Source organism: Ceratotherium simum, chromosome 18 (assembly GCF_057802395.1).
Source record: "Ceratotherium simum simum isolate JZ-2026a chromosome 18, ASM5780239v1, whole genome shotgun sequence".
Lineage (NCBI taxonomy): Eukaryota > Metazoa > Chordata > Mammalia > Perissodactyla > Rhinocerotidae > Ceratotherium > Ceratotherium simum.
In genome coordinates this window covers 21017184-21089272 of record NC_141917.1, presented here as the reverse complement: position 1 = coordinate 21089272, position 72089 = coordinate 21017184, and positions in this window count along the sequence as shown.

The window sequence follows — 72089 nt, the reverse complement described above, 5'->3', positions numbered from 1 at the left end:
AAATATTTCAATGCATTGGGATTTAATTATGTTCAGATTTTCAATGATGAGTTGTGTTCAAATCTCATTTTGGCTTGAAAAATTCACTTATATTTGAAATATAGATATAATACCTATTATGTACAGATTTATTCTCTACCTAAATATGGAAAAAACTAGAGGAAAATAATCCTACCACAAAGATAAAGTATCAAAGAAACTATAACAATTAAGAAAATACACACCAGGAGTAGAGAAACAGCATTAAGAAGCACTTAATTGACTAGTAAAATATGTAGTTATAAGGGAAAGTTATTAAATTGGATTTTTTCTGTCTGTGTATATATATATGAGTGTATGTGTGTGTCCGTTTATGTGCGTATATATGTGGATATGTATACATGACAAATTCTAAGAGCAAAAGTTAATAACTTTTAAAATTTTGATTTTAAAATCTTTAAAATTTTTTCCACTTATTCCCAAAAATGTTTTCCTAGTTTAAAATAAAACAGATTATCTTTGAACATGTTTTATGGAAATAGGAAAACATGGTAAAATGATGATGTTCTAAAGCTATTTAGAAACAATTAAGTAATGACTGGTTTCATTTGGGCTGCCTAGAAGCAGAGCCTGACACAGGGATTAGGGTGCATGTGGCTTACTGAGGAGCTGCACCCGGAAAAATCTGTAAGGGAGTGAGGGAAACTGAATAGAGAAGGCGAAGGAGTTGAGCAAGTTTGTGATCTCAGGTTAGTATAGCCTGAGCCTAATCCTTGACGGTCTGGAACATAAATTATACTTCAGAATTTTCTGACCTTGAGGCCAACCACCCAGGATTTTGTTTCCAGGTATTAGTCATTGGCTGCTCCCTGGGCCAGGGTGATTTTACCTCTGAGATGTTTCCAGATTAAGTGCCTCCCACTAGCCAGAGGCATTTCTCCAGAGAAGGCAATGAATGGAAGATTCTGGCTGTGGTACTTGCCCCAGCTGGAGCATGGATGTGCAGCTTTGTATCAGCTACAGTCTTACCACTTGCACTGCTCAGATCCACATGCTTCTCACATTAAACTCAACTGTGTCCAGGTATAGCTTCCCCATAATTGTGGTTGGTAACAACTTTGAGAGAAACTTAAAAGAGGAGGGTTTGTAGAATGACAAGGCTGCTGCTTGTTGTCCCAAGGCTGTAATTGATACACCATCCTACAGCTCTACCACTTGATCTAGATTCTCCATTGGCTGGTGCTTCTGCTGATGTAGGTGGCTTTCCTGATGGAGGGATCTAGGACTCCATCCTTGAAGATTATGATCTTCCTATTTGCCGTGCCTTTCTCCACACGAATTAAATGATGAGTGAATTGCTTGAAAGTGTGTCTCTTGGGAAGATTTACCCTCATCTGTGTCTTTTAGCATTGTCACCCCTGAATGAAGACGTAGTGCACACACCATTCATTGTCGATTCAAATCAACATACATGCTGATACATCTGTGAACAAGCTTCATTTTTTTCCTTCTTCATCAGCTATTCATACGGAATACTCCAATACTACCATACGTGTGAGCTGAGGGAAAGACATAACCGTAGAAGACATAGGTAAAAGGGAGTTCTGGATTACTTGTTCGTGCAGCTAGCTTGTGCTCTCTATTACTGCTCAGACCCAATCTTGATATATCGCTTTTAACTTAGGTTGGATAGCTGCTGGTCTCAACTAACTTTATGATCATTGGTCAAAACTATCTAACTTATGAGGGGATGTTCAGGATTTATGTCGCTTTATGTTTCATGATCAGTTACTCTAGCTCTACTAGGACCTAGTAGAATGCCAGGAACTATATTTTCAAATGGACTATAACTCACAGCTACACATGGCATAGTAAGTATTCTGATCTCTATTCCAGAGACAATAAATTATGTTATTTTCTACCTCCACTTACCTCTAATACATGGGTGGTCTACTGAGTCATGTGGCCCAATCTAGCAGGACTGCTGGTCTTGCACATTGTGCTCATTTCAGGTTCCATTATTGTTCGGGGACCAAGTGAAAACCAGGAACCTTCCTCATTACCCAGTAAACGGGGTAGAACTGTAGTCCCGAAAGGGGAAAATATTGCTTCCAAAATGTGAATAGGTCTACCAAGAGATGTTCTTCTTTCTTAGTGATAGGGTAGGAGAGGTGCAAATTCTTGTCCTTTTCTTTGGAGAAGACGTCCTGGTCTATTCCAAACCACTGCATGCCTGAAATCTTCACCATTGTAGAAATACCTTTACTCTTTTTATGTTTATGTTGCAGTAAGAAATCCGGAGTTCTTGCTACTTATTGCTAACTGGATACAATTTAATCGATATCATATAGCGAGTCAATAGGACATTTTCTAAATGTTTCCTTTGGACTATATTGTATCAGAGTGTAAAATTAAACAGATTTGTGGAAAGACCATGAATGCATACTCATAATCATACCATGTGAATGCAAACCGCTTGTTACCTACCTTAGTGATGAGCGTTGAAAGAAATAATACACATTTGCCAGACCAATAGTTATATAGCCGTTACAAAGTCTGTGTTACTCTACTTTATTAAATGCACCACATTTAGTAAAACTGTTAACATTGTGATTCAAACTTAGTTATGTTTTTGCTAGTCTATTTTCATCTGTCATGATTCATCCAATTTTTCCATAGGTTTTATGTTGAAATAAAATGAGGGAAAGATGGGGAATGTCTGCCATTTTTTCCTAAGTTGATATCATTTTTAATTGACTATCTTGACTGGGGGTCACAAGAAGTTTTCAGGATTTCCATTTGGTCTTTTTTACTATAATAACTCTTATTTCATTTGTCAAAGATCCAACTTTTAAATATGTTAAATTCAATTGTATATTTGGGAAATGGGGAAATGATCACCAGTTTGGGCAATAAAATCAGTGGATTTACTGTGAAACTGACCAGGGTCAGTACTCCATTTTACATGTAATCACTATATACCCTACTTTAACCAATGCTTTTGGTGCTTGGGTATCATTATTAGCATGGACCCTGGAGCTAACGCTCATGGAAATGTTGGTTATTTCTCTTTCCCTAGGGCATCGTTACTTGTGTAAAGAGCTACAGGTCCCTTTGGAGGAGGGCAGAGTGAATCACTACTGAATCCACTTAAAATGTGGTTTCAGAGTCCTTCTTCATGAGGAACCATCCTTAGCTTCAGTCAACAGGTTCTGATTCTGAATACTAGTTCAATTCTGGAAAGTGATGAGTGGATCTTGACTTTGCATTGGAATGATTGCCTTCTGCCTTCTCCTCATGCGTTGTAGAACTCTTTTGTTTATATATATTAATCAACTTCCTTGTTGGAATATTCGTCTATATTGTCCCTTGGAAGTCTATCTTCTATTAACCACTTCCATAGATACCTAAGGAGAAGGCTACCCTTTGGCAGCCATTTTAACTGGCTGTTGACTATAGTTATTATATCAGTCTAGTTACTGATGGTTAAGTGCTGCCATTGGCCTCTGATATTTCAGCTTCCTATCATCTCTTTTGCTACTGGGGATTCTAGTTCTATAAGAACATCTCCTTCTGTAAGCTCTGGTCTACAGAGATTAGCCACTACTGGCCGTCTCAATGGTATCAGTTCCCCGACTGCCTCATTTGAAACTTCTGCATAGTCTTCAAGCAAGGGAAGCAGGGGGCACTGTCGTTTGACAAAGAAAAATGGGCTACTGCTGCAAATCCACAGGTTTCAGAAGATCCTTTGCCTTCATGTTTCTCAATCATCTCCTTTGACATTCCTCAGAGTCTTACTGTTTCTCTGTTAGGGCCCAGACTTTGGCACAGTAGAATTGCAAAGCTAAAAATCTATCTTTACTGATGTTCTGCTTCTCATAATTAGGTCCCAAGTCTGCTGCTCAGCGTGAATAGCCCTCCAACACAGGAGATGAGGATTTTTCGCTGACTACAAAGAGTTCTAGATGCCACGTTTTTCTTTGCATACATGATGGGTTCTCTTGAGCCTGACATTATTTCCTTCCTAAGTACTATTGGTCGTCAGCAACAGTCACTTGATTTTATAGTACTAATAATTACTATTCCCCATCTATCTCAAACTCCAGCAATATTGTACAAGTCAGTGCATTCCTTTCTATGTGTATCTCATCCTAACTCTGTGCAGGTATAAATCCTAACTTCTGTACAGCTATAGCATGCCAGGGAATATCAATAGTCAACTTACCTTAGTGAAGGTGTCTTCAGTTCCATCCAGCTAGTGAATGAGTTAAATCCATAAACCCATCTTTAGAGTCTCCTTCCTAGGACCAAATCAAAGTCATCCTCGATCTTATCTTTTATATTCATTTTTCAGAACTAAATGATCAGCTAATCCTGTCAGCTTTATCTTCAAAATATATACCGAATCTATTTTAGATAATCTTCCCTAGAAACAGAGCCTGAGATAAAAAATCTGGTGTGCACTATTTTTTGAGGAGTGTTCTTTTGGAGAAACCTGCAAGGAACTGAGGTAAGCAGACCAGGAAAGGGAAAAGAGCCAAGCTGGGATTGGATGCTAGTAAAATCTAGACTTGGCTTGATCCATAGGGTAATCTGAATTGTAAATTACACTGCAGAATTGTGGTCTCTTGAGACAAAAATCCAGGATTTCGTACCTATTGTCCATTGACCTATGACAGTCTCTAAGAGAGAAGGTATCTTCTCAGATGGCTTCTATCAGCCAAGGACAAGTCCCTGTATACACTTACAAATTTAAGCCAGTATCTTCAGCTTGCAGATGGTTACACTTGTAGGTAAAGGGAATGTGGGTGGTACATCACAGATGTCCAGTATAGTCATCAAACTGAAGCAAACTGATATGTATATAGCCTATAAAAACTTTCACTAATTATATCTGCATTTCCCTTTTTAATTTTTTATGGGGCATTAATATAGCTCATTATTTTACACCTCTCTTAAAGATGCAATTTTCTTCTTTATTTTGCACATCTCCCTCACTATCTTTGCTTTTTCTACTTTTTTTCTCTCCCCTCCTTTCCTCCTGATATCCTAAAATGATAAAGTCAGAGCTCTGGGGAAGCCTACAATCGAGAGTTATTCGTTTCTATCACTTAGGCATAAAAAAATAGCTGATTTTGGACTTTGACAAAAATAATTGCATTGCAGTTACTTGCAATATTTTTTAACCAGTTTCTTTGCTCTTTTCTATGTAATTTTATCTGGTTCCATGGCTTTAAATATCAAATACATTCTAAAAATTACCAATTTTATAATCTAATTCACAATGTTCCTGTAATTCCAGGTTCTCATATTTAACTCCTTCTTAGATGAAAACCTACACTTGGATGTGAAAAGAAATTTCAAAACCTCCTCTTTGTCCTCCCTTATGCACACACTGGCTACTCTTACTGTATTTCCCATATCAGTAAGCTTCAATTCCCTTTTTTCAGGTTCATAGCCCTGAAACTCTGGAGTCATCGTGATCTTCTTTTTCTGTCATCTCCTAATAGCCAATCCATCAACAAATGTAGTTGGTTCTACTTTCAAATGATATCTAGAATCAGAACATTTCTCACTCCTTCCCCGGAGATCCAAGTCATGATCATCTGTCTTCAGGAATTTACCATAATCCCTTCACTGGTCCTCTGCTTCAGCATTCACTTCCCTCCCCCTTTCTATTCCCAACACAGCAGACAGAGTAATCTGTCAACATTGTCAGTCATGTTGTGTCCCTCCTCTTCTCAATAGCCCTCAACTTCCTAGCTCCTTAAGAGTGAAACAAAAGCCCCTCTCAATGGACAGAGTTTTGTGGTAGAAATTCAATGCGATTAATAGAAAAGAAATCTAGCTTCACGATTTCTCTGCCATTTACATTGCATTTCTTTAGGGCCCAAGTTCTCTTATCTCAAATGTTGAACATGGAATAAATAAATGATCTCATAAAGCCACCAGATGGTATTTGAAAAACACATGACCCAAGTTCAACAGTGAAGTCATCTTTTCTAAAAACTACGCATAAAGGTCTGGCCTGGCGGTGTAGCGGTTAAGCGTGTGAGCTCTGTTTTGGTGGCCTGGGGTTTGCGGGTTTGAATCCCAGGTGTGGACCTACGCACCGCTCATCAAACCATGCTGCGGTGGCATCCTACATACAAAAATAGAGGATGGGCATGGATGTTAGCTCAGGGCCATTCTTCCTCAGCAAAAAGAGGAAGATTGGCAACAGACCTTAGCTCAGGGCCAATCTCCTTAACAACCACCCCAACAAAAAACCTATTAGTAATTAAACAGTTACAGTGGGACCTTTAAAACAATTTTTATGAAAAAGATAACCGTAAAACCATAAAATAATGTGAGTTTTTTATCACGTATTTTTCCTGTTACTTCTATTTCATTTATCAAACCGAAGTCACTATTTGACCATTGTTGTGGATTTTCAAGTCTACTTTAGCTTTCATAAATACCTTCCCAATACGTATTTAATGACCTGTAACCTTTCTTTCTCAGCATTTATTATGTTACCATTAATTAACAAGTTTTGAGGTTTTAAAACATTTCCAAAGAAATTGAATCTTAGAAATTTTCTCAAAAGCAGAGTGTCCGTAATTAATACAGCTGAAATGTTAAGTTAGCAGTTTTGTCTGAATCCGGAGCTATAACCTTAATTACACTGCTGCGTTGCCTTTCAGGAATTGAAATGATGGATTGCCATTGTGTTCATGATGATTAACTTGTTTTTATTTCTTTTATTTCATGTAGAAAAATCACCAGCATTTGAAAGAATTTTTCCCATCTTGGGCCTGACATTCACTAAATTGGTATGCTTAGGGAAAACCAACCATTCCTGATGCAGGTGGCAAATTCTTCTGAAGGGAGCTTCTGGATCACACTCTGGTAAGGTGTTTCAACTGCAAATAATACTAAACTCAAGTCCAACTGCTTATTCAATTAAAAAAAATCTATAATCTAAAAAATAGCAACATGTTCAAAGATAAGGCAGGCACCAAGCGTTATGCGTCCTCTGAAGTCACACACTTTATCCTTCCCATCTGTGAGAGATTGAGGAAATCACTTTCCTATTAAGGGAACAAAGTCTTTCCTTTCAGTTTGAACAGGCCAGCTTAGGTCACATGCAGTACTTGGATCAATAACAGTCATCAGAGGAACAGAGGGTGAGATTTGGTTTAAGTGCACATTCCTGAAACAAGTACTCGGAGAGGGTGAGTGGGTGAAGGTAGATATTCATTCTTTCATTCATGTAATATGTATTTATTCAGAGCTTACTGCATGGTAAGGAATGTTGTACATGCTGGATATACAGTAGTGATCAAAAGTGACAAAATCTGTGCCTTCGAAGAGCTTATATTTTAGTAAAGGAGGTACATAAATAAAAAATACACATTTAATATATGATAGTGAACATGAAATTTATTATTATATGCTGTATACAATATACCATGTAATGTGTTTCAAGCCCATGTAGAAAAGTAAAACAAGGTAAGGTGTACAGGTTTAGATGGGTGACTTTTGAGCAGAGATCTGAATGGAAGTTTTTACTCTAATTGACAATGCTCTTTAATTCATATAGAAATACTGGGTCAAGAAAAATCAACAGTTTTGAAAAGGGAGCAGTGCCAGTTGGGGCCAAGGATGTCCTACTAGATATTAGTGCTTTTTGTAAAGTTAAGGAACATAAGTAACTGTGATCTAGGCTCAGTGATAAACAGAGCAATGAGAGAGAATATAGAGATTCATTCATATGATGAAAAATTCAGTTTTATCAGTATAGTACAGATGAGTAGGAGGAGAGACAGTTCAATAAATAGTGCTTGGAGAAATGATTTTCTATTAAGAAAATAGAGAAATTAATCCCCAATTTTATATTATAAATAAACAAATTTCCTTTTGATTAAATATTTAAATGCAAAAATAACATTTTTTATTTTACTTTTTAAATTTATTTTTATTTTATATTTACAATCTTAATTGAGATGTAATTGACATATAACATTATATTAGTTTCAGGTGTACAACATAAAAATGCTATATTTGTATATATTGTGAAATGACCACTACAGTAAGTCTAGTTAACATCTGTCACTATTTATTAATTTTAGAAAAAATAATGTATCCAAATTTCCTATTTTATTTTTGGATCATGATGATTTCTTAAAAGCGGTAAGGTTTTCTAAAATTGAGTTAATTACTGGTGGACTTTCATTAACTTGGAGAAAATTGACTTGCATTATGTTCTGTCTCCTGATATATGATATACCATTTATGAAATGTTCTTGCAGTGCTTTAATAGAATTTTATATTTTTTTCTGTAAAGGATTTATGCTTTCTATTAAGTTTATTTCCTGATATATCTTCTTCTGTCATTTGAATGCTATCTCATTTTCTACTATGTTTTCTAGTTGGCTTTTGCTTCTATGTGGGAAACTACTGAATCTTTTTGATAGATTCTATCTGTATATATAGCATATTATGATAAACTACATGTTTTTTCCAATCTTTTGCTTATTGACTTTGTCTTGTTTAATGGCAATACTAGTTAAGATATTGACTAAGATGGCCTTAAAGTTACTCTCAAGTTGACTAAAGTTTAGACAGGTTTCTCCTGACTATAGATTCTTGAATTCTCTTTTCTTAGAGCTTTAGAAAATTTTCTATTGTAAATTCTTTCTCTGTCCCTTAAAGATGTAAATAATTTTAAAAGCCTCTTGCCAGTTTTACAACTCAGGGATGTCTTTCTGAAGGATCTAGGAGCTGTCCCTGGAACTGTAATCATCAAGAAAGACAGAACTCCTCTATCCAATCTCCATGAGAGGCTAGGAGCCTATAATTAGCAAACACAGGTGATTTAATCACCTTGACCGTCATCGACTCCCCAATTCAGTGTGTCTTCTAGTACTTTTCCATTAGCTCTCCCTAGCACTCAAAAACTTTTGTGATGGTCTTGAATAAAACCTTCCTTGCCTGTTTAACTCTGACCAGTGCAGTTTTTCTTTGACAATACCCAGTATTAAACTGAGCAGAAGTGCTTATATTAAAGGAGAAAATTTCTTGGAGGAAGGGATTATCTGTTTTTAAATTTTGGTTTAACTAATTTGTAGAAAACCTTTGTGATATAATTATTTCTATCATATATGTATGTGGGAAGCTTTTGATTCCTATTTTTGATTGTTAATGGATATTCTTCAATTCAATATTCAAACTTCAACTGATTACTTGGATATCTAGGTATTTATTGAGCGAGCACCTTGATTAGAGTGGATATTAAGAAAGTGGACAATAAATGTTTTTGTGTACAAAGAAGATATTAAGAGTTTTGAATGCATACCAAGGAACCCCACAGTTATATATTTTTTATAAAAGTTCTATGTATATAGAGTTTGAAAAGTTCTTGAGAGTATGACTTATCTCATTGGTCCTAAAAAAAATAAATAAGCTTGGAATATAGTTGAAAAAGCAGCCTTGTGAAAGTTTGTGTTGGATGTTTCTCTTTCTTCACTGGCCTTCCTAATAGGACTGATTATAGGTACTAAAAGTGCAGATTTTATTATGAAATCCATTTGAGTTCATATGAAAAAGAATAGGTGTGAGTATGTTAACAATACAAAAACCTTTGATGATACAAAAGTTCCTCCTAACACACTGAATTCAAAGAGGGAGATCTTTGATGTGAGTAATTACACATTGATTTATGACTTTACTATAAGATATATTCTTATAATTTTCTTTCAACAAGTCTTATTTCAATGTGGATTTCAGTGGGAGGAGTCAAGGGCAGCATGTCTCTTCCAATGGTTACATTAAATATTCCATTTGAGGTCTAAGAATAGCCTGTACTAGAGAAGAAAGGGGAAAAAGACATTTCTAATTTGTCCATTATCCTGTTCAGTTCACTACTAGAGGAAAATGGATTATCACTAGGAGGCGTGGAAAAAAGTGCACATTTAAAGGGAGTAAATTCTATTGTCTGTGCCTAGACAGGTGTTCAGGAGACATGATAAATAATCTTGCCCTAACACAAAACAACTGATCTAGTAACTTATACAGCACTTACAGTGTGTCATGCATGGTTTATATATACTGCTCTTTCTACATCCTTATATTATCAGTACTATTACTTTCTTAATTAACAGATTAATAAACAGAGAAGACACATGTACCTTGTCTTTTGATTATCAGGCATGTAGATAAAACACTTTTGAAAATCATTCAAAAATTAACATTGCATTCTGGTCATCATTCAATAATTCCAAATTCTTTCACGTGGGCTAAAAACACATATGATATTTGTCAAATATTTACCAAGAATCAGGCTTATGTAATATACATGATAAATGGAAGTAAAAGTAGTACTACTTACTTTCAAGGAATTAAAATTAATGTGTGTAATTTTTAGGAGGAAAAATCACATAAATCAGTATTTACAAGACATTTACTGTAGAAAAACATTGAGGTATCCGCCAGGACTCTCTAGTGAAATAATCCACAGATTGGAGATATTTGAAATTCATTGCTGCAAATCTCCTTGTTCCTTGTTCCTCATTCTCATTATCACCTAAAAAATAAACAAACAGATGGCAGTGAAGAAAACAGAAAACTGAAAGTTCATTGTATTCTTTCATGGGGAAAAATTTTTAGTCAATCACACAACAGGAAAACATGAAATACATTCTAGGTGATTTATTTCTCATGTTTCATGCTCATTTTATCTATGTTTGAGATTTGTGGATATTTGGAAAGCCCATCATATACTTCAGAGAAATAAATATAAATCAAATGACATGTGAGTTGAGAAGAGTCATAGTTGTTGAGGAACTTGATGTGTGTGGCAGAGGTCTCAAGGCATTGCATGAGTATGAATTTGATTCTGTGAAATCTAGAAAAACTGACATGACATCAATATAAGACGAACCAGTTCTAGAAATCTTTTACAAAAACAGTTAATCAACATGCATGAATTATTTAAGAAACTGAATAATCTAAGGAAATTGAAAGCTACTTTACAGTAATAAGAGTAAATGCCTGTGATTGTACATTAGCATTTGGTCAAGTATCTGAAAGAAAAGATTTTCTATTAAACCTCCAAAAAGTACTCACTCTGCCCATTTATGTCTATAAATCTTCCATATAGATAGATAGATAGATAGATAGATAGATAGATAGATAGATATAGATATATATAACTCCATACATTTTTCTTAGTTGAATTTAAAAAATAAAAGAAAGAAAGAAAAAGAAGCAACTAAAAATGACTTTATTGGATATTTTTCATTCTGAACTTTCATAGTTCCATTACTTCATCTTTACTCTGGTTTCTGGTTGTGTTGATTTAACTTTTAGAAACTTATTAGAGCACAATTTTCTATACTAGTTTCTAATACTAAATAGAGTTCTGTATTCAATGCTATTTTTCTTCTATCCCTTCCTAAACAAGCAGAGGAGTGATTCATAAGGAACTCCTATGTAAAAAATAAATGAATGATTGAATGAATTAGTTAAAAGAAAATCATTAGAAAATACAAGATAAGCATTAAAATTTAAATTTAATTGGTCTATGTCTAACATAAAAATATGTACGTTACTTACGAAAAATTTTAAAAGTGGATGAATGGAAATCAACAGATCCAGATGAAAATAAAGGACAGGTCCACCACACAGTTTTAATAGTTCAATAATCAAGTAACTTTATTTTTTATTACTTTCACACCTGATATATTAAACAAGAATTACAGAAAGTTGAGAAATAACGGTAGGCAGATAACTGCCTATCTTTCTTCCTGATTATATGGTTTTTGTATCTCTAATTGCTTGTGATTACCAGTTTTCAGAAGCTAACCAGAAGAAATATATATAATACCTTAATTTTTACAATCTGACTTAAGGAGTATTTCTTTTAGTACCTATATTTTAGGTTGTAAAATTTTTGTGTGTTTATTTTTTTAAGATCATTTTTTCCACTAAGAAAATGACAAATCTCATTGTAGGTACCTGATTCAAGATCACTTTTCTTCTTGAACAAGAGAGCACGAGAACCATGAGGTTTCTCATGCCAGTGCTAAGTTAGAATGTCTTAATTTGATCGTTTGCCTGGTGTTACCTCTTATTTTATTATTTCATTTGTGTTTCTCCCAATTTTGTGTATTTCCTTTATATGGTAGGAAATAGCTTTCATTCCAAGAGGTTCTAGTGACTACTTCTTCTGGTTTAGCTTCCAAAAAGCATTCTGGATTTCCTACTGTTTCAGAGAAAATATTAATTCACTTGGCAGGTATTTTAAGCTTGCTACCTGGCAGGCAATGAATACTTAATTGTTTTGCTAATTCAAACAGTGCAGACCTCTGACAAGAACAGAAGAAGATAGACAAAAAGAGGGGATAATAAAAAAAGAAAGCACAGAGAAAAAAAGAAAATAGGATGGAGGGAAAAAATAATGGAAATATTTAGTCATGTACATACATATTTACATAAACATAATAATTATAACATTTATGATTGTAATAAAAAATAAAACATAGATTATGAAATTCTTGGAATAAAAGATGTGTGATAAACGGAATTTTACGTACAATAAATTTAAAAGCTAGTCTTTCTTCATACTTTGATCAAGGGAAAAAGTAAAATCTTTCTTCTGAAACCTTCCAAATTCACACCTTTACTAACACATTGAATGATAACAAAAACCAAAAAGACATAATTTGACATTTAGGGATATCTGAGAATTCAGAACATCAATTATTTTAACTTTTAGTTAGAATGAATACCTTAATTTCCCTGGTGAACAAAAAAGTAAGATTAACGAGTTTTTTATTTTAGTATGACATCAATAACATGTCTGTTTTAATACAATTTAATTTATTATTTGAGAGGAGTGAGCTATTTCTACCATAACTACAATAAAGCATTCTAGCAAGAATTTTAATAATTTTGAATTTAAGAAGATTAAACAATTCAGCAGGAAAACAAAATGTAGCTATCCCCCGATGTTTCTGATCTCATTCATAGCTTAATGCTGTTAGATAGACATTGGTAGCATGAGGGGGAAAACATATTCTGATATATTATATGTTTATGTTCTATACATAAAACCTTTGTATAATGGAATTTTGGTGAATTATTGTGTTTAACTAACAATAAAAAGTGTATATCTTAGTGGTTAAAAACGAAGACTCACGATAGATTCTTTCAATTCTGACTTTACCTCTTAAGAAGAATAAGTTAGATAAGATCTTTGTATCTCAGAGTCTCAGATGCATTATTAAAAATTTATTTTTCAAAGAAGATCTTATATTGCTGATTACCTGTTAAGTGTTATATGAAGTGTAATAACAGAAATCGTGTCCAAATTTGACATGTGACATGAGAGAAAGACAGAACTACAAACACATCTATATTTTCATTGGACAGTCATGCATTCTTCAATATTGGCTTGAAAATAGGAATCACTCACATTTCTAGAGCTATTTTCCCACTGTTAAAAATCAGTTCGGGGCCAGCCCAGTGGCATAGTGCTAAGTTCTCAAGCTCAGCTTCAGTGGCCCAGTGTTTGCAGGTTCAGATCCTGCGGGGACAGATGCACCACTTGTCAAGCCATGCTGTGGCAGCGTCCCATATAAAGTAGAGGAAGATGGGCACAGATGTTAGCCTAGGGCCAATCTTTCTCAGCAAAAAAGAGGATTGGCAACGGATGTTAGCTCAGGGCTAATCGTCCTCAAAAAAAAAAAAAAAATCAATTGGAAGAATAACATTTCCAACCCAGATGAGAAAAATCTGTAATTCATAACTATAATATGAATTATATTCATAGGAGGAGAAGGAAACCTGAAACTATTTCTTTCAGAAGACAGTTGGCGATATCATGTCTGATGATAGAAGAAATGTTTAATTTTTTGTGGAAATATCATTTATGATTTCTATTTTCTTTATAAGATCTAGAAATTTTCTATCTCTGGGTTGTCTATTTGAAGAACAAATTTATAGAGCACACAACACAAAACAAAAGTAAATAAAAATGTAATCATCTATGGTAAATTATGAAAGGGCCAGTAGGAATTTGCAGGCTCAAAGCCATCAGGGTGCAGAATCTTAACGGAGTTAGTAGCTCAGCAGGCTCAGATCTTCAAAGGCCACGGGGTTAAAAGCTGATAGAAGAAAATTCAAAGAGTTTACTTATTTTCAGAAACATAATTTTCTCTTTTCTATTAGGGAATATTATTTTAGTATAAAATGTATATTTTGATAGACAGTAACTACTTTTCTTGTTGGGGAAACCTATTAAAAAATAACTAAAATAAAATATGTACTTAGTACTTGTAGAATTAAACGAGTACATGCCTTTAAGAATCATCAAATAGAAATCCTTGGATCCTTTCAAGTCACCCTCATAACTGATGTAAAAAATTGCAAAATCTCATTACTCCTAAAAATAGTAATATAACTATTGTGGATATCTTACACTTTTTGTACAGTTAAAATATGTATATTTTGTTTCCCGAAGTAGATCGTGAATTCTCCAGGAACACAGAAACTTCATATGTTTTGTACCCATGATAGACCTCATCATTATTCTCATTGCTAGGAAAGGACAGGTTTTGCTGTTTTACAAGTGAGCACCAAAATTTCAGTGCTAACCAGTGTAAAGGTTGATTTATTAGAGTCCTGTGCTGGTCCAGATGGTGACTCAGGGCTCTGGACTCTGTATTTTTGATACCACCATCTTTATCACATGTCTTCACAGCTCTTTGACAGGGAGAGAGTGATCTAGAGGCGTGCACACAGGATGTATTTAAAGTCAGGCATGACCATGTCTTACATTAGTTCTGCCCACATTCCATTGGCCCAAATCCAATCACAGAGCCCAACCTAAGAGCAAGGGAAGCTGGAAAACAAAGAGAAGCATGTGTATATTTGGAGAACACTGCCAGTCTTTGCCACAATTATCCTAATCAATAAAACAACAAATAGTTCTATGGGCTTAACTGATGCCAGGCTCTGTTCCTAGTGTTTTACATATATTGACCCACAAATCTCCACTCAGCTCTATTAGATAAATACTATTAAATAAACCTCATCTTTTATTTAGAGAAGCATAATTCCATAAGAAACAACCCAAAGTCTCAAATCTGCATAGATTTGCATAATGAAAATATATTTCTTTTTCATATCACAGTAGGTTGCATGTGGGACAGGGAAGATTCTTCTCCAGACAGTCATTCAGGGATATTTCCATCTTCCATCCCATAGCTTTGGCCATGAACATCATCAGAGTTCTTTCCTTTTTACATATTGATGGGGAAGAAGAACAAAATTATTCAGGGGTAAATGTTATGGGCCAGGCTGGAAGTGTTGCAATCACTTCTGCTCTCATTTCACTGGCTGGAAAAGATTCACTTGGATGGGTGTGAATGTATATGAGATGGGGAATATATTTGGACTCTGTGCCTATGAAAAAACAGAAAACATAGACAGTGATGAGATCTGGCAGTTTTTGTCACACCTCGTATTTGAGGTAGGAAATCGAGGAAGAGAGAGCTTAAATAACAACTTGTTCAACGTCACACAGCTGGAAAGTGACAGAAAAAGAACTTGAATTTATGTCATTTATCTTCATAATCTGTGCTCCAGCCCACTATACTATTTTCGTAATGCTTATAATTTAACACAAATGTTCAACACATATTTCTTAAACAAGTGACTGTAGAATAGGTAATTTTACTCAGAATGTAAAACAGATAATTTTACTCAATATATTTTTATTAAATGATTGAATGTAGAACAGGTAATTTACCCACATAGTTGACACAAAACACTTTTGTTTTGGCTGTCACTTGCTGGCATTCTAATGTCACTAATAAGGTATTACCAGGCACATTGTAATATTTAATTACTTGGAAAATATTTTTAGGATATTCACTTTTATATCAATAAAATGTCTACCCCCCAGTTTGACGATTAGCTGTGCAGCCCTGCATCTGTCCATTTAGCCTCCTTATCTTCACCTTCTTTTTTTCTAGCAGAAACACTTTAGGATACAGACAGACAAATTTAGAGTTAGCACTCATTTCCCTGATCAAGTTAGACAGTTCTCACAGAGGACAGCATCATGGTAAATGTTTAAATGATTACTGAGAAAGAAAGAAGGTGGTGGATCATCGAATACTTCTACCTTATCTTTAGAGAAAGTCATTCTAGGAACAGATTCCTCCAGTGGAGAAAACTTGAACAGAAGAAAGGAAGGATAACTTTCACATTGGATAGGAAATAATTTTTAAAACATCTTATTTCCCTGTCTTAACTGTCAAGGAACTTGCTATACTGTTAATGGTCTGTGAATCTTTAATTACAGATAAATGTTCATGTTAGTATCTGTCCTCAGGGCAAAAATGCAAACACATTATACCACAAGAGAAGCAAAGAAATGAATTTATGCTTTAATGAGCTGTGGAGTCTTATTATTCACTTAATATAATGTGACACTTTGACTTTGTACTGGAAACAAACTGGGAATATGAGGTCCAATTTGTATTCGGGGAAATTGTTTACTCTGAAAATTTACCTAATGATGAGTCATTTTTTCTTTCATATCTTGAAGACTTCCTTTCATTGCTTTTCCTTTCCATTTTTAATTAATTTAAAGTAATTATTTGAAAATTCAATATTAATTTTCTCTCGAATCTGGAGGGAAATTATTCATGGAAAAAAATCTCATATTAGGTTCGCCATTTCACTGTGACATGGTGTGTTTTGCTACCCACATAGGAGCAAGCAAAATCAGACTGAACAGTTGCCCCCAGTGCTAATGACCCGTCCATCTAATGAAGCGCTTTTCATTATGTACCATCACCAGATTTAATTGAGCATTTAATTCATAGTTTGTCACTCTGCTGGTTGCTTGGTGATTTATATCCAATCCTCAAGCTAGAAGGTACTGTTGATTTAAATGAGACATCGAAACTCAAACCTTTTAAAATAAGAAATCCCATATGTCTAGCAGATATGTTCGTGTAATTGCCATTGTTATTGTAGTGGCTTATGCTCCAAGTGTGATGCATGTGAAAGAGGGAAATAATAATGACAATGAACTCTGGCTTAACAAATGAAACTTATAAACATTTATAGCTATTATAATATGGAAAATTAAATATTATTTAAAGGGCCATGCATATTAAATAGCCAATCAAAATTTTATTTCTATTAGAAGGTAAAACTTATACTCCAAATCTATAGTAATAGTTCTATAATAGAGATTATTATTTGCTTTTATTCAGCTGTAGGGAAAAGGGAACATTTTTCATCTTCCTGAAACTTATTTGACCACAATTACAAGGGCTTGCAGCTTCAAATCTAAGTAAAACAATGGAGTTTTTGTAGTTAGCAGTGACAGAGAAAATCAGTTCTGAGAAGCTAAAAGTTAACAATACTGATAAAAATGAATAGGATAAAAAAGACTTGAGACATTTGATCTTTTGTATATTGCATGGGTATTATCATCTCCAGTTTAAAATCGAGGAGGATGAAGCTTAACGAGTGTAAGTAACTTTATTCATTCAAAATGTATTTATTGAGTTCTAGTCTGTGCTAGAGACTGCTAGGAAGCGAGAATTATAGCTGTGATAAAATTGATCCATTCTGACTTCACGTAGCAACATAAAATAAACAGGACCAACAAATGTTTACTTACTTTAAATTGTATGAAGTCCAAAAAAGAGAAGTAGAAGGTGCTGTGAAAAATATAAAATAAGAGTTTGATCTTGTACAGATGTCAAGGAAAACATCTGTGAAGAATTGCAATTTAAGGAGTCATTTTAAAATTTGTGTATTTATGGAATTATGTATGTATCATATACGTAAATATGAACAAGAAAGAGAGAAGGAAGAGAAAGAGAAGGGAAGAGAGAAAGAGAAAGAGGGAGACATAGAGAAAGTTTATAATATTTCTTTTCCCTCTGCATTCTTATCCAGTGAAAAATGGGCAGAGTGGCCAGTTGAGAATTAAAGCACAATTCACACTTTATTGCTGTTGAAGGCAGGATGGAGAAAATGGCTTGAATCAGAAAAATATACTTACTGTCTATGCATCATAGAATTGAATTGACTTAACCACTTACTTCAGGTGGAGGAAAATGATTCATAGGCAAAAATTTCATATTATATTTGTGAGAGCACTATATAAATGTTCATGCATGTGATAAGTGAATTAATCTATAAAATATATTTTACTTTTGGAATGTATAAAAGAGGGTCTTAAATACTGACATAACCCTGTATCCTCCTCATTTTATACCTACTCTACTTTATGAATTAATGTTTTCATTCCATTCAACCACTCACATTTACTGCTTCTTCTTTATAATCACCTCAAACTAAAATCTCTATTCCAGCTACTCCTCTTTCCTTACATTGTTTCAAAAATCGGGTACTTTTCCTTCCCTTAGTTGAATGGTCACCATCAGCTGGAAACCAATGACCATTTTCATATCTTATATCCGTCCATTTCCCTCTTTACGTACTTTTTCACGCCTACATTTGATACATTCTTGTCACTATCATTAGCTCCAGCATACATATTTAGTCACATAATTGTCAATGTTATTAACCTCATCACACATACCTAACAAAACACTAATTCTTTTCCTCCACCTTACATAAAATTGACAAGCTCAGTATGCTCACTTATGCAACTAATCTGACTATAAAAGATATATCTCAACAGCCTAGAAATTTTCTGGGAACAATGTAGATTCTGATAGCAAATGAATGGATGAATTTATCTCAAAGCTTACATACATAATTTCATTGATTTATAGAAGAAATAAACATTATAAATCACACAATATATGCTAACGTTGTTGTCTTCTGGCTTAGAAAAAGACATAAAGTTTAAAGAATAGACTAAAATTTTCTGAAATAAAAGAGGCCCGGGAATTTTGTGGTAGTATACTACCTTCAAACTTTAAAATGTACAAGTCAGGTCGAACGTATATGAAAATGCGTAACCTTAAAAACATGGTATTTTAATTTATTCTATGTCTCTATATCCATATTTTATCATATTAAGCTTATTTTGCATTTTCTCTCTTCTTTTTAAAATAAGTTAAAATAACCACTCATTTACTCATTGATCCAACAAATATTTATTAAATTATTACTCGTTCCAGGTGTTGTAGAAAGCAATGGAACGAAACAGACAAAAACTTACATTCCAATGGGAAGATATACAATAAATATAAAGGTAAAATATACCGAATGTTAGTGATAAGAGATGAGAAGTAAATTAAGCAAGAAGATTATGTGATTGCGGCAGGTGGCATTTTTCAAAGATAACCACAACCATATGACTCATCCTACATACTGTTTTATATTACCATGTTACCACCTTGCCTTTAAAAGGTGTTGTCTAGGCCACATCCTCATGAATCACGCTGGGTCTGAGACTAGTTTAACCAAAATAATACAGTAGGAATGACAGCATGTGGTTTTGCAGCCAGGTCCACAATATAGATTACACTTTGTCCATCGGGACACTAGCTTTTGGAGTTCTGTGCCTCCGTATAAGAAGTCTGATTATCCTGCTATCCCTATGCTGTGAGCAAGCCCAGGGCATATGGAGAAATGACCTGCAGTTCCTCTGATTGAAAATCCCATCTGAAGTCCCAACTGAACCGCAAGAATGTAATGAAAGATACTTGCAAAGGCTTTCATTCCCCAGCCTTCAAGTCCCCACAGCTATGGATAAACCGGTAGTCTTGCCCTGTCCAAATTCCCGACCCACAGAATCTATGAGCTTAACAAATGGTGGTTTTATGCCACTGTGTTTTAGGATGGTCTGTTACAATAGTAACTGGAAGGTGAGGTATTACGTTTTAGACAGGATGACCGGAGAAGAGTGACATGTATGCAAAGTTTGTACTGCCTATTAGCTAACCAAGTGGAGTTACCAGCAAAGGAGAGAAGATACAAATCTGAAGTTGAGGGAAAAAGTCCAGGCTCAAAAGAAGTCTCTAGTGGTCCTCCCTTGGGAAATATTGCATCGAAGTGGAGCTTTCTAGAAACTCTTTTCTTAATTTTCCCAGTAGCGTTACACAAATTCAGAAAAAAAATATACGTTTTCCAGCTTCCTGAGTCTTTTCTCAGTTGTATCCATTGGGATGTTAGGTCGGATATTTCAATTTTTTCAGTATGTGTTTTATACATATTTATAATGTACATGATTTTTAACTTTGTTTTTTTTTTCTTATTATTTAAGTTTCAATGTAAATTATTAGGGCTGACCACTCCTTCAGATTCTTCTCATTTACTGAGATCTCATTGCCTGTCTCTTCAAACGATGAACAAATAAATAAACAAGTGTTTTTACCTAAGTATCAGTTTTGATTTATTGCATTTGCTTGATTATAACATGTAAGATAAAAGTGCATAGTCAATTTAAATTAAAAATGTGCTATAAAATTATATTTACACATTAATTCAAAGAATAACCCTGATTTCATAAAAGATAAAGTGTTTAAAAATGCATATCAACATCAACAATACATAATAGCAATACAATATTTGATTTGTCTTTTTATATGTAAATTTTAGATTTGTTCTTTTAAAAAGTGCACCTTAAAATCATGAAGATAAAAGCAATTTTTCCACATGAACAACAACAAAGATTATTCGGAAATGGTCATTTACCCCATGGGTCTTTATAATTTATGTTATTCTAACATATGTCAATGTACTACTCTATATATTTAAATAAGATGAGTATTGAGTTAATGAATGAGTAAAAAGAGTGAAAATGTTTTTTGTAATCTTCTTCCCTACTTGGCATGTTCTCTGGGTTATGATGATTTATGCTTAATATTTATCATGAGATATTTTTGATATCTGTCATAATATAATTTGTGAGGGCCTCCTCCATACATTAACATAATTGTATATATTCATATTTTCTATTTAGAACAAAATTTTATCATCTGAAGAAGGAAAAATGTAAGGGGAATTGCTTATTATAAATTTCTGTAGCAATGCAATATAAACCACTTAGGGATTATATGAATTCCATTTCCTAGATCACTATATAGAATATTTGGCCTATATCATTTAATCATCACCGTGTAACACACCACTCCAAACTCCTGTAGTTTAAAATCAACCACTGTTGTTTATTAGCTAACTTGCCGATACTTGCCATGTTTTGGCTGATCTAGATCAGGCCCAACTTGTACTGGATGGGCTTGCTCAGGTATCAGTGGTTGACTGGATCTGAAATTCAATCAAGGCTCTGTTCTTGGCTGGGTTTGCCCTGGGCCCCTTACCTGATACTTCTCTGCTCTAGTTGTCATTCATCCTCCTTTTAGGACCATCAGACTAGCCCAGGCATGCTCTTATCTTGGGGATGTCAGAAGCTCAAGAGCTAGTGAGTCCAGTTTTGCAAATGCTTTTCAAGATACTGCTAGTGTCATCTTGACCTACGCAAACCACAAACTGAGCCCAGGGACAGAGAATTAAACCTACCCACAGTGGGAGAGCATTGAAAACTTACACAAAAAAACATGTGGACAGAAGAAGTGGTGAATAAATCGGTCAATTAATGCAATCTAAACAAAGTCTATAAATAATGTCACTTCAGTCTTCCAAGTTCTTTCTGTCCATTTTGATCTCCAACTGTTTTTGTTTCCCAGCATCGTAAGTATATTCTTTCTTTCTATACGTATAATCCAAGTTATATTTGAACACTAAAGTGTAAATGATTAGCAAAAACTCACATAATATTACCCAAAGTGTTAATTCCATTTTAATGGTTGCCAGTGTTTATTAAAATGTATGAAAGTAAATTTTCAGAAATCGACTAGAGAGTTATGAAGGGTTTGGAAATTACTATAGTCTTATTAACCATTCCTCATCTCCCTCTGCTATGAGCAAATGATGTCTGGTTTAAAAAAAGCCACATGGGCCGGCCCTGTGGCTTAGCGGTTAAGTGCGTGCGCTCCGCTGCTGGAGGCCCGGGTTAGGATCCCGGGCACGCACCAACGCACTGCTTCTCCGGCCATGCTGAGGCCATGTCCCACATACCGCAACTAGAAGGATGTGCAACTATGACGTACAACTATCTACTGGGGCTTAGGGGAAAAAAAAAAGTAGGAGGATTGGCAATAGATGTTAGCTCAGAACCGGTCTTCCTCAGCAAAAAGAGGAGGATTAGCATGGATGTTAGCTCAGGGCTCATCATCCTCACAAAACAAACAAACAAACAAAGCCATAAATAATATCTTAAAGTCATTTTGTTGGTCCTGTTTATTAAGCAAATCATAATGAAAACAAAACATATATAAAATAAATATTATTTTATTTATTATCAATATTTTTGTAACAGTGACAAAATATATACAAAACAAATGAATATTTAGTACTATGTATTTTCTCATTTAATAATTCATAAGTCAAAAAAAAGAAACAGATCAATTAAAAAGATATATAACCTGGAAAGTTTACCTATGTGGCACACAAATTGAATTAAAAAAAAAAATCTCTATGACTGCCCATCTTTGATGTAATTTACTACTTATCAAGTGGCTAAAATTTGAATAATTATCTTGTTCTAATTAACATAATAATATTAATTTTCTACATGTCAGATTTACATGGTTGAATAATTTTTTTCCATTTTTAGTGGAATATATGTCATTTTTAAGTGTTTTTTTCCAACAGCAACAAAATATGATAGATTTACTCTGCTTTATACTATTTACTGGATGCCTCTGAGGCATAGTTTAGAGATGTGCTGTGTGCAATAGATGTATAAATGATTTGTTTACATGACTCTATATAAATGATTTGTTTGTTTAATGTCTCCGAAATTATTTGATGTATTAAGGTTGCTGATCCTGTTGTCATCAGATTACTACAATAAATAAGATTTGTATCTAATTTGGTCTTCTTTTAGCTTGTCTAAACCAAATGCATCTGTTTTTATTCTCCATTATTTTTTATATTAATGGCACTTTTATCAATTTCATATTAATATATCGCATTTATAAGGTTTTAATTTCCCATTATTAAAGATTATTTTTCAAAAATTATGATGTATTTTGAACAAGAAAATATAAAACACAGTTTAAGAAATATCTATGCATACCGTACCAAAATGTAAGAAAAATTAGTTCATTTTGCCACATTTGCATCAGACCTATTATTTTAAAAACACAAAACATTATAAAAGACATGGTGCTTTCTTTGACCTCTCAATGATCCTTCATTGAGGCATTATCTTGATCTTAGTGTTTATACCAAGGATTGATACTATAATATTTTTACTACATATCAATATATTTATATACAATATATAACATTTTGCTACTTTAATGTACAGATATAAAATCATCTATACATGTAATTTTTGTAATCTGATGGTTTTACTCATAATTTTGTGTTCCAGGTTGACCTATGTTTATAAATTTTTAAAAAGTTCTTTCTATGAATACCCCATTCATTTAGGCTATTTTCCAGTTCACATGAACCATACTATTTTTTACAGCATATAGCTAGAACTAGACTTGTTGAGTCTTATGGCATGTGATCATTCACATTTACTAGCTGAATTAGTTATCAATTGCTGTGTCATAAATTTCTCCAAAACTTAGCTAGTTGAAGGAATAAACATTTACTTTTTCATAGTTTCTGTGGGTGAGGAATTCAGGCATGGCCGAGGTAGCTCATCAACTGCCTCTAGGTCTCTCTGTCACAAGCCCATAGTCATGTCAAGGAGTGACTGAGAGTGGATCTGTTTCCAAGCTCCACCTGTAGTTGTTGGCAGGACTCAATACCTCACGTGTTGAACTAAGGGCTCAGATTCCTCACTGTCTGTTGGTGGAAAGTCAACCTCAATCCTATCCACAGGGAGTTCACAATATGGCAGCTGACTTCATCAAATTGATCATGGGAGAGATACTAACCTTTGTAATCTAATCTTGGATGTGGCATCCTATCACTTTTGCTGTGTTCCACATGTTAGAAGGAAGTGAACAAATCAGTCCTTACTCAGGGAAAGGGGATTACACAAGAGACTGAATATCAAGGAATGAGCTGATAGCTCATTTCAGAAGCTACCTACCACACTGGCTATTAGCAAAGTGCTTTCAAATTGATTGCTCCAATTTTTTTTTATTATTGATATATAATTGACATATAACATTTTGTAAGTTTAGCTCTATGATGTGCTGATTTGATGAATTTATATATTGCAATATGATTACCACCAGAGCATTAGCTAACATTTCTATCATGACACATAATTGTCATTTCCTTTTTGTGGTGAGAACAGTTAAGATCTAATCTTTTAACAACTTTGAAGATTATAATACAGTACTCTCAACTATAATCACTATGCTGTGCATTAGATCTCCAGAACTTATTTGTCTATTAGTTGCAAGCTTGTACCCTTAAACAACATTTCCCCACTTCCTCCATCCCCCAGCCACTGGTAACCACCATTCTATTCTCTGTTTTTATAGACTTGGCTTTTTTAGATTCCACTTATAAGTGACATCATACAGTATTTGTCTTTCTCCGTCTGACTTATCTCACTTAGCATAATACCCTTAAGGTCCACCCATGTTGTTGCAAATGGAAGGAGTACCTTCCTTCTCATGGCTGAATAATGTTTCATTATATACATATATATATACACACACATATATATGCTGCATCTTCTTTGTCCATTTATCCATTGATTAACACTTACGTTGTGCCCATATCTTGGTTATTGTGGAAAATGCTGCAAGGAAAATGCAAGGGCAGAAGTCTCTTAGAGATCCTGATTTAATTTCCTTTGGATATATATCCAGAGGAGGGATTGTTGGATCATATGGTAGTTCTATTTTCAATTTTTTGAGGAGCCTCCATACTGTTTTCCATGGTGGCTGTGCCAATTAACCATTACCAACAACAGTGCACAAGTGTCCCTGTTACTCCACATCCTTGCCAACACATCTTATTTCTTCTCTTTTTGATGATAACCATTCTAAAAGGTATGAGGTGATATCTCATTGTGGTTTTGATTTGCATTTCTCTGATGATTAGTGATGTTGAGCATCTTTTCGTGTACTTGTTCATCATTTGGATGTCTTTTTTGAAAAAACGTCTATTCAATTCCTCTGCCCATTTTTTAATCATGTATATATATATTTTTACCATTTAGTTGTATGAGTTCTTACATTATCCAATACCCAATATTTTGGATATTAACTCTTTATCTGATAAATGGTTTGCAAATATTTTCTCCCATTCTGTAGGTTACTTTTTTCATTCTATTGATCATCTTTTGCTGTGCAGAGGCTTTTAAGTTTGATGTAGTCTTACTTATTTATTTTTGCTTTTGTTGTTTGTGCTTTTGGTGTCATATCAAAAAAATCATTGCCCCAATCAATGTCAAGGAGCTTCTTCCATATGTTTTCTTCTATGAGTTTTATGGTATCACGTCTTATGTTTAAGTCTTTAATCCATTTTGAATTAATTTTTGTGAGTGATGTAAGATAGGGGTCCAATTTCATTTTCCTGCATATGGTTATACAATTTTCCAATACCATTTTTTGAACTGTCTATCCTTTTCTCATTGAGTGTTCTTGGCTCCCTTGTCAGATATTAGTTGGCCTTATATGCAGGGGTTTATTTCTGGGCTCTTTATTCTGTTGCATTCGTCTATGTGTTAGTTTTTATGCCAATACCATACTTTTTTGATTACTATAGCTTTTTAATACAGCTAGAAATCAGGAAGTGTGATGCTTCATGCTTTGTTCTTCCTTTCTCAAGATTGCTTTATCTATTCAGGGTCTTTTGTGGTTCCATACAAATTTTAGGATTGTTTTTTCTATTTCTGTGAGGAATGCCATTGGAATTTTGTTAGGGATTGCATTGAATCTATAGATGGCTTTGGGTAGTATGGACATGTTAACAATACTAATTCCTCTGGTTCATGAACATAGGATATCTTTCCACATCTCATCCATTTGTTTGTGTCTACTTCAATGTCTATCATCAAAGTCTTGTAGTTTTCATTGTGTAGATCTTTTACCTCCTTGGATAAATTTATTTCTAAGTATTTTATTGTTTTTGGTGCTATTGTGAATGGATAGTTTTTTTTTAATTTCTTTTTAAGATGTTTCATTGTTAGTTTATAGAAATGCAACTGATTTCTATACGTTGATCTTTTTCTTGCAACTTTACTGAATTTGTCGATTAGTTTCAACAGTCTTTTGGTTCAGTCTTTAAGATTTTCTATATATAAGATCATATCATTGGCAAATAATGACAATTTTACTTCTTTTTTAATTTGGATGACTCTTATTTCTTTTTATTGCCTACTTGTTCTAGCTAGGACTTCCAGTACTATGAATAACAATAGTGAGAGAGGGCACCTTGTCTTGTTCCTGATCTTAGAGGAAAAGCTTTTAATTTTTCACTGTACAGTATCATGTTAGTTGTGAGTTTGTCATATATGGTCTTTGTTATGTTGAAGTATGTTCCTTCTATACCCAGTTTGTTGTGGGTTTTTATCACAAAAGGAAGTTGGTTGTATTCTGTCAAATGCTTTTTCGGCATCTATTGAGATGATCATATGAATTTTATCTTTCATTCTGTTAATGTGATGTGTTACATTTATTGATTTGTGTATGCTGAAACATTCTTGCATCCCTGGGATAAATCCCACTTGGTCATGGTGTATGATCCTTTTAATGTGCTGTTCAGTTAGGTTTGCTAATATTTTGCTGAGAATTTTTGCATCTATATTCATCAGGAATGTGACAGGCCACAAAACAAATCTTGCCAAATTTAAGAAAACTGAAATCATACCAAGTATCTTTTCTGAGCACAATGGAACGCATCTAAAAATTAACAACAAGAGGAAAGCTGGAAAACTTACAAGCATATGGAAACTAAACAATACTCTCCTGACAAACCAAAGGATCAAAGAAGAAATCAAAAGGGAAATCAAATAATATCTTAAAACAAATAAAAATGGAAACACAAATACCAAAATCTATGGGATGCTGCAAAGCAGTTATGAGAAGGAATTTTATAGTAACAAATGCATATATTAAGAAATTAGAAAGATCTCAAATAAACACCTAACTTTACACCTCAGGGAACCAGATAAAGAACAAACTAAGCCCAAAGTTAGCAGAAGAAAGGAAATAAATATCACAGCTGAAATAAATGAAATAGGGACCAGAAAAACAATGGAAAAGATCAATGAGACTAAGAGCTGGTTTTTCAAAAAGATAAACAAAACTGACAAACTTTTAGCTAGAATAACTAAGAAAAGAAGACAGAAGACTCAAATAAAGTCAGAAGTGAAAGAGAAGATTGATTTACAACTGATACTACAGAAATACATAGAATCATAAGACACCACCATGAACAATTATACACCAATAAATTGGACAACTTAGAAGAAATAGATAAATTCCCAGAAATATATAACCCATCAAGACTGAATCAGGGAGAAATAGAAAATCTGAACAGACCAATAACAAGAGAGGAGATTGAATCAGTAATCAAAAACCTCCAAACACAGAACAGCCCAGGCAGATGGCTTCACTGGTGAATTCTATCAAATGTTTAAAGAAGAATTAATGCCAATCCTTCTCAAACTCTTACAAAAAATTAAGCAGGAAGGAACACTTGCAAATTCATTGTATGAGGCCAGCATTACCCTGATACCAAAGCAAGATAAGGACACTATAAGAAAAGAAAACTATAGACCGATGTCAGTGATTGCTCCCAATTTTAACTTCATCAACACCATATAAAAAGTAACCTTTTCCCCGTTTCTTATCAGCTCAGTATGCACAGATTTATAATTTTGCCAATGGATCATTAAGCATTTAAATGTTTATTTTACATGCCACTGATTATCATTGGCGTTTATCATTTTTTCCATATGTTTATTCACATTTTGCAATACTTTTTGCTGTGAATTATCAATTTACATTGTCTTACATTTTAAAACTTGGATTATTTGTATTTTTGATCTACCAATTTTTCCATATAATCTGAATGGTAACATTTTCTTATTTGTTTTTTAACAGTTTTATTGAGATATAATTGACACACAAAGAACTGCATATATTTAATATGTACAATTTGATTAGTTTGGACATATGCATATACCCATAATGCCATCACCATGATTAAGGTAATAAACATATCCATCACCTCCAAAAATTTCCTTGTATCTCTCTTTTATTTTCTTTTGTGTGAGTGGTAAGAACACTTAACATGAGATCTACCCTCTGAACAAATATTGAAGTGCATAATACCATGTTGTTAACTAAACTATACGCACTCCCTTGTACAGCAAATATCTAGAATTTATTTCTCTAGTATAAGTGAAACTTTATACCCATTGAATAACAACTCCCCATTTCTTAGCCCCAGCTCCTGGCCACTACTATTGTACTTTCTGCATCTATGAGTTTGAATATTTTAGATACTTCATATGAGTGCAATCTTGCAGTATCTGTCCTTCCATAACTGGCTTATTTCATTTAGCATAATGTCCTCCAGTTCATCCATGTTGTCACAAATAGCAGGATTTCCTTCTTTCTCACAGCTGAATAATACTCCTTTGTGTGTATATACAACATTTTCTTTATCCGTACATCTGTCTATGGACACTAGGTTTATTTACATATGATGGCTATTGTGAATAATGCTGCGGCGAACATATGAGTGCAGATATCTCTTCAAGATCCTGATTTCAATTATTTTGGATATATACTGAGAATTGGGATTGCTGGATCATATGGTAGTTCTATATTCAATTTTTTGAGGAACCTCCATACTCATTTCCAGAGTTTGGACACTGTTTTACATTCCCACCAACAGACAACTAGGATTCCCTTTTCTCCACAACCTTGCCAACACTTGTTATATTTTGAGATTTTTGTTAATAGACAGCCTAACAGAAGTGAGATTGTATCTCATTATGGTTTTGATTTGAATTTCCCTGATAAAATGTTATGTTAAGAATTTTTTCATACACCTATTGGCCATTTTTATGTCTTCTTTGGGGAAATGTCTGTTTAAGTCCTTTGTCAATTTTTTAGTCTTTTTTTTTTTGCTACTAAATTGTAAGAGTTCCTTATATATGTTGGAAATTAACTGTTTATTTGATACATGATTTGCAAATGTTTTCTATCATTTCACAGGTTGCCTTTTCATTCTGTTGGTTGTTTCCTTTGCTGTGCAGAGCTTTTTATTTTGATGTATCCCACTCATCTGCTTTTGCTATTGTGTAAGGTAGGGATCTAATATCACCTTCTTGCAAGTGGACATCCAGTTTTCTCAACACCATTTATTTAAAAGACTATTCTTTCCCATTGTGTGTTTTTAAAACTCTTGTCAAAGGTTAGTTTGCAGTATATATATGTGGGTTTATTTCTGAGTTCTCTATTCTGTTCCATTGGCCTATATTCTGCCTTTATGCCAGTACCGTACTGTTTTAATTATTGTAGCTTTCCAAAGTTAACATCATACCCAATGGTGAAAAAGTAAAAACTTTTCCTCTAAGATCAGGAACAAGGCAAGGATGACCACTCTTCTCACCTCTACTCAACACAGTAATGGAAGTCTGAGCCAGAGAAATTGTGCAAGAAAAATAAATAATAGGAATCTAAATCAGAAATGAAGTAAAATTATCTTTTTTGCAGATGACATGATCCTTTATCCAGATAACCTTAGATGCACCACAAAAAAAATCTGCTAGAACTAATAAACAAATTCAGTAAATTTGCAGGACACAAAATCAACATACAAAAATCAGTTTCATTTCTAGACACTAACAAAGAACCATCTGAAAAGGATATACAGAAAACAATTCCATTTACAATAACATTAAAAAGAATAAAGTACTTAGGAATAACTGTAACCAAGTAGATGATGGTCTAGGACACTGAAAACTACAAAATATTGGTGGAAGAAGTAAAGGAGACATAAATAATGGAAAGGCATTCCTTGTTCATGGACTAGAAGACAACATTGGTAAGATTTCCACACTACCCAAAGCAATCTAAGATTCAATATTATCCCCATCAAAATTCCACTGACATTTTTTAAATACATAGAAAAAACAATCAAAAAATTTGTTTTGAACCGCAATAGACACTGAATAGCCAAAGCCATCTTGAGAAAGAACAAAGCTGGAGCTATCACACATCCTGATTCCAAAATACATTACAAAGCTACAGTAATTAAAACTACATGAACAGTAATGTTTTTATGTTTATGCGTGTTCTAAATATCCTCTCCTATGTTGGGCTTGTAGTATACTGCAACAAATGGCTACAAATTCCTCTCATCATTATACTACAAGCTCATTTGAAATGTGACTTTGGGGTTTTTCTCTTGAAGAAATCAAAACCAATAAAGATTCTGGGCTGTGTGCAACTTGCTTCAACCCACAGAAGGTTTTAGAATTAATTTTATGTGAATATCAAACCTAAACCTCAACAGAACATGTACCTTTTGCTCTTGCTCTGCTGCAACCCTGGTCTGTGACCCTCCAGGGGTAAAGCTGAGTCTAGCCTCTATGATGATATGAGACCACATAGAAAGAGAGAGAAACCCAGCTAACATCCATCGGCAATGTTAATACTATTTAATGTTTAATACTATTAAATATTTTAAAGTAATAAAATAAGAAATTGAAAGGAAGGATAAAGAACAAAAAAAATTAAGGGACCAAAAATATCCAGGCATACGTAGAACAAATCAAATAGAATTTTTAATTCTAGATACGAAAGCCATAGTAGTTGAAATAAAAACACAATGACTTGTTAACAATAATTCAGACACAGACAAAAGTAGGAGTAATAAACTGGAAGAAAATATAAATTTATACACAATTTATGAAAACAAAATGAAAAACAAATTTAAAAATATACCTAGAATTCAGCAAAGAGAGTCAAATATATCAAAGTATAAATTAGAAATTCAGAGGCATAATAGATGGAGTTATCGTAGAGAGGTGCACAGAAAGGTGCAATAAAGGTTGCATTTAATCAGGGTTCAATTGCAAACATAAACCAATGATAATGCTTACAAGTCTATATGTTATCAGAGGAAACGCATACCTTATCACAACAGCATTAAAGTTAGAATATGCGTCATGGCCAAATGTTGCCTGACAGTAAGAATCTGGACGGCCAGACCTAAAAGTCAATTGCTCTGCTCTGTATGGGCCAAAGGGAGATGCTTTCTCTCTCAGATTGGAAAAGAGACATGTGAACAGAATATTCTGGAACTAAGGAGCCCAAAATGGAGTTTCTGTTGGGATTTCTAATACTTTGCTAGTCACATAGGTGTATTCCTGCTGTGTAACTAACGTAACACGTTTGCATCAATCAGGTCGTCTAGGTTTTGCAGTGGGTAGCAAATCCAAAATCTTGGTGGATTGTTACAGTAAATTCAATTTCTTCCTCAAGCTTTGTTTTCATCAAGACTCAATGAGGGGATCTGCTCTTTTGAACAAAGTTACAATGGAATCTATGCCAAAACGGTAGTTCCACTTACACAGGTGATTCCACAATCACCAACTAGGAGAGAGTAAAACTTTCTTGGAAAGCAACACACTTCACTTCTCATATTTCCTTAGACAAAATCAAGTCGACACACCTGACTTCAAAGAGGTCAGAGAAGGGTAAGTACATGCTCTGTGCAGAAAAGAAACAGAATATTTGTCAGCAGCCCTAATGATTACCACACACTTGATTTCAAAATAAATATAAAGGTGTTGCACAAGGTATTTAAATATTTCATACATACACAGAAGATCATTCCAAAAAATTATCTAATCTAGCGCTTAATTAATATCTGAAATATATTTCCATCCCTACTTAAATATACTTAATGTTTATACTAAAATTCTATTCAACATTGAAATTAATTTGTGTTAGCTCAAAATCATGTGTAATAACAACATTACTAAATTGCTTTGCTTGGCTATAAATCAAAGGATATTGAAATATACTGTATTTTAAACTCTCATAATAAGAATTTAAATGAACCTTTATAGAACTAATGCTATGCTTATTAATATTTATTTTATAAAACTTAAAGAGCTACATCTAGATATATGGATATATCCAGTTATCTAGTTTTTCTGTGTTCAATATTAAGTGAATAAGTACTATGTGCCAGGCACTGATTATGTTGTTTAACTACATCATTAAATAAAACAGAAATCATCTCTACTTTCATAGAAATTAAATTCTAGTATGCTCAATGTTAAATTGATCTTCTCAAGGTAATACATTTGTCATATCTAATACTGTATGCATTTTAGTAATGCCTATATATGTAATCACACAGACATATAGTCACATGTATCAGGAAGTATAAATGTTTATCTATATATACTTTTCAAATTTATACAGACACACATGTAATATAGATTCAAAATATTTCTACAGATTTATTTCAAAGTGGAATTTTGCATGTTTACAAGTCCATCTTTCTGTTTAAACATGAGCTGTGAATATGTTTTCATGCCTTCGACATGTCTACAGCATCATTTTAAATGAGTAAATAGTTATTCAATTCTTTTGTTACCATATTGGAATTATCTCATACATGTTTTTTAGATATTCAAGCTGTTTAAAATATTTTGTTATGTAACAGTAAAGTTAATGAAGCCTTAAATAAAAAAGTAAATCTACTAGGCTATGTTAAAATGTTCCTCATGTTCAAACTTAAAGTTTATTTTCAAAACTATTACATTTGTTGGATAAAAATGCCTATTTTTCCTAATTTATATCTTTAAGGGCTAAACAGATTTTTTGCTTAGTGAATGTACTAGATAACAAAGTCAATTTCCGCAGTGAATCTTTGAAAAAGAATGCAAAACTAATAATTAATATTTAAGTAAAGCATTCGTTTACTCCCCTCACAATAAGTAGCCATATAGAGAGCATACAGGTTTTTAATCTTCAATTTGCAAATAAAATATTCCTTTAGAAAAGAGTAGATATTCCTTTTAAGCAAATTGCTCTTTTTAAAAAAATCATTTAGATTCACTCTAAAATGAACAATTTTACCCAAAATATATTGCATGAAACATTTCCTGTCATGAATCTGAATCAGTTGCTAACACTGTTTGAAATCCCTGGATCCATACTTCCTGAGCGGCCTTGCTTTGCCTCAGTGTACTTGCTCATAGAGTGCAATACCATTAACAGCATTCTGAACACTTTTATTTCTTTCCATCTCAGATATGCTGGAATTCATAACGTGAACATGGCCTATGCTATTTTACATGACAATCAGAGAGAAAAAACTCCATCCAAGACGTCAGTAGTAATCTTCTATAAGCATAATTGTCACACTTTAAAGCTGCATAAATTTATTTCAGGATGGAAAAATGCTAAATACATTTTGTATGGCAACAAATATCAGGAATTTTGAAGAGAAGGCATTTACACATTATAGATGCAAATAAAATCACCCTATCTTTTTTTGATGATTCTCTTGGAAAAGCCAGCAATTTATAAAGAATAACTGAAAACTTTAAATAAAATATTTCATTTACTGTTTAAATTGTTACTATTACATATATCAAATGTTAAACATAAGATTTAAATAATTTTTTTCTGTTTAAAATATTTATAGGAAGAATATCTGCTTTTAGTATGTATATTAGTATGGTTCCGAATCCTTAATTCAGTTAAGTATACCACCATAAGTAATCTATCTACCTATGTCTATCTATCCTTATATCTATATATCTATGTGATTTAGATATTTGAAACGGTACTCACAATTATGAAATACTGACATTCAATTAAAAGCAATCTTTTTTATGAAAGTGATGCCAGTATACATTTCTGAATCCATGACATCTGTTAAAATATTTTATATGGAAAAATAAGTTTGATGATATCATTAGGATTCATTGGTTTGGGTACAAGTATAATGAGCTTGAAGGATACATGGACATATTAAACAAAATTCTTTAGCTATTACTTTTAATTAAGGACATCCTAGGTGATGAATAGAACATAATATAGACAGATATCAAATGTTTATTCAAAAGTATAAATAAGAAAAGTTAACAGTTGTGTAGATGTAAAATGTATGGAAACCTCTATTTTCACAATTTTGTCCAAACTTTTTTGTCTAAATCTTTATACATGAAAATTACTGTGCTAAAATTAGCTTCATAGATGAAGAAAATCAATTCAACCAAGCCAAACCTCCAAAGCTTCATCTGGAACCAAAATTAAGCTTTCTTTAACTCACCAAGTATTCAAAGTTTAACTATATAATTATTTTTTTCTTTTAAGTTAAATGTTTCTGTGTGTCTAATTACTGTGTGTAATGATTTTCCACTAAAATACAAGCGAGAAATTCTCCTCCTAAATTGTATATATGTATGTTGGAGGACAGAGGCTGCCCACAGTGACAAAGTGTGAATGAGGTCCTTTAGGAAAAGTAAGTTAGATAAGTGATTGGAGTACAGGGAAGAGCTAAAATCAGTTAAGGAAGACGGGACCATTTATGGCAGAGTGCCAGACACAAGCCTCAATATTGATGGTTTAGAGAACTGTTCACAGTGCAGCATAGTTAGAACACAGAGTTTAAGTCAGAAGTGAAAGAAGCTGGGAAAATCATCTGAGGTCCCTGTTGAACGTCCTCACAGGCACAGTCGTACAAAAGCCTGATACATCTCAAATAATCATAATTCAATCTGTATTGGCAGATGTCTCAGGCGGAATTATTGGTATGAGTTTATATACAGGTGTTGATTTGAATCAATGGCAAAGAAATTCACAAAGGTTTTGAGAGTTGTATTTCAACAGACGGAGTCACCTGGAACAAAAGCAACAATGGTTTTTGAATGTTTTACCTCTGGGGCCCACACTTCTGTATTCAGGAAGCAGAATTACCGAGCAGAACATCTTCTTTGGTGCCCTCATCAGAAGTAGCTAAGGAGGATGACTGAAAAGGAGGAACACTCCAGAGGTGGCACCAAGAGTAGCGATGAACATTCAACTGCAGGGCCACTTCTTTCTCAAAACTTTCTCTTCCATTATTTCCAAGAAACTACCATCTTCTGGTTTTCATTTTGGATGGCTGCTTCCCAGTATGCATTTCATGTTCCTGTTTTTTGCCTGACTCTCAAGTTTCTAGGTTTCACAAACAATATTTTTTCTCACTTTTTAGACTTTCCCTGACTTATCTCAGGCACTGTATGGTTTCAACTACCATATGCATGAAGTTGAATCTCAAAAAATAACTCCCATCTAAATTGCTTCCAAGGGTACATATTCACTTGAATTTCTAAAAAGGAACTTAATGTCAACAGTTAGAAAATTGCATTTAATATCCTTTCTTTCCTCTCCACTCCTCCTGCACATATACACACACGCGCGCACACAGACACACACAAACACCATGATCACTCATACCCAGAAGCTCATACAAGTGCTGTACATACACAGTCATGCACACTAAAAAATGCAAACACTTACTATGCCTCTTCACATATTCTGTATTGCATTGAATGGTAAATAGTGAACATGCAGCTACACTTTCAGATTAAACCTTTTCAACTCATTTTAACAATTGATAGATTACGTTAATTTTAGATGCAGTTGCAGCAGAACAAATGGAAGCTAGTGGCACTGGCTACAGAAATGCATAGAAGTAGAAAACTTTGGCAGACAGAAAACAAAATGTCTTCTCCAACAAGTTTGGTGGACAGAGGAGTATAAATACTTGGAAGAGTATTGCACTCATTATTTTAAAACCAGAAACACTTAATAATGTTATTAAAATCCAATATAAAAAGAAAGATTAAAATGAGATTTCTGAAGATAGAAAGGAAAGTATTTATTCATGAGAATATATCTGGGAAGAATTTTCTGGTACTCTTGCAGCTGAGTAAAGGATAGTATATTTATGCTTGTATTATGCAAAAACCAAATAATATGTATAAGTCTTTAAATAAAATATTTATGAAAAGTCTTATCCTATAAGTTATGGTGACTTTCAGTAACCACACACTATTTTAGTAATAATATGTTTATTTAGTAGAGTAAAACTTTTAGCTCCTCACAGTTATGCCTATAATTGACATACAAAGAAATATTGAAAAATTTAAAATAAATGGACTAATTAATTGAATAATCTTGCCTGCAATATTGCAAGTATATTGTCTTAAAAGTTTTTATCTTCATTCTGATATTTGAGTTTTGCAATAGATCATAAAGTTATAAATTACTACACTTTTTCACATAATAATTCACATATAATTAATCACATATTTAATATGGCAAAAGTTAATCACATATAAACTAGGATAATAGAAAGTCATCAGATTATTTGAAAGCCTCATTTATCTGTTTTTAAGTCTCACATTTTTTCAAAGGAGATTTATAGCAGCTTGTAAATTTATGAAAAGTAAAAAATTAAACTGCAAAAAGAACAAACTTTGAAATCATCCAGGCTAATATTCCTATTGTTATTAATCAAGATCTTTGAACCACCTGTCAAACCTGGCAAAAAGTGTGGTATTATACGTTTTGACATTTCTATAGACACTTCAGAACACACTGATTTCTCCAGAAAGACAAATGTATTGCATTTTAAAAGAAACTCACTTCACATGTTCTTACAAAAAACACTGAGCAACATTGTGGGTAATATCTTCAATGATCATTTCATAGAAAACATAAGATATTTTGAATAGAACCATTTTGAACCTAAATTAAATTAGTTGAATTTATTTCATTAGATGGGTTTACATGGTTGTTAATCTATATTGACAGCATACACAATTGGAAAAAGAAGTGTAATAACAGTCAACTCAAGCTTAAACACACACAAGAGCTTGACACCACTGGTCTTGTGTTGCTTTTAAAGTTTGTTCAGGCAACAATTTGACATCTGTTATGGAAGTCGAAAAGCCTTACCAATTCTCCTTGAGATAAGAGGATCACCCTTGGAGGTGAGATAGATTGATATCTCCAGCCAAGAAAAACATTTTTTATCAGTACAAGTTCCAGAGTTGCTGAAATGTGTGAAATATGTGAATAAATTCTGAAATGGAACTCCAGGAGTACACAAAATATCTGAATATTTTCTTGGAAAAAAGCAAGACAAAGTGTAAGAGGCATCTATCTTGGTAGAATATCTACTTTTAAGAAGTATCCCCTACCCAGCTACCTATAGAGCAATCAGAATGGATTTACTGCAGAATAAACCCTTACCTAGCTGAAATAATCTTCAACTGATTATACTATTTCAAGTTTATTTTGAAGACAATATGTGCTTTTTCCTTATATCTATAATGACAGGTGATCATATATTGTTCTGGTAAACTCTACTTTTAGGTTTTTAAATACAAGTTGACAAAAAAGATGAAAACATATTTTCTATCATTCAAGACTGAATTATAGCCAATTTTGTCCTGCCCATTCTTTTCAATATAATAATAATTAATAGATTAAACCATAGGATACCTATTAAGCATTGCGTGCTTATTATGTGCATATATTATTTCCACAATGCCTTTAAGAAGTTTAATATTATCATAATTATTCTCATTTTATAGGTGAAGGAATTAAGGGACCATTTTACGGCAGATTATATATCAAGACAGATTCCCAGGAAGGACAGAGATTTTGTTGTGAGTGTTGTACCCACTGCCATAGTTGAAGATAAGGAGTTTACTTCCCCCAGAGTCTCAGAAATACTACATGACAAAACTGCATTCAAAACTAGGTCTTTCTTATTTCAAACAAGTAGACAAACCATTACATTATAATGTCTCCCACATAATTGTTGATATCATATATATACATTGGACCTATGTTGAGTTCATATTATATAGATCAAGACTGATTTGGGCAGTTATAAATAGTTATTGACTGTAATATTATCAAGAGTTCTGCAACAACAATCCTTTAAAAGACTATATACCTGTGGTATTACAGGCTGATGTTTAATTAATTATATACATTTATTTAAAATGTTTCATTTGAATGTTCTTCTGTAGAGGAATTTGAACAATTAAAAATGCTTCCCTTTCTTTAATCTATAATTTGCAAGAAGAATTTGAACATTTCTTTAAGTATAGTGCCATTCAAAGGGAATTATATTTGAGAAATTAAATTCCAAGTTTAACAGAGATTGGTGTCTGCCACTCATGACAGGGTTAAATATTTTCTCTTTGCAAAAAAGTGCTCCTTGGAGTCGTCGTTCAATTTAAAGTATTTAATCAAGTGAGAAAATGTAAGGTGTTAATCAAATGGGAAAATTCTAAGAAGGTTTTCCCACTGAGGTTGTACCCATGGTCATATTGACAAAGTTAATGAGATTTGGATACTGGGGTATAAAATCTCTTATTAAAGGGGAAAAAAATGTGTCAGACCTCTGAAGGATTTTGTATACATTTGCCAAAACTAATGGCTGGAATAGATAAAAAGCCTAATTCTCCATTCTCATTTATTTCTAAGAGTAGTTAGTAGTTTGTAAGATATGAGCACATGCACAAGTGCATGCACACACACACACAAATGCACATGCACGTGCACACGCACACACACACCCCCCTCCCCAGGGGACTGTTTTCATTTCAAGTGGTCTTACTGGGATCCAAGTTGTAATGACAAGCATTATATAAGTCACACAGAAAATGAATTAAGTAAATTACTCAAGGTCACAGATGTCTAGGACAGGTTAAGTTTCTCAGCTTCTATTATACACTGTTTGTTGTTTGTGTTAGAGGAATGCTACTTACTTACACTTCACATTTTTATTTAGATATTTTTTCTCTTCTTGGATATAACGTAATTATTACATCAAAATATATATAATTAACATAACAATGAAAATGTAACCCTACCAACTAATGTGTGTCTGCTCTTGATGTTAAATATCAAATGCTTGCCTATGATTAAAGAGAGAAAAAAATAGGTAACATATAGCCATATATATGAAATACAATAAAATTATGTAAAAGAATATGACGTGCAACTTTGAGCAAATGCATTTTAAAAGCTAAGCAAATGGATGCTTTTATAGTGAAACATAAATTAACAAAATTGACTTAAGGAACAGTTTCAATTTTACTAAAATGTTCTATAGCGTAAAAAAAAAAACAAATCTTACCCAATCATTTTACAAAGCTAGCTAACTCAACACAAAGAACACAACAGATAAATTTTATTTTGAATATATGCCAAAATACAAATAAAATATTAGAAAATCAAACCATGCAGTAATACTTAAATCAAAATGAATCAAGACAAACAGTGTTTATTCCAGGAATGTAGGGTAATCTATCATTAGAAAAACCTAAAGTATTATTTATTATTTTTTTCTGTGTCTTAGAGATATTTTGTCTTGATCAATAAGAAATCTCAGAGTTATAAAAGAGATGGGAATATAATCCCAGTTTAGGTAAGAGGTGAAAGATCTAAACGTAAATGATGTAGAAAAAATTAACAAGATTAAAGCATTTGGAAATATGTGTGAAAATCAGAAGTATTAATGTAAGCACGGTACCAAAATGAGAAAAGTTATATGCTCTGTCAAAATGTAATGATGGCAATTTTAGATATGGCCTCTCAAACTATTTTCTATGAGTTCTCAGATTTTTTAAAGTTTAAATATGAGCACCCAGACTTTGATCTTTAGCCTTATTTCTAAATTAAAAAAAATAAATAAATAACTGTTTTAGAGTAAATGTTTCCATGCTGTTGCAGGGAATTTCCTTCTGCAATAACATGTTTCCATTAACCAATTTGATTTCTACACCACCAGTAACGAGGGGGAAGTTATTAGTATAAGTTAAAAGTTGTGTGGTTTAATGGGTGATTTACTGAGGGAAGAGAGCCACAATAGTAGGAGAAGAATTGTAAACCTCAGCAAAAAAAGTAGTGAGCACTTTACTTGGGTATTTCATAGGCATAGGTCCCATCATCTCTATTTTTGAAAAATTGAACAATGAGCCTGAACCGAGATTTACTCTGGAGAGCCACAAAGTCACCCCTGAAGAGTTTTAGGCTCAAGGCAGGTCTCACTTGCCCTGATGCTCAGAGCTCCACTTCCCTCTGCATTGATTCCCTGCCTCCCACAAACCAAAATTTCTTCTCTACTGTTTTTGTGTAATTTTAATATTCCCCAAGGCAGCCTCCAGACACCTGTGCTGCTTGCCTGGTCTGCCCAAGTTATTTCCCAAGATGCCAGTTATTGTTTTTGTTAGTGCTCTTTTTACATAGCTGCATAAGTTTTGGCCAATGCCGTTTTGCCCATAAGCTCTGTGACTGTTAGGGGTGACTTTGAGGAATGCAAGGTCTTTCAGGAACGATTACATTGTGCTCAAGTGGACACGCCTGCACTGAAGATACTGCTGGAACACCTTGTTCCAGAAAGCAAAAATACTTTAAAAAATAGAAGAGATGTACCTAAATGTTAAAGGAGCTAATGTTAATAGGAAGCCTATTGACTAAGCAGTGATAATGAACAGCAAGATAGAATAAAAATTAGAATTATTTGGAATATATTGACATGATAAATCCCATTAGCCCCTAAGTATGTTTAAATAGAAAAAAAGTTAAGCTAATGAAAAATTTAAGGAAAAATAAGACAGGTGAAATTATTATTAAAAGTAGACATATTTATAAGCATTCTGTAATTTTTTAAATAATTGTATCAAGATATTATTGGTTTATATATGGCTCTGATTATTGCATAATATTAAGCACTTGTATGTATAAAAAATATGGTTTACAAATATTTTTCCACTAAAAAAATAAAGAAGGGTAAATAAAGTGAACTGTGAATAAGCCAAACTGTTCTGGTAAAAGTAGGAAATGCACTAGAAACAGAAAGCCTTATCAGCTCCATTTGTTACAAAGTGATCAGGTAGAAAGCAGTCTCCAAATGTGATAGAAGATAGTAGTTTGATCTATTACCTAGAGGAAACCAGCCTTTGCTTACCCAAACTCTGGATACTTAGGAAATGTAACTTTGAACTACCCTCGAAAATATAGTATGTGATGCTACTAGGAAAGTATGATGTTTCTAAATATTAAAGAGAGAGGGAGAATAAAGAAAATTAAACTTGGTGGACGTGAGTATACACATTTCCTTCAGGTTGCAAGGAAATGCATGAGTTTGGAATGTTCTTTTGACATAGGAAGTTAATGTGATGTTAAAAAGTGGCCTAGAACAATGTCCTCATAAAGATTATTGAGAGATCTTAGAAAGTACACCCAGGTCTCATGTTTGAACTGGAAACCAATTGGTTGACAAACCACAACGCATAACCTACGCAGAGATAGTATGTTTTTATTTCTAGTTCCGGGATTATTATTCTAACCTTGGGAAATAGTATGACGTTAGTAAGGAAAGGAATAAAATATATACTGCAACTCCTTTAAATAGTGTAGGAGTAGAAATAAACTTATAATTATTTAATAATTTCTGGGTTGTTATAATATTCGAAGCACTTAGGAGTAGTTGACAAAATGATTTGTTGAAATAATAAAATTAGTATCAGGAAATATGAAAGTGATTTTTAGGATAACCGTTCATGTAAAAGCAAAAAAAAAAAAAACTGATTTATCATGTGTGTGGTTTTTTTAGTTCTTTAGAATAAATTTATTTATCATTAGTAAATTAAGCATTAAACAAACTAAAAACATTAGTAACTATCTTTCTGCAACGAAAGTCTCATAGATAGGAAGATTATTTAATAGTACTTACCACAATTTCCAATTATGTTTATTTGTTTATATCATTACTTTTCCTTTCTTCCTAGTGTCACATTTTTCCTGTTTACTATTGGGCATTTCTGACCAATAGTAGACACATCAATAAATATTTTTCTAGTAAAAGAAAGAAAGCAATTATTGAAATTCACCCCATACTTTCTCAGCATTAGATAAAATTTCTATAGACTCACATTTTTAAAAAGATCTCAGTAAAAGAAGAATAGAAAATTAAACAAAGATATTGATGAACCAGAATTAGAAATGTAGAGATTAGATATATGTATGTACGGGCATATGATTCATGAAAAATTTGCCATTTTAAGTAGTTAAACAACGTTAAAATGGTTGTTTATCCAAAGAGAAAGATGAAGTTTGGTCCTGACCTCAAATAACCTCAAATCTGTTTTAAATGGAATAAAAAGCTAAAGTCAAAAAAATGGAAAACAAAACCTTCAAAAATACAATTGAGCATATAGAAGAGTACATTTACAGTGGTTTGTTTTTTAAGCATTTTTTAATCAATGCAAAGATCCAGCTATGAAGACAAAAATTGATAGATTTTACTATATAAATTTCTGTGTGTTTGTGAGTATTTGAAGGCACCAGAGAGTATATACCAATACAAGATTGAGAGAAAATATCTACATCACTTAGAATAAGAGTTTTGTGTTACTTTCTACAAACTGAAAAATAAAGGATAAAAATGGGATATGAACAACTAATGACAGAAGATAAAGACAAATGGCTAGAAATATCAATGTCACCAACAACTAAATATATTCAAGTTAATGTGTTGTTATAATTGTTTATGTATCAGTTACAAAAGGTAAATTATTGAGAATATTTGATAATGGATGAGAATGTAAAGAAAACATTCTCATGCACTGTAGGTGGATGTAAAACTTAGCCCAGTCTTTTTAGAAAATGTACTTCTATTTATATATATTAAACATGCATTGTTGTTTTTCCAGAATGTCACTAAACAGCAAAAATGTTTTGGAATTGAAGTTAATTTTTTCCCTGATACTACATCTGATGATTATCTTTATGATATTTAATTCATTATCTTTAAATTTTCCAAGTGCTGTGCTATGTAGTTTCATAGACTCATTTCTTTATCTTTGAGGAGAAAAGTTAAGATTTTGAAAACCATAATTACATTAGTATACATTTGAAGCAGGGATAAAAAAGTAAGAAATGATGATAAAGTATTAAATACTGTACTTTTTAAATTATTATTCAGAGAGAAAAATAAATGCAGTTTGGTGACCCTCTGGCTTAGAAAGGCTGAGTTATTAATGATGCAAAAGATCAGAAGGAAACTAAGTGTTCAGGCAACAGATTTAGAAACAAACATTCATGGAGGTGATGGAAGTAAAATCCCATGAATAAAGAAACCACAAAATGAACAACAAACATTGCTTTTAGCTCAATGAAAGGCTATTACCTAGGTGTCAATAGTACTATGCAAATTATAAACTAGTAGTAAATTTTTCTTGATTAATTCCAATAGTGGAATGAAGCATGCTCTCTAATGGAGGAATAAATCACTCAGTGCTCAGGAATAAGGGGCCCGGGGGCAAATCATCCTTCACTGGACAGCCTTACCCCAGAGTGTGAGATAGAAAAGTGATCCATGCCAAATGAAAAGAAAAATCCTGTTTCAGAGTTAATGATCTTTCAACCTATGCACATTTGAGTGTCTCCTAAATTGCTAAATTTTTGTGCTGGATCATTAAATAATACTTATATCAGTTACCTTGACAATAGTTTATTTCTGCTATTTTTATAATTTTCATTAGAGGTCCTAAAACAACTCTAGCGGAAACTCAAAGTATGTTAAACAAAATTAAACCACTGATTGACCAAACTTTCTCTCTTTGGTCTATATATGACCAAATCATATATAGCAAGTCATCTGGTCTCATTTTCATTATTTATTTAGATTTTTTTATTGGCCATGTGTTTGAGGATCTACTGTTCTTTCACATTAATTAAAAGCTGAAATTAAATGGGTGCCCCTCTGCTCCTACTGTCTGTGTGACAATGGCCATGAAAAACTCGAGGCTTGTATTTTAGTCTGCAGAGAAGTGAAAGCAATAGTATTCTTAAAAGCCATGTTTAAAAAGTATTTTTCTTTGTGAATTTACAAGTAACCCCTTTCAACTTAATTACTTAAAACATAGATAACTCGAGGCCAGCTTGGTGGCCTAGTGGTTAAGTTCACGTGCTCTGCTTCAGTGGCCCAGGTTCGCAGGTTTGGATCCTGGGCGTGGACCAATGCACCACTCATCAAGCCGTGCTATGGCGGCGTCCCATATACAAAATAGAGGAAGATGGGCACAGATATTAGCTCAGAGCTAATCTTCCTCAGCAAAATGAGGAGGCTTGACAATGGATGTTAGCTCAGAGCCAGTCTTCCTCACACACACACACACGAAAACAAAGATAACTTGATACTACCATGAACATCTCCATGAGAATAAATCACATCTCAAATATAAATCATACACAAAATGCCAGGATAAAGTCATAGTTGAGACAAGAGACAAGTTTTCACATTTCCTTTATACATTTCTCAAAATCAGAGTCCTTCTGCATCCCAAGTAGTGGCTCATTGGTTTAAATGCACAGAAACATAAAACAGAAACCAAACAAAATTTAGACATAGGAATATAGAGTTTAAAAAAATATATTTTAATGTATGAGTTCTAAAGGAAGAATATTAGGAAGACTTTATTGTGTTTCACATTATAGCATGTGTTTTCCCCTCTCTCATTCATCATCTACCAATTTCTTGATCTGCTCACATCTGGTACGATTAACAGGCAAAACATATTGTGTTCATCTGTATTTTCCTGAAGATAGACTGTTTAATCATTTATTCCATAAAAGTTTAGTAAACAATTACTGTATGCAAGTCTTTATGTTAGTCACCAAAATTATTAAATATATAAAGAACAGATACCAATTCAGGAAACTTGTATTATTTTTTTCCTTTTAACTTTGTGACATTTTTGTAACTAAAGATATCTTTCTATATACTATACAGATAGAAATTCCAAGATGATGAATGTGAGAGGGAAGAGGGCTTGGCAGATATTCAAGTAAATCAATATTTTCAGAGAGAAAGGTGTGGGTAAAAAAGCCATGCTAGTAAGTGCCTACTGGTTTAGAATCATGAAAAGATCAAGGACTAGCACATTTAGAAATGTGGCATAGGCTAGAGTTTAGTATGATTCATGCCCCTTGATGGCTTATAAATTCAAAAATATCATTCCAGCTGAATAGATTACAGTAGAGTGGTATCAACAGCCTGAGGAATCTGGCCAAACAACACCGAACATGAGCTACCAAGTGCTTTTGGCATTTGTTGTTATTTAGACAATATTGTCATTACAGGGAAAATTTATAGGAAGCATTCATAGAATCTAAGCAACGTGTCCCTGAGGTAGCAATAACATGGTTTTGGGGTACAGAAAACTAAATGTGAATTCTTTAAAGAGGAAATCAGGTCTCGGGGTAATGTGATAGATGCAAGTGGTTTCTTTGGTAACAGGATAAAACAGCGTCTGTAAAATATGTTCCATGCCCAAAACAAGTTAGGTTGCTTGAATCCATTCTGGGATTTATAAACTACTGCTTTCACTAAGTTTCAAAAGTCTGAGTCAGAAAAGGGCAGTGGGTTTTAATTTATAGACTATATATACTAATATTTAGAGTGTTGTGTTGTATAATTTCAAGTAGTTTTCACGCTTTACAAAATCTTAAGCAATATACTGCACACTGCTTCCCTTCTGTAACTCCTAACCACGTTAATTTCATCTAGCCCAATTGATTATCTTCAGAATGAATGTGGCACTTTTAGATCAACAAACGATTACCCTAACGGGGATATGAGCCTTGTTACTCATTTTTTATTTTTTCATTCCTCTCTTGCCCCAGGACAGAAGGAACTTTCAGAGACAAATCTGATCTTATTGGCTCACAACATAAAATGATGCTGCGGCTTTTTATCTATATTTAGTTGAAAGGATACAATCTTTAACATAGCTGTCGGGATCTGAAGGAAGAGAAATAAATAGCACCACTTGCCTTTATTCAGGTTTTGAAAGAATTGAGAAATAAGATCAAAACTTGTATTATTGGAATGGAATGGAAGATTAGATAAGGCCTTGAATGTTGATGAAGTTCACATTGAGGAAAGTGGCATAGATAACTAATTTCATTGATTCTAAGACTCACATCATTTCACATTCTAACTTATCCAAAATAGGGATATGTGCATATTCAATGTTGTCTTACAATTACTGTAGTCAGCAGACATTCACTGCATATTTGTTAGCTTATGCTTATTTTCCTTCCAAACTCATTTATGAGATCCCTCATCAAGCTCTAGGGGGAAATAAGTGAAAAACTGAGAAAAAAGCTACTTATGTACTTAAGCCCACAATATTCACCTTTATTCTGTATATGTGCTTTCCAGTCACTAGAATGCATGATGCATTCCATATATTATTAGAATTACTGTCAAATCTTCAACAACGTACTCTGACATTGCTTTGTTCCAAACACTCCACACTTGACATCATCAGTTTTGGCTAAAGACGGTGACCTCCATGACACATTATTTAAGCAATGCTCTTCAATGAGTTTGTTAACATCTCAGATTCAATTGAAACTACTGATCATTTTCTTCTTCTTGAAATAGTCTTTGATTTTAATTTGGGTGGCAAAAAATATAATAGAGATATCCAGTCCTAGCTATGATGGAATAACTTTGATAGACCAAAAGTCCTACCTAGAGCATATAGAAAAGCCAAATAAAATAAGAAGAAGAAGGAGGAGGAGGAGGAGGAAGAGGTGGAGAAGAAAAGGAAGTTTTGAGTAATAAGTCTGTTGGAAAGCTTCTGTGGCAATCAAGACTTGATGACACAAGATCCAAGATAAAAAGAAACCAAAGAAGAATGAGCCAATATTCTGTTGCACCAGCATTCTTCTTTTCTTCTTAGGAGTTAACAATTCTTCATATGAACTGAGAAGTTGAAAATCTGGGCAACAATGCCCAGAGGCAGAGAAGCTGGAAGAGATTTCATCAGTCTTCACTGGGATGGGAAGACACAATTTTAGTGTTTGTGACTACTAAGATAACTAGAATTTGATGGGGCCAACATCCCAGAGCAAAGAGAGGTACAGAGATATGAGCAGTATAGTCACTTTTCCCCTTGAGCCATTTGCCAAATTATTATGTTGTGCAGGGCAAGGTGTTAAAAGTCAAGGCGTAAGAATATGAAAGGAAGACTAGGATTTTTTAGACATTTTCACAGTGTTAAGGAATAAAAATTGGAGTTCATTACTTGCCAAGGAGAAGAAACTCAATGATAAAACCTATATTAATATCTGTATTCTTACATAAGTGTGAGTGTACTGGAGAATCAGACCAGAGTGAACCAGAGAATCACTCAAAGATTATTACCCTGCCTCAAGTCAATATGATGTGATTTTCTCTGTCTTGTTGTCTATCAGATTATAGGATTAACTCTCTTTGGAGGATAAACTTATCAGTGGAAGTCTTTATTATTCTTCATACATAATTCTAACGGTAAATTGTACGTGTCAACTTGACTAGGCTATGGTACCCTCTTGTTTGGTCAAATACTAGCGTACATATTGTTGTAAAGGTAGGCACTTTTTTAGATGTAATTAACATTTACAATCAGTTGTCTTTAAGGAGGACAGATTGCCCTCAATAATGTGACTGGGCTTCATAAAATCAGTTGAAGCCTTTAAGAGCAAACACTGAGGTTTCTGGAGAAGAAGGAATTCTGCCTCCAGACTGAAACATCAACTCTTACCTAAATTTCCAGCCTGCAAGCCTACTCTACAGATTTTGGACTTGCCAGTATCCATGACCCACAAATGCATGAGCCAGTTCCTTCAAATAACTCTAGATAGATTGGTGATAGATAAATAGATAGAAAGATAGATAGACAGACAGACAGGTAGATAGATAGATAGATAGATAGATAGATAGATAGATAGATAGATTCCACCGCTTCTGTTTCTCTGTAAAACCCTGACTCATATGATAGTACCGAGCATTAAACCATAAATGTCGAGGCATATGTAAAGAGGAGGCAAAGAGAAAATGAATAAATAAAAATGAATACTAGAGACAAAAATCCAAGATGAATAACATACTAGAGTTATCACACATGAACTTGAAAATAAATGGGAATGATATGTTCCCAAATGTAGATGATGAATGGGGATTTTTACCATAGAACAGTAATAATAAAAAGAACTAAATGTAAATTCTAGAACTGAAACAGTAATGGCTATTAAGAACACAATAGATTTTTTCAGCATAAGGTTGGTCACAGCATAAAAGAGGATTTGTGAGCCAGATGCCAGATAAGAAAAATTTCTAGACTGAGGCAAAGAAAGCAAAAAGAATGAACGATACAGAAGAAGAAAAATAGCACAAAAGATATATAAGACAGAGTAAATATATTTAATATACCTATAATTCGAGTCACAGAAAGAGATAGGAGAGACGCTGGGGCAGAAGTAATAATTTAGGACAGATGTGCTGAGAATTTTCTAAAACTGATGCTAGAGTAATTATACAAAAGGATATAAGAATGTTGGGCAGATAAAGCAATTGATTCTACTAAAATGATTTTGTTTGTTTGCTTGATTTTTTTACTGTGCTGAAGGGTCCTTTTTTGTTCTGTTCCACATAATATTTTAACCAAACATTTTATGGAAATAGAGAAGTTATATTGCCTATATTTATTGATAGTACAAGAGAGAGCAGAAGGACAATAGCAGCATTTGAAAGGATTTTTAAACATAGCAAGGATAGTTCATATATATACGTATATATGAGGAGATTTATTATAGAAATTGGCTCACACAGTTCTGGATGCTGAGAAGTCCCATAACCTGCCATCTGCAAGCTGGAGACACAGAAAAGATGGTGTTATAATTCAGTCTAATTCCAAAGGTCTGAGAACCAAGGGACCTGCTAGTGTTATTATCAGTCCAGCCTAGAGGCCTGAAAACTAGGAGGCTACTGGTTTAAGTCCCAGAGTCCAAAGGCCTGAGAACCAGGAGCTCCAATGTCTGAAGGCAGGAAAAGATGGGCATTCCAGCTCAAGAAGAGAGAGATAACTGCCCTTCCTTCACCTTTTTGTCCTATTAAGACCCCCAATGAACTGGATGATGTCTGCAGACATTGGTGAGAGTGGCTCTCCTTACTCAGTCTGCTGAATCAAATACTAATCTTTTCTAGAAACACCCTCACAGACACATCCAGAAATAATGCTTTTCCACTTATCTGGGCATCCCTTAGTCCAGTCAAGTTGACACATAAAATTAACCATCACAATATAGAAAAGTTCAGTTTCATTAGTCCAATTTACAAGGTCTGGATTTACCACCACAATATAAAAAGTTCAATTTCAATAGTCCAAATTACAAGGCCTTGATTTAGGGAATTCCATGTGGAAATACTTGACACTTTACAAGAACCTGAACACAATCTGAGCCAATAATGTAAGACTGTTGACACAAACATCACCTACTTATGATATAAAAATATAATAATGGGTCACAAAGTAGCCATAATCCTACTTAATCAAACATATATCAGTGTTTGAAAACCATGTCTAAAGTACAATGTGCAGTTCTAAAACAATGCCAAATTTCAGAAGTTCTAAGTGAGCTATTTGTATGTAAATGTTCCAGGAAATATGTCATATAAGGAATTAAGCAAAATTTTAATGTTTTTATTAAATTAAATATTTACTAATTTAAATATTAAAGTGTTATTAAAGAATTATTAAATTATTTAGTAAAGGAAAATTAATATTTAAATTAATATTTAATTTGATACATAGAGAATGTGAAATAGATTATTAAGTAATAAGAATATAGTTAGTATCACATTAATCAAGCAGTGTGTTTAACGTCATGTTTAGAAGCTTTGCCTTATTTGGGAGATGATAAGTTTTGAAGAATTTTAAGCAGAGATGTGGCATGATTAGAAAAATTATTATGGATGTCATTACTTGGAGGAACACAAAAGAGATCAGAGGAGTAAAATTTTTAAAGTTTATGGCCACTTATAAAATATACTAATAAAGTTGAGGACAGAAGTACCAAGAGACTGAACTTGGAAAGGTACAGTAGAAATTAAATATGAAATTGTTTTATTACTTTATGAAGTTCATTGCAATTATACCAAAATCTGTTGTTCCATAGATAAAAGGATTCTGTTCTGCCATTATTTGTTGAGTTCATCTTTAAAGACATTGCACAAGATATTTCTGGATATATAAAGGATGTCAGACATTATTCCTACCCTCATAGAACAACCAGACAAGTAAACAGGTATTTTTAATATTAGCTTAAGAACCCAAATACTGCAAGGAAGGTCCTAAATAATTCTGTAAGTTCAGAGGGAGAAGTAATTTCCATCTGTTGGTGATAGTGATGATGATGGTGGTGAGGCTTATAATGGGATTTTGAAAATCTGAAAAGGTCAGTTTATGGGACGGATTGATGACAGGTCAAAAAAGGTTAACAAGAAGTATTATAGGTGCAGTGAATTCATAGTTTGGAGGAAAATATCAAAGACATAATCATAACACAGATGGAAAACTAGAATGACTTGTTGGTAGCACAGTCAGTAGTATTTGAAAACTAGCTGTGATTGATCTGAAAGTAATTGCCCGTTATTCTATTTGCCGAAGAAATATGAATGAAATCCGTGTCATTTTTTAAATATGTATTTACCAACTACTAATACTCATCTTCCTCATAGGGAAAATGGAAACTACAGCATTAGAATGTTACAAATAATTACCATTTGAGGAATGGACCGTATGGAATAATTTAGTCGATTCATGCATTATAAGAAAACTTCAGCAGGGCAAAGCAGCAACATACCTCTCTTTTACTTTCTTCTCCATATCTGATACAGTCATGTGCCACATAAGGACATTTCAGTCAAAGACAGACTGCATATACGATGGTGGTCCAATGAGATTAGTACCACATAGACTAGGCGAGTAGTAGGCTATACCATCTAGGTTTGTGTAAGTACAATCTATGATGTTCATAGAGTGACAAAATCACCTAAGGATGAATTTCTCAGAACATATCCCCATCAAGTGATGCATGAATGTATTTAAAAATCCACCGTTGAGGTATATTTTCTTATATGTTTAGAAAAGTGCAGATCATCATGGTACTAAACAATTTAAAGAATTTGATAAGTATAGATATATGATAAAATTAGATTTTCATTTTTCAGTTCATGTCAACATTATTGTCACACCCAAATCTGAATGCATGCTAGCTTGTCATATTTAAAAAAACAAACAAGACAAAACAAAAAAAACAGGTCTTCAGATCCGTAACTCAGGCTCTTTCCTCACACGTCATATACACAAATGTAATATTCTTCACTGCTTAACATACAAATTTTGTCTTGAAATTAGATAATCTTTCACCACAACCATCCTCCTCTATATCATAGTTGTTATGAAAATCAAATATAGTGTATCATAATATTTGGGACAAACCGTCAATTTTTCTCTTTAACGTATATTCAAAATCACCTGATGACCTAACAGAAATTGTAATTCTTCAATGAAATGGACATAAATGTGTTCAAATTTTTTAAATCACAGATTTTTTCCATATATCGTTCAAAGCAAAGGGAAACTTAATTTAAAAGTTACTGTCCTTGAAACAAGAATGTCAAAAATAACCTCAGTTTTTCTTTTCACGTGGGCTCTCATCATTTCCAGAAGTCCATCTGCTGTATTATCATCAGGGACAAATTTATTTCAAAGAATATCATAAATAGCACATCCTTTTTATCATATTTAAATATGTAGGGTACTTACACATTTTATCTTTGTATTAATAAATCATTGAACAACTTTTTCGTAAAAAATTGTATGTATATAAAAGTATACCAATTAAGCTACAAAATATATCATCACTACGTTTCAAATTCCAGGTATACATATTAAAAAATGTAGATGTAATGATTAGTAATTTATAATTGTAGTTTATCAACCAGAGTATTTCTTAGCTAAGTAATCATCTACCAAAAAAATGACATAGAGAATGCATAGTGCTTGATATTTGGTAAATTTTAAAAATACACTTTCATAAAATACGTAGTTTGTCACGCAAAAAGAGATATAACTTAAATTTAAAAAATTATATCCAAATAGTAACATCTTAAAATTTGACAGCAAAGTACAATTTTATGATCTATATTTTTAAAATGGAAACTCATTTCCTAAAACTAGGAAGTGTATGTGGGTGTGTGAGAGAGAGAGCGAGAGAGAGAGAGAGAGAGAGAGAGAAAGAACAGCATCCCGATGGAATTCATAACTATGGCCTTGTTATCCTACCTAAGGTTTGTGAGTGTGTTCAAGATTTCTTTACTCCTTTTTTATACTTGACTGTAAGTTATATTGCTATATATTAAAACCATTGGAACATCAGTTATGTGTACAATTTAATTCTATTAGCTTTTGCCTCACATAGTTTGATGCTCTATTTTTAGACATATACATGTTAAAGATTTGTATGTCTTGTTAGAGAATTCACCCCTTTATGATTATGTAATGCCCTTCTTTATCTCTGATAACTTTCCTTGTTTTAAATTTGCTTTATCTGAAATTTGTATAACTACTTGTGCTTTCTTTTGATTATTGTTAGCAAGATACTTTTCCCCCATCCATTTACTTTTAATATTTATTTATTTTTGTATTTAAAGTGAGTTTCTAATAGAAGACATAAAGTTGGGTTTGTTTTTTGACCCACTCTGGCAATCTCTGTCTTTTAATTGGTGCATTTAGACCATTGACATCCAAAGTGATTATTGATACAGTTGAATTAATATCTATCATATCTGTTACTGTTTTTTCTTTGTTGCCCTTGTTCTTTACTCCTATTTTTGTCTTCCACTCTTTTTCTGCCATTTGTGAATTTAATTGAGCATTTTATATGATTCCATTTTCTCTCCTTTCTTAGCATATAGGTTATACTTCCTTTTTTTTTTTAATTTTTTTAGTGATTACCCTAGAGAATTTACATTTACAGCTAATCCAAATCCATTTTCCAATAGCATTTATACCATTTCATGGGTAATGTGAGTATCTTATTAAAAACAAAATAGTACTAATTCCTCCCTCCTATCCCTGTATCATTCATTTTATTTATAAGTAATCATTTATATATTGTGTTTACATATATATACATAAGCATACAGTATTTATACATAATGTATTTATAATATATGCATATATATACACATAAGCATACAGAATTGAGTATATTGTTTATATTATTGTTTTGAACAAACTGTTATCTGTTAGATCAATTAAGAATAAGAAAAATAAAAGTTTTTATTTTACCTTCACTTATTCTTTCCTTGATGCCCTATCTTATTTTATGCAGATCTGAGTTTCTGACCTGTATAATTTTCCTTTTCTCCAAAGAACTTCTTTTAACATTTTGCAAAGTTACCAACAAACTTCCTCAATTTTTGTTTGCGGAAGTTTTTATTTCTCCTACATTTCTGAGGATAATTTCAAGTCTACAGAATTCTAGGTTAGTGGTTTTTTCTCTCAAGACATTAAATATTACATCCACTCTCTGCTTGCTTGCATGGTTTCTGAGTAGAATTTGGATGTAATTCTTATCTTTGTTCCTCTATAGGTAAGAGTTTTTTTTCTTCTGGTTTCTTTCAGGATTTTTTCTTTATCATTGATTTTCTGTGGTTTGAAAATGATATGCCTGATAAAAACAGGGTGTACTGTTTTTGGCATCTTATCATGCTTGGTGTTCTCTGAGCTTCTGGAGCTCTTGTTTGGTGTCTGACATTAATTTGGGAGAAATTCTCAGTCAGTATTGTCTCAAATATTTCTTCTGTTCCTTTCTCTTTCTTCTCCTTCTGGTATTCCCATTAAGCATGTGTTACACCTTTTGTAGTTGTCCCACCATCCTTGGATATTCTATATCCAAACACTTGGATAATCTTTGTTCTCTTTGTTTTTCAGTTTTAAAGGATTCTATAGATATATCCTCTCAGAGATTATTTGCTCAACGATGTCCAGTCTACTAATAAACTCATCAAAGCATTCTTCATTTTTGTTACAGTGTTTTTTTTTTTTCTTCATCTCTAACACTTCCTTTTGGTTCTTAGGATTTCCGTCTCTCTGCTTATATTGCTCATCTGTTCTTGCATGTTTTCTACTTTATCCATGAGAGACCTTAGCATATTAATCATAGCAGTTTAACATTCTGGTCTGATAATTCCAACATCTCTGCCAGGTCAGTTTCTGAGTCTTGCTCTGTCTCTTCAAATTGTGTTTTTTGCCCTTTGGTATGGCTTGTAATTTTTTCTTGATATCAAGACATGACACACTGGGTAAAAGGAACTGCTGTAAATAAGCCTTTAGTAATGTGATGGGGAGGTGTATGGGGAGGGAAAGAATTCAATAATTCTATGATTAGGTCTATCTATTTGTCAGCCTATGACTCTGCACTGTGAACTTCACAAGAGGTTTTCCATATTTTTCTCCCCTCTTAGATGAGATAGGATGGCTAGAGTGGGATAGTGTTGGGTAACTTCTTTTTCCCAGGATTGTTAAGCTCTGATAATATCCCAGTAGGATAGGTTCGATGGGGATATGTTCTGAGGAATATGTTGTCGGGTGATTTCATTGTCTTGCGAACATCATAGTGTACTTACACAAACCTAGGTGGTATAGCCTACTACACACCTAGACTTTATAGTATAACGTCTTGCTTTTAGGCTACAAAACTGTACAGCATGTTATTGTACTAAGTACTGTAGGCAATTGTAACACAATGGTAGGTATTTGTGTATCTAAACATTCCTAAGCATAGAAAAGGTACAGTAAGAATATGGTATAAAAGATAAAAAATGGTACATCTATATAGGGCACTTACCATGAATGGAGCTTGTAGGACAGGAAGTTGCTCTGGGTGAGTCAGTGAGTGAGTGGTGAGTGAATGTGAAGGCCTAGTACATTACTGTACACTCCTGTAGACTTTATACACACTCTAAACTTGGGCTACACTAAGTTTATAAAAAAGAAAACTTCTTTCTTTGATAATAAATTAAGCTTAGCTTACTGGAACTTCTTTATTTTATAAAGTTTTTAACTTTTTTAACTTTCTGACTCTTTTTGTGATAACACTTAGCTTAAAACACAAAAACGTTGTACAGCAGTACAAAAATATTTTCTTTCTTATATTCTTGTTCTATATGTTTTTTCCTATTTTTATAATTTTTATTTTTTTTACTATTTAAATGTATTTGTTAAAAGTAAGATGAAAACACACATTAGCCTAGGCCTACACAGGGTCAGGATCATCAATATCACTTCTTCCTCCTCCGCATCTTGTCTGACTGCGAGGTCTTCAGGGGCAATAACATTCATGGAGCTGTCGTCTCCTATGAGAGTAAGGCCTTCTTCTGAAATGTCTCCTGAAGGACCTGCCTGAGGCTCTTCTTGAGGAGGGTTCACTCTTTTCAGAAATATGTCCATGGTGGTTTGCTTGGCTTGTTTCTTTTTTTCATCATAGATTTGTTTGTAAGCAGAATGAAAACCTTTTGGTATTTGGGTCCATGTTTTCAAACTTTTTAAGGAGCTTATTGAGGTCTGTAAAAGCTTCTGCTAAATCCTTCACTGTGAATTTTCTTGAAGGCTCTTCTTCTTTTTCCTCTCCTGCAGTTTCCTTTTCTCTTGCCACTTCTTCAGCTATGTGTTTCTGTTCCAGTTACAACAATTCCTAATTAGTCAATTTCTCAGGAACCACCTCTAGGAGCTCCTCAATATCGTCTTCATCCACACACAGGTTAAAATTGTTTGCCATCTCAATCACAGCCTTGTTGATTTTTGCAACCTCCTCATCCTTGGCAAATGATCTTTGAAGTCATGGATGTACCTCTTGGGTGTCTTCTTCCAGATGCCATTCATACACTCCTTGGAGACATCACTCAAGTCCAAACAAGGTTCTTAATGCAGCCATAGATGTCATAATCCTTCCAAAATTGCATCAGTGTCTTTCTCTGTTGCAGCAATAGCCTGGGCAAAGGTCCTTCTCAGTTAGTAGGACTGAAAAGCTGCTATAACTCCTGGATCCATTGGTCGAGTCTAAAAGGTGGTGTTTGGAGGGAGGAACACCATTTTGATATAGAGATGAATATCACCAATAAAAGGAGGATGTCCTAGAGCATTATCAACACTAAGCAAAATCTTAAAAGGTATTTTATTCTCCAAACAGTACTTCTCCATTTTGCTGGCATTGCAATTTAAGAAGCCATCTTGGAAGAGGAGCTGGGTCATCCACGACTTCTCATTGCTCCTGTAGTACACTGGCAGTGTGTGCTTATTGATATGCTTGAAGGCCTTGAAGTTCTCACTGTGCCAGTTCACAAAGGGTTTCAATTTGTAGCCTGCAAAATTGTCCCCAAGCAAGATTGTTATTTTGTCCCTAATGCCTTGAAACTTAGCGTTGACTTGGTCTCCTTACAGATGAAAGTCTTTTCAGGCATCCCTTTCCAGAATAAGGAGGTTTTATCTATATTGAATATTTGCTCTGGCAAGTAATTTTCCTTCACAATCAGCTTATCTAGAATGTCCAAAAATTCTTCAGCTGCTTTCACATCAGCACTCACAGACTCACCACTCACTTTCAGATTATGTAATGAATAGTGATTCCTGAATCACTTAAACCACACGGGGCTAGCAGTAAATTCAACATTGCAGTTGGGTCCAGCCTTTTCTTTCAAGATCGCAAGCAAAATTTTTCCTTTGGTCATGATTGTAATGGTGCCGAGAGAGATACACTTCTGTGTCTGCTCTTTAATCCAGGTCATTAAAAGTTTCTCCATGTCTGATACAGGCCCTTCTCAAATTTCTGTGAGTCTTGTTGCTTTCAATGAAGCAGATCCTTTAATAGATGACATGCTTGACTGGTTAGGGATAATCATGCCTGATTTTTCACCTTTTTAGTCCTTTATTGTTGTTTTTAGTGCCATCAATTCATTTCTGACTCCTAGCAACCCTGTGTACAGAGGATTGCCCAGTCTTTCTGCCCCATCCTCTCACTTTCCACCACTGTATCAGACAATGCTCCGCTGCTATTCATAGGGTTTTCATGGTTAATGTTTTCAGAAGTGGGCGGGCAGGTCCTTCTTCCTCATCTGTCTTAGTCTGGAAGCTCCTCTGAAACCTGTCCACCATGGATGACCCTGCTGGTATTTGAAATACCAGTGGTATAGCTTCCAGTATCACAGCAACATGCAGCTGTCACAGTGTGACAACCTACAGCCAGGTGTGTATTTCCCTGGCTGGGAAACGAACTCAGGCTGCAGTGGTGAGAGTGCTGAATATTAACCATTAGACCACCAAGGCTGGCTTTGTAGTCCTTAGTCACTTTTAATTTTGTTTCCAAGTCAAGCACTCGACAGTCGCCTCTTACTGGCAACATTAGCAGCAGCTTCTGTCACTTAGGGGCCATAATGACCAAAACAACATGAGATTAAATCAAGCACAAGAGAAAATGATGCAGTCAAGAGACACATTAAAAACAAGATGTATGAGGCTGCTGCTGCTGTAACACGGCATACTGTTTTACAGTAAACTTTTCTGTGTAAGTAGAAAGAGTCCGCTCTAAAATAACAATAAAAAGTATAATAAAATAAATACATAATCCAGTAACACAGTCATTTATTATCATTATCAAGTATTATCTACTGTACATAATTGTATGTGGTATAATTTATATGATTGACAGTGCAGTAGGCTTGTTTACACCAGCATCACCACAAACACGTGAGTAATGTATTGCACTATGATCCTTTGATGACTACAAAATCACTAAGCAATAAGACTTTTTAACTCTATTATAGTCTTGTGGGACCACCGCCGTATATGCGGTCCGTCATTGACCAAAATGTCATGCGGTGCATGACTGTACTCCAGCAGGTTAGGCTGTGGTTAACTAGCTTCCCCTGAGGGTAGGCCTTGTTAAGAGGAACATAGCTCTGGGATATTTCAAAATGGTTCCTTTTCCCCTCTCCTTGCTGGGAACACGAGGTGATTTTTTTCAACTATTTATTGTGGGAATTTGGTTGACCTTTTGCAGAGAAATCTCACAATATTGTGGGGGCCTCCCTCTGACGGGGTCCCTCTGGAGTTGAACTCAGAGTTGTCAGACTGAGCCTCCGGCAACTTGTCAATTACAGTTCTGGTTTTCGTCTCCAGGCGCTGGTTCCTGAGGTAGCTTCTGCTTGTGAGTCTCTCTTTGCTAAGTCATAACTCCCTGTATTTATCTATTTGTCTCTTCAGTCTTGGAGGCAGCTGTTGGCCCTGTGTCCTACTCTCTCTTAGGGATCCAAGAAGTGTTGATTTTTCAGTTTGTTCAGCTTTTTATGTTGTTCAGAGTGGTGACTTTCAAGCTCCTTACATGCAGAACCAGAAACTAGAAGTCATTTGTTTGTTTTTTAAAGGTTTTAGATTATGTATTACAAATTAGGAGAAGAAATGCTGATCCTTATGATGATTATACTTATTCAAAACAAGTTGGAAAAGGCAACACAAAGTATCTTGAAAATTACTATCATCTAGAGAACACTGTGGCTTTCGGGTAATAAAAGTGTGTGCTTTATTAATATATAGTAGGTTTTAATTTGGGTATTTTTTTCAAGGCACTAGTGCCTTAAAGTGGTGCCAACTAAGGAGAAAATCTAAACCACTGAGGTGCCCTGCGTATGTCTTTGCGGATGTAACTGCTCAGAGGTGTAGCCTTTGTTTTTTTCCCTTACTATCTGTGCAATGGAGTCTTTTCAAGGTAGCAAGATAAGACACGTGGGGCAGTACAGGAGAGTCCCCTACTCTGTGATAATTAATTTGACCATTTGTCGTTCAAAATAAGCTTTGATGTTTAAAAAAAGTTTTATTCATTAGTGTTGATATAAAAATATTTATTTTCTTAAATAGTCAAAGATAAGGCTAAATTATTAATTTTCCAAAGTTTTCATAACTAGCTTTGATGTATTTTCTAATTTATGATGTTTTATCATTTAATATTTATTCAGTTTATTATTAATATCTTTTTATAGTAACATTAGAAAGGATTTCACTTAAATTTTTATTGTAGGTAAATATTTATAATGTTGACTATTTTGCATTGTTTAGCTCATTTCTCAATTGTATGTGTAATGTGAATAAGTACAGTAAAATTATCTAGATATGCTGTTGTCTTTGACTTTTTGATCTCAAATCATATGTAAGTCTAAGTTTTCTGTCACAAATCTTATTTCACGGCATATCTTTTTAAACAATTTTTTAAAGTTTAATGAACATGATAAAACACATTTACTAATTGTGAGGCCAGAAGCACAAATGAAAATATATAACTTATTCTACTTTTGTATTTATATTTGTTGTACATCAATTAAGACACAAAGAGTGTGGATAAACAGTCAATTTTTTCTCATTTTAACTAAGAAAGAAGGCATGTTTTGGCAATTTTTCAGAATAACTGTGAGCTTTTGATAATCTCCATCTCTGTCTATCTCTATCTATCTATCAATCATCTATCTCTCTATAATCTAATTTTGAAGTAGCAATTATTTCAAGCATATATTAATATTTATATTAACTCCTTAACAAGTATCAAGTCCCAGATTAAATGTCACCTCCAAACACTGGGTTTGCCCCATGCAGCCCCCCAGCAACACACACATAAAACTTAGCAGCTGTGATGCCTTTTTATCTCCTGTGTCATAATGGTGATGATTTGTGTGATTATATTTCCACTACATCTCCCTTGTTTTTGTTTTTGTTTTTGTTTTTAATTTTATTTATTTATTTATTTTTCCCCCCAAAGCCCCAGTAGATAGTGGTATGTCATAGCTGCACATCCTTCTAGTTGCTGTATGTGGGACGCGGCCTCAGCATGGCCGGAGAAGCGGTGCGTCTGTGCGCGCCGGGGATCCGAACCTGGGCCACCAGCAGCGGAGCGCGCGCACTTAACCACCAAGTCACGAGCCGCCCCTACATCTCCCTTGTTGAATCAACGATAAGCCATCTAATGACAGAGAACTTTTGTCTTCTTCTTTGCTCCATTGTCAATCTGGTTGATGTCATAGGGTCAGTAATTGATTAAAAAAATGTTAAGCACATAAATAAATTTCCTATCTAGACTCTGTGACAATCTGCAGTGTAAAATATGTTAGACAAATTCAAATCCATCCCATTCAGGATCAGTGTGGATATTTAGCTCAATTTTTATGCCTAGTCAATCACAAATCAAATGACATTTTAAAAACATTTCCCTCTGCTTTAAAAAGCTTACTGTACAAAATGTTTTTTTACCTTAGCGAAATATGTCAATGCAATATGCATGCTAAACAAAAAAATTAAAGTTGGGGATTATAGTTCATGTTATACTAAATCATGGATCATGTCTAATTTTATATAAAAATTATTATAAAACAAATACAAATTACAAAGAATATAGAAAGTGCAGTAAAGATACATAAACCTTTTAAAGTCGTCTTCCACAATCTCACAACAGAAGAAAGGACCACTGCTAATATTTTAGCTAACTATTCAAGGAACTTTTTTTTCACTTGTGAAACTATGTAGTAATTGAAGTGGATGTGGACATAATTTATGTTACTAAAGATTTTTCCATGGATGAGATATATGTATACATATCCATACATACATGTGTACATATGTATATAGTTATATGCACATAATCATGTGTGCATAATGTACGTCATATGATGTAAGGTGATATACACATTAGAATTTTGTATCGTGATTACAGCTTTTTTACTTAAAATCATTTTGCTAATACTTTCTCATGGAACTAATCTTAAAATGATTTTTAACGGCTACACATCATCATCTTTTTGTCTTTACTCATCCCAGGCTGTCTCAATCCCTATAAAATCTCTGTAGAACACCTATTCTTTCAAAAAGAGGAATTGTCATTGATGGGTGGGTATTATTTCACTGTGGTAGTGAAACTATGATTAACTGAAATGAGTTATTCTTACCATAATTTTCTTGAATATATCTATATTATCTCCAATATAAACAGCTCTTAAGTCTATTCCTAGTTCTCTAAATCTTAATGCAGTTCTTATTTTGGGCCCAGGTGTACGTGTTAACTACTGGGTAAAATCTGCCAACATCTTCCTCTCTATTTTCCATATGTTGCATCCTCTGCATCGGCGAAAAAGAGAAATAACATTAGAGGCAAAATAGAGGTAAAGAGTGTTCTGGCCAGTTCTCAAGGCAATGCCTACATCATCACCACTCAAGTATATGGTTGATTGCCAATGCTAGGTTGCATGCTATTATATATATTGTTTGGTTACTTGTTTTTTTTTTTAATTTTGTTGTGGCAGGCAAATATTATACGGAAGAAAGGAATTATCTTCACCCCTTCTTTGGATAGGTAGTCTTGCATTTTGATTCTTTAAAATATTTTTTGAATATTGGCCATATGTTAGGCACTACTTTGTACACTGGGCTACATCAACAAATAGACAAGAGCCTACTCTATTATTAGAGGAGGGAAATAATAATCACATATATAAAGAAAATAATTTCAGTGTGCATAAATGCTATGAATAAATGTGAAAGATGCTAATGTCATAGAAAATCATGGAAGGAGCTAATTTAGTAGAGCGGTCAAAGTAACTCTATATGTTGGTTTTGAACTGAGATTTAAATAATAAGAAAGAAGTAGTCACATGAAATTCTGGAAGATAAGTATTCTGTACACGGGGGGAAAAAGACATGATAATGCATGACATTTTTTTAAAAAACACAGGAGACTAGTTAACAAGAGGAGAGAACCCAAGAAATGGTCAGAGAGTAAGGCAGGTAGGAGTTTGAATTTTATATAAGATATAATAGAAGGATATTGTCAGTTTTAGGAAGAGTTGTGAAATAACATCACATATGTATTTTTTAAATCTTTCTGAATATTATGTGGAAAATGGGTCATACGGTGGCTAAGTGTCATGTACAGGAATGAGTTAGGAAATTCTTGCAGTAATTTGAACATCAAATGATATATATTTAAAATGCCAACTTACAGTATAGCAAAAACATTGAAAAGTATTTGAATTTTTTGAACCATCAATTCTACTTTTTATAAACAAATGCTAAATAAATGATTATAGTTGTGCCATGAGGAGTTTTAGATAATATTCCTGTAGTAATATTTAAAATAATAAGTTGTTTAACAATTTAAATATCAAGAATAGACATTCAAATATATTGCCAGATGATCTAATATTATGTTTCCCAATAACTATGCTTTAAAGTTATATATCATAATATAATATGTTGTCTATAATACATCACTTAAAAACAGATTAAACAATCTGTACACTTCTATTTAAATATGACTATATGCCACTTCTGTTACTGTTTATTTTCTTTCCACCAAATCTTCCTTAAACAACAAAGGAGGAACAAACTAAGATATTAATTAATGACATAAGAAGAATTAGTGAGTTTGATTCTCAGCAGTAAGATGACATAAATAACCGAAGGACTTTGTAGGACTGGGGCATGGTTGGGTAGGTTGGCACTTGCCTAAACATATATCAAGACTTACTAAAAAATTACATTAATTAAGCAGATTAGTGTTGGAATAGGAATAATAGGCAATCAGAAATTGCCCCACAATATAAGGCAATATAATAAATTATGGAACTAATATTTCAACTGAATAAGAAAAAATAATTCTGTGACAAATGGTTATCTAGCTGGAAAAAATATGAGTTCCTATTTCACATACATAACAATACTTTACAGGTTTTTTTCTTAAAAAAATAAAAATTTTTGAAATGTGTAGAAAAAATAAAAAATAGCTTTAATTAAGGAAGGGTTGCTTAAGAAAAAAAGTGCAAAGCACAAGGAAAAAATGGAAATTTTGACTAAATTAATATTGGACATCTGAATAGCAGAGTATACCATGAACAAAGGAAAATTAGAAGCCATAGACAGAGACATAACTAACCAATTATTCAGAATATAAAAAGAAATCCAATTATTCAAGACAAAAAATTCTCAGATGATCCTATCGAAATTTGAGCAAATTTTGGCAAATCTATGATCAGACATTTCAAAGGAGAGACACACCTGGACGATGCTCTGATGAACGGTTGTTGAGAAAATTCCAATAAATCCATGTGAGAAACCATTTTAGATTCTGACTATTGAAACCATGGAAACTTTCATACACTGTTGATGGTGTTGAGATTTGAAAAATTATTTTGGGTGGCAATTTGAAGATGTCATTCAAAGATGGAGTGAGCATGTTCTACCCTATCCTAAACAACAGAGTGGGGAACAAGGATTTCCAGAAGTCTACCCCAAATCCTCACATCATGAACACCAGAATCCATGCAAGAGTCACATTTGAATACATTCAAATAAAAATTGTAACGGTGTTTTTTATGGAGCTTGAGAGTCTGGATTTAAATTTTATGGGGAAGAGCAAAAATCAAATTAGAGCAAAGATACTCATAAGGTAGTAGAACACATTGAGGGATGTGCCCTACCAGATATTGTAACATACATATATTATTGTTATATTTTATTAAATCGGTTATACATATATTCACACATACATATATGTGTGATGTACATGTACAGAATGCTGATATGTCAATAACAATACTATTTTTAATAAAAGTAAGTCTGAGTAGGAAGGAAATATTCAACAAATATACACTAATTTAATAGATAAATATATTATGGTCCAGTCATACAATGGAAAAATACAGAATTGGGGAAATGGATAAATGAAATAAACGGAGATCAAGCATCAATGCACATGGGTCTCAAATGCAATTTATCTTAACAAAAAAATAAAGGCAGATTACATTTATAAAAAATTTGAAAATAAGGAAAACACAAATCCATTGTTTATAAAGTCATAGTTAAATTATTTTTAAACTATAGAAATATTAAATTTACAGTAATTATTTATGTAATAAAAATACTTTAGCAAATAGTAGAATCCTAATGCTAGATCAGCATAACAGGAACATTTACCCAATTGTTTTGTATTTCTGTAAGAAACGTGTAATAATACAGATATGTCCCAGTCACACATAAACTCAGTTAACTGACTTCAAATTGTAAGCTTAAGTGTAGTTAAAAATAACAGTACAATTTATCAAGGGCTGCATGAGCTCCCTGTCATGCTAGCTTTGTAGTGTTCTATAAGTCAGTAGGGAGTTGAATATTTTGCATGTTTTGTTTTATTTTCCAATGATAAATTTAAAAACTTGATCATATAGTCTACCATTATCCATCTATCTCAAGTATGAATATTACATTTTAAAACATTCTGAAGATGTCTGAATATAAGACAGTAGAATAATTTCTATTATGTAAATTTTGTGGTGTTAACGAGTTAATCTTCCTATAGTTCTCAACTTATCTTAAATGATTGTAAATAGATTATGATTCTTTTATGAGCATTTTCAATAGCTCTTTATCTTTAATAATGAGGCAAAAAGTACACACACACAGACACACATTTTTTATTAACTTAAAATATACCTGTTTTAGTCCCTTTCTTGTGCTGCATTCAATTATTTGTACAATGCCATTTATTATTAAAATTTATCGAAATGCATTCTCTGTAGTTATTAAAATATTAAAATCTTTTAAATTTTCTATCCTTGCATTGTACTCTAATATCATAATTCAGTTAACATTGTTCTAGTTCTTGTCTCCTTGCTTCAATATTGACTCCACTTTGTATCTTTACATCCATAATAACAATACAACACACAGAAAAACAAATAATAATTCATTTTGAGAACATCTATTCAGAAAATTGCTACATCTTTGAACTCCAAAACAAAATCATATATTTGATGTAGTAATATATAAGCTGTGCCTAGATAGTTAACATTTGCGCTATGAGGTGTTTTTCATTTTTATTCATTCTTTGCAGAAAAAAAAAATCTCTTTTTAATCACATTGTAAACAAAACACTTCTTTAACCAGTGCACCAAATATTATGAAAGAGGAATATGTTGCTTTTGAACAAAGAACTCTATCTTTAGGTTGTAAATGAAAAACAGTAGTATAGTGAAAAAACCTTTTTAAAATTTTTCTTAGATTGTTGCTTATTTTATATAGATTTGAATGCCAAATACATGGTCTTTCTAATCCCTCTCACTATTAACTGAGCAATTTTAGTTTGGGGGGTAGCCTGTAATCTGTAATCTGTGTAAGGAAGGCAGAGTACAATTATTGGACAGGAGATGGAAACAGAGTCAGGAGTTGGCAGCCTTCAAATTTGATAGTCTTTACCAAATGTCCATGTCTGTAATATTGAGGCAACTTGTAACTGACAGACGTAGATGTTTCCACAATGATAAGAGGATACGCAGGAAGGATAGGATGTAATATAGATACTAGGATCTTGCCAAATCTCATTCCAAATCTGAGTAAGAACTCAATAGGTAGGTAATGGGTCTCTGCAGAACCAGCTGTGAGATGGTGTGCAAAACAGGAAAGAAAACAATGTTGACACAGATAATATAAAAATATTCTCCTAATTGAATTATGAGAATGATTATTTATTGTATTAAACATTACATGAAGTGTTTGTTGTGCTGCAAAGCATTGGACAAATAAGAAACTGTTGAATATACAGTATCTTCTATCATCAATGAGATTATCATATAAATGAAGATATCCTAGACTTCAAAGAAGAGAAGAAAAATGGAAAGGAATTCCTGGCTCTAATCACATATAATTATTACATAATGCCAAAGCATATTATTCGTTCATTAGTTGATAAGTTCCTGGAGGTCCATGGCTGTGGAAGGGTATTCATACCCAAATACTCTTTATGCTCAGCCATTCAGTCTCAAACGCTCTTTATGATTCCCAACAGATAACAAACACCATCCAACAAACTAACCAACTGATTTACTAATTCTAAGTTAACATGTGTTAAGACACTACCTTTTTCTAAAGCAATGTGAGAAATTATTTTATTTAATAGTATTAACAATTATAGGAGTCAGTAACAATCTTATTTGAAACAATTATTATGAAACATACTTTAAGAGTTTGTTGAGGCCAGGCCTTTTTTGGTTGCAGTAAACAGAATTAAAAATTTTTAGGACTAGAATTTCAGTGATTTCAACACTGTCAAAAACATTCCTCTTCAGCCATAGAATGGCATCACAAATTTTTTCATAAGAGCAGGTGAATTGCCTCCTGGTAATATTGTCTCACTCCCCATCTTACTCACATTGAACTCCAAGTTAATTCAACCTTTTGAGGCTGAAAGAGGCTATTTTAGATACTGTGTCAATTGTAATCATAGTAATTTTATTCTCACTTCCCCCCCAAAAAATAGTTTTCTAATTAATTGTCTTTTGCTTTTCCTCAATAATGTAAAATATTATCCTGAATGAATCTTCTGTCATGTGAGAACTCAAACATGGGTTGCTTGCACTTCCTTTGTTTTCCTACCTTATTGGGAGATTTAGGTGTATATGCAAATAAAATTGTGTTGGATCACTATACATCAAAAATATTTTAATTACCTATAAACTCTCCCAAGCTCCTTATTCTTATTTTTATTTTTTTGCATGAGAATGTTCAGATAACTCTTGTCAAGCTCATTTAACCTTTCTAAGCTTTGATCTGTACTTCAATTATTACAACTATTACTGGTATTTTTATTATCGGTGTTTTCCTGGTGACATAGATGATTATACTACAACACATTCCATGTTTTTTTAACATGTTTTGGATACATCTAAAATTTTCTTCTACATTTTATTCACACTTATCCCATGTCCTGCATAGAAAGTGGTAGAAAATACGACAGTGGAAATGAGAACTAAAAGACACCAATGACATTGCTGGAAATACATATTTCTGAGTTTCAGTAAAGTGAAGGATGTCTCTTGATAAAAATATTTTCAGCCATCCCTGTATTAAACAATCTACCAGTCAATCAATCAGAAGATGACACTGTGTCACAGAAATGTAGTCCAGGAAATCATGATATATAACCTTATATCTATTTTAAACATGCATATTTTTAAATGTCAATTTCATTACCATTATGTCTTAGGAAAACAAACAAGTGTGGATTATTTTTCTAACACAAAAAATAAATTTTAAAGAGATAAGTAATAACTTCAAATGGGCCATCAATAATATTCTTATTTCTTATTGAAATAAAATATTTCATTTAGAAAGATTTTGATGTATAATATCAGTTAGTGGTTTAAAGTATATTAGGTATAATGCAAATTTTGACTCTTTAAAAAACATTGAGATGATTCAATGGATTAAGAAACAAATATTGCTCTTTCTATATGTATGTATGTACATGCATATATGTATATACCAATCTATAGCATTACACACATGCAATATACACATGCATGTATATTTACATATATTTATGTTCATATGTATTAATTTATACAATAATAAATTCAGTTCTTCTAAGTTAGAAGATGACTGATTTAATGTATCTTTTTAAAAAATTATTTTTAAAAGTGTCAGATATTTATAAATAAGAATAAACTATGAAATCCAGCCATTTGTGATAACATGGATGGACATTGAGGGTATTATGCAAAGTGAAATAAGTCAGAGGGAGAAGCTCAAATACTGTATGATCTCACTCATTAAGTAGTAGATAATAACAACGACAAACAAACACATAGAGACAGAGATTGGATTGGTGGTTACCAGAGGGGAAGGAGGGGGAGGAACGCAAAAGGGATGATTAGGTACACATGTGTGGTGATGGATTGTAATTAGTATTTGGATGGTGAACACAAGAACATGATGTAATCTAAGCAGAAATAGAAGTATAATGATGTACACCTGAGATGTATACAATGTTATAAGCCAATGTTGCTGCAATAAAAAAAAAGAATAAACCCAGTATCAATCTATGCACCAACATGATGCACACATAATAGAATCTCACAGAAATGATTTATATTAGGATGATGTAACTCAATACATAATTTCCTGGAACCGATAGATATCAATACTACTCTCCTGTAACTTTTCAGATAAAACCAAATATCAGATTTTGCATAATGTAATGAAAGAAGCAAAAGAACACAACATGCTGTAATTGGTGGTATCATATACACATTTTATCATATATTTTATCATATATAATATATTAATATACACATTATTTAATAGTACACACTGATATATTTTTAATAGTTTAAAAAGTGGCCTGCATCATCAGTAATGTAGTTGACTTATGACATAAGTTACAATGGTAAGTAAAATATATTCATTGTTCCAGATCACCTTACCCAACATTAGTGCACCACTTGTAGATCAGGACCCCATACCATAGTCATATGATGGTAGTAAACTGAGGGGTAGAGTCTCCGTTTCATCAAGATTAGAGATCTACTTTTTTAATGTGCTCCTTATGAAGCTTCAGCAAGAGTGATCAGTCTCTTCACCAAGTTATATTTAAACAAAGTGCCAAAATAAAGATTAAGGAATTCATAGAATTAATGAATTCATGAAAGTCAATTAACGAATTAATGAAAAATATGTATGATCTCGTTTATAACTTTGTTGTTAGAACCATTGAGTCAATTCTGACTCCTAGCGACCCTGTGTACAGCAAAACAGAACCCTGCCCAGAATTTTGTGCCATCCTCTCACCTTCTGCCACTCCATCAGACAATGCTCCGCTGCTATTCATAGGGTTTTCAAGGCTAATTTTTTCTGATATGTGTGGCCAGGTCCTTCTTCCTAGCCTGTCTTAGTCTGGAAGCTCCACTGAAACCTGTCCACCGTGGGTGACCCTGCTGGTATTTGAAATGCCAGTGGCTTAGCTTTCAGCATCACAGCCACACGCAGCCACCACTATATGACACCCTATGGCCAGGTGGTGTGGTTCCCTGACTGGGAAAGGAACCTGGGCCATGGCAGTGAGAGCACCGAATCTTAACCACTAGCCCACCAAGTTTATAACTTACCACAGTATTTTTTGTTTGTTTACAGTCTTCCCATTTCTACACAGCTAACTATACTGACCAAAAGCAAACTGCCAGTCCCTCCTGCCTAGCCTATCATCTGTCTCCCTCACCAACCTGTCTGTGATGTGGACCTATGTGGTTTCTCTCTCCAAGCAATTCCTCTGTTTGGGGCCCTTTCTATTTTCTGATATGACACTGCAAATGTCTAGGAGCAGCTCTGATAACTGCAACACTTTTATAGAACTAGGCCAAAGTGAGAAAGCACAGACACTTTATCAGAATGAGAGAATTAAAGCTTAGACTACTTATATATCAATTTAGAGTCTACTATTATACTTATATAAATAACATAAATGTATATATTTATGTGGGAATAATATAACATCTATAAGTAACAATATGGGATATTTTAAATGAACAATGAAGGAAAGACTCAGTGGTAATAGAGGAAATATTCATTTTCACTAATAAACTTTAGGCTCCAAATCTCTCAGGTAGTTTTATTACAATCATAAGCTCAAAAATAAATAAAATAAATAAGATAAAGTAAATCTGGAAAATTCATAAAAGCAATCTTTTTTGTGTGTTTGTTTTCTATTACAGTTATGTTTCTCTCTTTTATATATTTATCTCCAAATTCTTCCCTCTTTTCAGATGTTTGTATTTCCAACTGCGTCTTCAGTACAATATAAAAAACAAGTTAACTGATCACTGTGAAGCAATTATTATCTATATTCTGACAACCCTCAAATTCACATTTCAGTCTAGATGCCTTTCTTGAGTATAAGGCACAAGTAATTTCCTCAAATTTCTTCTTCAGAGGCACCCAAAACTTTAAAACCCATAAAACTTAATTCCAATTAGTCCCAGAGTAAAATTTATACCTCTCAGTCTCAATGTTGGCAGCACTACTCATCAAGTTGTCCAAGTTGGAAAACCAGCCTAATTCTCCGCTCTTTCACCAAGATCAAATCAATCACAATATTTGATCACTCCATGACATAAGCAGCTCTTGAATTTCTTCACCTTTTCCAGCTTCTACCTCCATTACCTTATTCTAAGCCATCATGAACTTTTGGCTGAACAGATATTTTCAAACTCTCTTTATGGTCATATCACTATCCCACTTAGTTATTTAATTTTTTCCCATTCTTCTTAGCATTTTCAAGTCAGGGATCTTTAATACAGCTTCTGAGACCCTCTCAGATATGACCTCTTATTTTCCTCTGTATATTATGTCTCATTTCCTCATTCTGTATGTTCCAGCTATATTATATTTCATTTTGTTATTCACATATGCTATGATTTATCCCACATCAGGGCCATTTTTCTTCTCTTAATCACCCTGAAAAGATAATACATGCTGAGAGTTTTCCCATTGTAACACAGAGTAGACTTTTCTCTCGCTCGGTTTCAACTTTTCTTGGACTTTTATTTTTCTTGATCTTTTCTACTATAACATATGGATCTTCTTACCATGTCGTGCCTTTCCTCATATTTGGAGTTATAAGATGTAAGAATCTGGTTTTAACTTAAAAAGAAAGAGGCCTTTTCAGCCTGCTTTGGAGCACACTTTGGGACTTTCCCAAGAATGGGTGCAGGTGTCTTGTATCCCAGCATAGTTCAGCAGGGGACGCTCGTTATTTTTAGAACAGTGATTTAAAATAACTCAGAGCTTTTTAAATATAGTGCATACTTTTAGCATGCACCCTTGGGAAGCTCCAGAAATAGTAGCTTATTGAGGTCCACTCATAGTGTCTTCTCTCTATTTCTCTCTCCTTCTGTACATTCCCAGTTCACAGCGTCCTTTGTGCAACGTTACTTTAACAAGACTTACTTCTTAGCAGGTTTGGTCATTATGGTTTAAGGTCCTTTTTATTTTTGTGATTCTACTGGTTACTTTCCCCTCAATTACCTCCGAACAATGGTTTTCCATTTATTTTTGCAACTTTTCAGATCATTCTATCACCTATGCTGAGATTTATTTTTCTTATATTCTCAAACCTTTAGTTCCCAGTTCAGCATTTGGCTGGCCTCCTTCAGTTTAAAAATCTTAACTCGATCCTTTGAAAAGAAAAACAAGGAGAAATACTCTCCTATTCCAATGGGTATTAGATAATGGAAATTTAAAAATAAATGTGACATTTTACAACTATGTAAATGCTACAACTAAAATGACAATTAGGAGTATGAATACTTCCCAGAACTTGGTTATTCTCTCAGAGAACCTTATGTCTGTATTTCAGGCTCAGTGACATCAGACTGTGATGGTGTGGTGTGCGCGCTCTGCTGTGGCAGCCCGGGGTTCACGGGTTCGGCTCCCCGGCGTGCACCGACGCACCACTTGGCAAGCCGTGCTGTAGTAGCGTCCCATATAAAGTGGAGGAGGATGGGCACGGATGTTAGCCCAGGGCCAGTCTTCCTCAGCAAAAAAAGAGGAGGATGGGCAGATGTTAGCACAAGGCTGATTTCCCCACAAAAAAAAAGAAAGAGGTTTTTAAAGATGCCGACGACAAAATGACATACTGAGAAGTCATTTATAGATAACCAAAAAAAAAAAAACATGTTGATATTAAACATTGATCAGAGAGCTCCTAAGTTTTGCTGGGTTTTGCACCTTTCCAACATGAATGCCAGCCTTTCCTACTGCATAATAAACGTATTACATGTAAAAGGCCAGACACAAAGCCAATATTAGGTGTCAAAATTTAATTACTCAAATTTTTCCTAATATTAATTTTTGCCTCTATCTAGCACTCCTCATCCTGCTGGCTTAGCTAACATGCTTACACAAGACAAGAACTTGTCCAAATCACTCGCCTTCAAAACACAGTATAATTTAGCTGAAGGAAATGAAACTCCATCAGTAAGTATCACACAGACACTCTCTCTCTACCAGTATTACTAAAGCAAATATGAACTGCACTTCTGCTATGACTATTTAATCCCTCTACCAATATAGTCAGGCTCTTAGTTCCTGTATCAATTGCTTTGCAAACAGTGAATGGATTACTTATTACATAAATTCTCCTGGTATGTCAATTTTCCATAATAGGCAGAAATTTTGACAAATTGGATACAAATATTGAAGACATAACATTTTCCTCGCTTTAAGAATATTATAGCCATACTAAACATAATGATTTTTGAAAATGTAAATGGGTATAATTTTTGAAAATAATTTCTGAAGCCAATAGAAGTGAAAAGGTCTA